Below are 72,089 nucleotides of genomic sequence, written 5' to 3'. Positions count from 1 at the left end.
TTCTCTCTCCTCCCTACTCTCTTTCAGAAAGTACTTTAAAAAGATTATTGTTATTAATAATTATAGGAATTCCAGCAAACAGCTAAGCCTCATTCTCAGAAAAACTACCTACCTACCTAACTACCTAAACTTAACCAACATCTAATAATTTCTTTCCTTTGCAATCTCATCACAAGTTCTCTCTGTTGTTTTATTATATTCTCTCTGTGCTCTCTGCCTTCTTTATTTCATTTAATAATAATATGCTCCAAAGACATTGTGGTTTTCTTTCCAAACATGACCAAATTTCCAACAATACTTTATGAAAATGGATTTTTCCCCCCAGTGGATCATACAGGAGTGTTTTTCTAATAAGGGAACATGCTGATTGCTTGCTTGTGTATGGTGGCCTGCTGGCCTCTTCCAGTATGTTGTGAGAACAAGAAATGCAAAAGCTTTGGAAGAAGTTGCTGTTGTTGTTGAAAGTGTAATAGTTGTGTGATGTGGAAGTGCATCTTTGAGATTTGACAGGACGGAATGGTGCCCTGCTGCTGCTGCTCTTGGAGAATAAACATCCTAAAAATCAGGGGATGACCCAAACTTTATGAAACTTGGTGGGCCAGCAGTGGTCGATGTGTCTTCCAAGTGTGGCCATTTTCATCCAGATAGCCCTAAAAATGACCTGAAGAGGAGCCGGGGAGCCCCCCCCCCATTGCTGCCAATGGACCAGATCTAGCCGCATTTTATGGCTGCAGACCAGAAACATCAATTTGGATGCCCACCCATTTTTGGGAGGTGCACAGAAATGAATGTGCAGGTCGCCCAAAATCCAGAATGCTTAGGATTCAGCCAAATGCACAAGCTTTTTGGCAGGCACTGCTTGCTTTTTTATTATTTGGGGGGGGGGGGGTGTGCTTTTGCCTTATGACTGTTTTATCTTTTTTCTGCATTTTAGAAAATCTTTGAGGGCTACTGAGTTGCTGACTGTACTGCAGTGCTAACTTATTTGTGTGTGTGTATTTACAGCTAACAACCACCACACAAATGGTTTCACACAGGAACAAGCCTTTTTCTAGTACTACTGAGCCAAAAACAACTCTAGCCAGCCATCGCAGCTAAAAAAATTATTTTTTTGGACAAAAATTGTAAAAATCTCTAAAATTAGGAGATGTACTAATCTTTCTGAAACTTGGGTGGAATGATACTCTGGTTATGTTACGTAATTATAGAGAAATTCAAGGACATAGCTCTTGTACTTTGTTTTTAAAAAAGGCTTTTTGTAAAAAAAAATCTTTAAAAATCCCCCCAAAAAATCAATGGATGAGTAAAACATTCTGCCACTTGGAGGGGTGGTAACAGTGGTAAATATGGGTTTCTGTGAGTTTTCTGGGCTGTCTGGCCATGTTCCATAAGCATTCTCTCCTGACGTTTCACCCACATCTATAGCAGTCATCCTCAGAGGTTGTGAGGTGGGTTGGAAACTGGGCAAGGGAGGTTTATATATCTGTAGAAGGTCCAAACTGGAAGAAAGAACTCTTCTCTGTTTGAGGCAAGTGTGAATGTTGCAATTGGCCAACTTGATTAGGATTGAAAAGCCTTGCTGCTTCAAATCCTGGCTACTTCCTGCCTGGGGGAATCCTTTGTTGGGAGGTGTTAGCTGGCCCTGATTGTTTCACGTCTGGAATTCCCCAGTTTTCAGAGTGTTGTTCTTTATTTACTGTCCTGATTTTAGAGTTTTTTAAATACTGGTAGCCAGATTTGGTTCATTTCTTCCTTTCTGTTGAAATTGCCCACATAGCTTGCCGCTTCAGTAGAGTTCAATGGCTTCTCTATGTAGTCTGGCATGGTGGTTGTTAGAGTTTTCTATCATTGTAGCAAGTTTCTAAAGCTCTAAAAATGATTGAGAAAGGAGGCCCGGAAGCTGCGCCCTTGTCACGACCCAGGCTACAGAGCACCAATAACCATACGCAGAGGCCAGATTCTATCTAATATCTTTATTAAGGAAATATATAAGATTAATAAAAATAAATGTAAAAGTTAGTTCAGAAGCAGACCTTTCAGGAAAGGTCAAAATTAGTCCAAAAAAGCAATGTCCAATATGAAATATTATGTTCCAAAGTTGTAATCCAATAACCGAAACACTCACTTTGCCAGGCAAAGTGAGGGGAGATGACAAGGTCCTTTAGTCCATAAACTTGAGCAAGGCTAGGAAATAACTTGATACTTGAAGCAAGGCTTAAAACGTGGAACAAGGTAACAAGGAACAAGAACAAGGTCCGTGGAATAACTTGGTAAAATCCGTGATACAAGGCAAGGTATAGTCCTGGAAAACAAGCAAGGTCCGTAGGTAAACAAAGGCTGGAAACTGGAGCGAAGGCTGGAAAGCAGGGCAAGGCTTGAGCAGGAACGAGGCTTGAAACGGAGCGCGCTGTCCAGACACAACTCGCTCCGGAGGCTGACGAATTGACTCTGCGAAGTTACTACGCGGGTAAAACACCTATATAGAGTCTAACTTTCTCGCCGAAGCAGTTCTCTGGGAACCAGAAACGAAAGCTAAACTCTGGGACCAGATGTTTGACTCCCTAAAGATTCTCACGGAAAGCAGTCTTAATTGGCTACATTCTTAGCTGCAATTCTAGCACTCCTGCGCGAAGCTGCTTCCAAACCCCTCTGTTGTTTACAAAACTCACGGCGCAAGAACACGGGAGATGTGGGCTCTGGGTTTGTTTGACATACTTCTGGGACACAACTTTCTTGCAGGTGCAAGGTTCCCAGATCTGCCTGGGAAAGATCTGGCTGAGAAGATTCCAGTTCTGACTGGGAAGGTAAAAAACCCAAGTTTTCTTCTTCATCAGGGATTACAATGTCCTGAGCAGGACTACAAGGCCCATGGGTCATCACACTATCCCCCTCCTCAAGGCCCCTCCCAAACTGGGGCCCTCTCCCCGAGGCGCGAGGTCGCGGCTTGGCGGGATAGGTCTGATGAAAGCGACGGGTTAGATCAGGAGCATGGACTGTGGAGGCGTCTTCCCAAGAGCGTTCCTCAGGGCCAAAACCCACCCAGTCAATGAGATATTGTAGGCGGCGGCGGTGAAAGCGAGAATCCAAAATGTCCTCAACCTCGAACTCCTCCTCCCCATTCATCAAAACAGGAGGGGGGGCCGGTTGGTCTGTATCAGGACGCACACCATCCGCCGGAAGGAGCAGGGAACGGTGAAACACTGGGTGGATGCGCATTGAACGCGGAAGTTGGAGTTTGAAAGTCACGGGGTTTAATTGCGCCACCACTGGATAGGGGCCAATGAAACGGGCATCTAACTTCCGGCAAGGGCGGTGGGAGGGCAGAAAGCGAGTGGACAGAAAAACCCGATCTCCTACCTTGATTTCGGGGCCCGGCTGGCGATGTTTGTCAGCGTGGCGTTTATAGTCCTCCTTGGCTTGGTCTAGTTGCTGGAGCAAAAGTTGTTGTACCGCTGTGAGTTCCTGCAGCCAATCCTCTGCTGCGGGAACTTCTGAAGTTTCAATGACAGGGGGAAAGAAACGTGGATGGAAGCCGTAGTTTGCAAAGAACGGCGTTTCTTTTGTAGAAGCTTGAACTCCATTGTTATAGGCAAACTCCGACAGTGGTAACAGAGAAGCCCAATTGTCCTGTTGGTAGTTTACATAACAGCGAAGATACTGCTCCAAAGTGGCATTGGTGCGCTCCGTTTGCCCATCTGTTTGGGGATGATGAGCTGAAGATAAGCGAGAGTCTATGCCCAATAGTTTTTGTAGTGCCTTCCAAAAACGAGAGGTGAATTGAGATCCACGGTCTGTGACTAAACTCTTGGGCAATCCATGTAGTCTGAAAACATGTTGAAGGAATAGATCTGCAGTCTCTTTGGCCGTGGGAAGACCTTCACAGGGAATGAAATGGGCTAACTTGGTGAAAAGGTCCACCACCACTAGGATCGTGGTGAATCCACAGGAAGGTGGTAGGTCAGTGATGAAATCCGCAGAAATTATTTCCCATGGCCGAGATGGGTTAGGAAGGGGATGCAGAAGCCCTGAGGGCTTCTCCCTTCTTATCTTGGAGCGCTGGCATACTGGGCAGGTGTTGACATATTTTTCCACATCTTTGCGGATCTTGGGCCACCAAAAATCCCTTAGGATCAGATGCATGGTTTTAAATAGTCCGAAATGCCCTGCTGGTTTGCAGTCATGACACAGACGAAGCGCTTTCTCCCTGCCCGGTCCGGGTGGGATATAAACATGATTTCTATAGCATAGCAGTCCATCTTTAAGCGAAAAGGGAAAATGCAGACCTTGGCGAAGTTGGTCCTGAGCCCAGGCATCTGCTTGCTGACTAGCCCTGATTTCTTGAGCACAGATGGGTCCTGGAGTAGAGGAAGTTGAACCAATGGGAGTGGATTTGGTGTTCCCCACTGTGAGCGTGGCAAAGTTCTCGGGTTGTAGTAATTGGGATTCAAAGGTCTCCTTGCGTCCTGCAGCGTATTCCGGTTTACGTGACAGGGCGTCTGCTTGCTTGGTTTGGGCTGGGGTCACATAATGAATCTGGAAGTTAAAACGTTCAAAGAACAAAGCCCAACGTTGCTGCCTCTGATTTAGTTTGCGGGCAGTTCTTAGATGTTCTAGATTTCGATGATCAGTGTGGACTTCAATGGGAAATTTGGCCCCTTCTAGCCAATGTCTCCAAGTTTCAAAGGCTGCCTTTATGGCCAGTAGTTCCTTTTCCCAAATGGTGTAATTTCTCTCTGGTGTGGTTAGTTGACGGGAGTAAAAGGCACAGGGATGAAGGTGGTCTCCCACCGGTTGTAAGAGTACAGCCCCAATTGCCACATCAGAGGCGTCCGCTTGCACAACAAAAGGGGTTCCAGGATCTGGGTGCTGTAGAATTGGCTGGGACGTGAATAAGTTCTTTAGTTGCTGGAACCCTTTCTCTGCTTGATCAGTCCAGCGGAAGGGCTGTTTTCCACGGATGCAGCTAGTGATTGGGTCAGACCAGCGGGCAAAATCTGGAATGAACTTGCGGTAATAGTTCGCGAACCCCAAGAAACGCTGCACCTCTTTCTTGTTAGTTGGCGCCCGCCATTCCAATACTGCTGAAACCTTGGCTGGATCCATGGAGAGCCCTAGAGGCGAGATACGGTAACCAAGGAAATCTACCTCTTGTAGATCAAAAGCGCATTTTTCCAACTTGGCATAAAGTCCATGATCCCGCAATCGTTGTAACACCATTTTGACGTGGTTCTCATGTTCTGATTGTGATCTAGAAAACACCAAAAAATCGTCCAGGTAGATTATCAAGAACCTATCTAGATAGTCCTGAAAAATGTCATTGACAAAATGCTGGAACGTTGCGGGAGCTCCGCATAATCCAAAATTCATAACTCGGGACTCGAATAATCCGAATTTGGTCTGGAAGGCGGTCTTCCACTCGTCCCCTTCTCTGATGCGAACTAAGTTGTAAGCCCCCCGAAGATCCAGCTTGGTGTAAACCTTGGCTCCTCGAAGCCGATCCAGTAGATCCGAGATTAAGGGTAGGGGATAGCTGTTCCGCTTGGTGATATTGTTCAATGCTCTGTAGTCCACCACCAAGCGTAGTTCCCCTGACTTCTTCTTCACAAACATCACTGGGGAGGCGGCTGGGGATTGAGAGGGTCTAATGAATCCCTTATGAAGGTTTGTCTCTATGAATTCCCTGAGAGCTTCTTGCTCTGGTTCAGTCAGGGAGTATAGGTGCCCTCGCGGGATCGGGGCCCCCTCCACCAGGTCAATGGCACAGTCATAAGGTCTATGTGGGGGTAATTTCTCGGCTTCCTTTTCATTGAATACATCCCAATACTCGGAGTACTTCTTGGGCAGGGTGATGATGGGCTCGGTGTCTGTGGCATGGCAGACCTTGGCTACAAGGCAATGGTTTTGGCAGTACTGTGAAGCAAACTGCAGTTCTCTGTTGGACCAGGAGATGCTTGGGTCGTGGAGAGTCAGCCATGGAATTCCCAAAATCACAGGGAAATGGGGAACCTCGGTAACAAAGAAGGAAATCTCTTCCATATGTTCCCTTATCCACATCCTGGTGGGTTCCGACCACTGACTTACGGGGCCCGTCTTGAGGGGGCGGCCGTCTATGGCTTGCACCACACGGGCATTCTTGAAATCATGATATTGTAATCCCAGAGAGTCGGCATACTCTCTATCAATGAAATTGTTGGTGGCTCCGGAGTCTATCATGGCGTGGATCATGACGGGTCCTCTTTTTGCTGACCATAAGGTGACCACGAGAAGGAACAGGACCCCGGTTGGCGGCTCTTGAACGGGTTTTTTGACCGGGTTGGCGAGCCTCTCTACGCCCGGTCGTTGGCTTCCCCCGCCGGCTGTGTGCCAGCCGGCTCAGACGCCTTCGTCTCCGTGGAGGACGCCGCCGCAAGACGGGCGGCGGGCTTCCCTTTGGCTGGGCACTCTCTGGCGAAGTGGCCCCCGTTCCCGCAGTACCAACAGAGGTTTAAGCGTTGACGACGGGCCTTCTCGGCGGCATCTAATCTGGGACGCACGTTGCCCAACTGCATCGGCACCTCCTCGCTTCCTCTGGGGTATGGGGTTGGTGGTGGGGGTCTCCACACTGGACGTGGCTGAACGCTGGCGGGAGCGGGGGGTTTTGCCCCAGCTCTACCGCTCTGGCCTCGAACCCACTGTTTCCTGTTGGCAATCATGACTTCAGCCCGTAAACATTGATCAATGAGTGCTTCGAGGGTCTGGGGAGGATCCACCTTGGAGATTTCCTCCAGCATTTCGATGTTGAGACCCTCCCGGAATTGTCCTCTGAGGGCTACATCATTCCAGCCGGTATTGTGGGCCAGCACTCGGAACTCGGCTATGTACTGAGACATAGGTCTGTCTCCTTGGAAGAGGCGACGGAGTTTGTGACCGGCTGCCTCCAAATTGTCCTCGATTCCCCAAGTCTCTTTAAGGTGGTCCAAGAAGCGTTGCGCGGATCTTAGGTGTGGAGAGGCTTGGTCGAACAGTGCCGTCGCCCAGTTGGCCGCTGGCCCGTCTAGAAGACTGTAAACCCATGCCACCTTGATGTCTTCTTGGGGAAATTCGGCAGCACGGGCCTCTAGATAAGCTTGGCATTGGCGACGGAAAACATGAACCTTAGAAGCTTCTCCAGTAAACTTGGTTGGCAACGCCATGGCCGGTAGACGGATTCCGCGTTCCTTCAAACCTTTTATTTCTCCATCCTGGGCATTGAGCTTATCACGGATTCGATCCACCTCATCCTTGTCGATGGTGTAGGTAATCGGCTGGCCGCTCGGCCCAGGTACGGTTCCGGTAGACATTCTGGCCGAGGTTAATTGGTGCTTAGGGTGGCGGAGTCAAACTGTCACGACCCAGGCTACAGAGCACCAATAACCATACGCAGAGGCCAGATTCTATCTAATATCTTTATTAAGGAAATATATAAGATTAATAAAAATAAATGTAAAAGTTAGTTCAGAAGCAGACCTTTCAGGAAAGGTCAAAATTAGTCCAAAAAAGCAATGTCCAATATGAAATATTATGTTCCAAAGTTGTAATCCAATAACCGAAACACTCACTTTGCCAGGCAAAGTGAGGGGAGATGACAAGGTCCTTTAGTCCATAAACTTGAGCAAGGCTAGGAAATAACTTGATACTTGAAGCAAGGCTTAAAACGTGGAACAAGGTAACAAGGAACAAGAACAAGGTCCGTGGAATAACTTGGTAAAATCCGTGATACAAGGCAAGGTATAGTCCTGGAAAACAAGCAAGGTCCGTAGGTAAACAAAGGCTGGAAACTGGAGCGAAGGCTGGAAAGCAGGGCAAGGCTTGAGCAGGAACGAGGCTTGAAACGGAGCGCGCTGTCCAGACACAACTCGCTCCGGAGGCTGACGAATTGACTCTGCGAAGTTACTACGCGGGTAAAACACCTATATAGAGTCTAACTTTCTCGCCGAAGCAGTTCTCTGGGAACCAGAAACGAAAGCTAAACTCTGGGACCAGATGTTTGACTCCCTAAAGATTCTCACGGAAAGCAGTCTTAATTGGCTACATTCTTAGCTGCAATTCTAGCACTCCTGCGCGAAGCTGCTTCCAAACCCCTCTGTTGTTTACAAAACTCACGGCGCAAGAACACGGGAGATGTGGGCTCTGGGTTTGTTTGACATACTTCTGGGACACAACTTTCTTGCAGGTGCAAGGTTCCCAGATCTGCCTGGGAAAGATCTGGCTGAGAAGATTCCAGTTCTGACTGGGAAGGTAAAAAACCCAAGTTTTCTTCTTCATCAGGGATTACAATGTCCTGAGCAGGACTACAAGGCCCATGGGTCATCACAGCCCTGCACAATCACTTAACAAAATAGTAACAAATAATTTATTGCTGTTGTTATAGTAATGAAACGTACACTTATGATATTTTAGAAACACTTTAGAAACAACTCGCCGGCACCCTCTAAATTTGTAATGAGTATTGAAACATTTTTTTTCATCGATCACACAAGCCTAATGTTTAAGAGCATATAGATTTTGGAGATAATTTCATTAAATGGATAAAATCAATTTATACTAGGCAGACAGCACAAGTGGTTGTAAATGGAAATTTAGCCAAGCCACATGAAATTCTAAAAAAGACTAAACAAAGATGCCCACTCCCAACATTTTTATTTATACTAGTTCTTGGAATACATTTAAGGGAGGAGAGGATTTCTGAAATAGAGATGAAAGAGGAAAATTATAAATTACGAGCATTTGCAGATAATTTGGTGATTATTTTAACAAACCCATTGAATAGAATAGAAGTTTTGATAAGGAAGTTGAATGATTTTGGAACTTTAGTGGGATTTAAAATCAATAACCAGAAAACAAAAAAAAATAACTACTAATATGGATATAAAAGATCAGGAAAAAATGCCGGCTATAACAGTTTTTAAAAATAGATTAAAAGGTAAAATATTTAGGAGGCTTTGACAAATAAAAATTGCCTACTGTTGAACGGCGCTCCATGCAGTCATGCCAGCCACATGACCTTGGAGGTGTCAACGGACAATGCCGGCTCTTCGGTTTAGAAATGGAGATGAGCACTGTAAAGAAGTATAGTTTACAGATGTCATGTTTAACTGCGTTTTAAAAGTCATGTTTAACTGTGTTTTAAAAGAGTCAGTATTTCAGTTACTCTGCTCTCATGAGTGGTTGCCATATAAACGTGGGCGGAGCCAACTGTCATTTGGCAGAAGAGAATTTGAAAAGAAACTCAGTTAGTCAGTCTGTGGTCAGAGAACCACAGGGAAGGTTGATTTTAGAGTCGGTGCCCTTATGAGGTACCGGGAAGACTGATTCTGGTTGAAGGGATCAGGGTAGCTCAAATGTTTGATTTTGAGTGAATTTTAAAAATAAGTTTGGTGACTTATTTTAAAGTAACCTGTTTCCAGATAAGGAACAGATAGGCTGTGATTGAAATTCACAGGGTGACTGCAGTTTAGAGCAGTAAAGAAAGAAGTGACATTTTAAGGAATTTGAAACACCTCAATATAGCTTTGCAACGGTTAGTCCAAGTGTCTCTAAAGAAGTTATTGTAACCATTAAGCTTGTGCCTGAATAAACTTGTTATTGTTCTCTCAAACATCTCAGTCTCTGTCATATATACACACATCTAAAATAAAGAAGAAGAAAGAAAAACCAAGATTTTAAAGTCTCCTCTCTAAGTAGCCAGTGACTAAATCTTCCAATAGTGGTGGCAAGAGTTGATAATCCCCTTAACATTTGGTGGCAGCGTTTAAAATAAAAACATCTTTATATTGGTGGCAGCGGATATATAATATAAATATAATTAATTAATAGGAACTCCTCCACATCTCCACAATCGGTGTCAGAGGTGGGATTTTTGGAAGGATTTCTCCCCCTTTCTGACATCTCCACAAGCACCAATCCCCAGAGTCGGTCACAACTGGACTTAACATCAGGGGAAAATCTTTACCTTTACCTACTGCTCCAAAATAACTATGAAATTTTATGGACAGATATTTTAAAAGATTATTACGGTGGGATAAATTACAATTTTCATTATTGGGCAGACACTCTGATAAAAATGAATGATGTGTCAAGAATATTGTTTCTTGGGCCTAATGTTGGAATAATGGAAGATAATGTGAAACAAGGGATTAAAATTTATGTTATGTTATAATTTGAAAGAGAATTGTTATAAAACAATGTCTTGATGGTATATGACTCCCGAAAAGCTTTCTAAGGTGTCTAAAGAGGTGTCTAAACACTAGATGGAAATTTTAAAAGCAAATGGTGGTGTATTACGGAAAAGAAAAAGAGAAATTGCACCTCCCTAAGATAAGGCAGATGAGTGCCGAGAGTGTGTCTGAAAAGGGAAATGTACAATCTGGTGACGAGGAAGAAACAGCACAGGATGGAAATGGAACTAGATATTTCTGAGGAGAATAAGATGTTGTATATTAAACCACTGATCTCTGGAGAGTTAAACCAAGTATATGCTGATATGAGAGATGAAGAGATAACAGATTACCAATTATTTAAAGAACAGGGTAGAAGGAATTTTAGAGAAAGAGAAAAATGGGAAAAACATACACTCAATTAGGAGCTAGATTGGATAAAGCGTTGGATCAGTGGATAGAAGGAAGCTGAATTATGACATTTAGACAATTGAAATAACTAATAGCCTTAGAGCAATTTTATAAATTAGTGCCCATGCAAATGAGGTGGTATATTAGGAATAAGAGAATTGACAATGTGGCCAGAGTTGCTACAATCCTTGATGAGCTGGAAGGAGATTTTGAAATGAGAAAAATGAATATACCATATAAGAAGCACTACAGAGAAAAGGCAGGAAACTTTATAACTAGAAATTCAGTCACCTTTTAAAATTACATGATACAATAAAAAAATGAAATTGGTATTACACATCAATTAAAAAGAAAGAGAAAAAGTCTCACAATGATGAGGAACGAAAAGGGAGAGCAGAAACAGTGAGAACAATATAAAGACACTGCAAACCACAATGAAGATTAGATGTCAGTTTTCCTCCCTTCTTTTTCCTAAACCCGACCCATAGAAAGTAGTGTTGTGTGTGGGTTTTTTCTCTCTCTCTTTATTGATAGTTATACCCCCCTTTGACGGTACTAATTGTATACTTTGACCATATCCTTTCCTCTCCCCCAGTTTTTATAGATAGTGTAAATAATTTCTTTTAATTAATAAAAATTAATTTTTAAAAAGTTTGGACTGTAAACACGCAAAGAGGTCTCTTCTGTGGCCTCGTTTCCTGTCTCAGGTGGAGAGGATGACTGCGGGGTTTTCTCTCTGTATAGGAAACTCCGTGACTTGTGTCGGAGAAGATCTTCTGCATTTCCAGCTTTGTCCCATCAGGTAAGAGAACTCTTCCATCTCTGTGATTCTTGTTGTCCACCCTCTCTGTGTGTCTTCAGCCTCTTAATCCTTATCTGAATCCTTCTCAGAAAGAGATCTTCTGGATATGAGATTTCTTTCTATTTTGGAACACTTTCATTTGCATTATCCACAGCAATAAAGGAGGGAAGGCTGATCCTTGTGGGATCATGTTATTTACCTATTAAGCAGTAGACCCTCTGGATTGTTTTTAGGATTCATTCAGCACTTTAAGTATTACACCTGCTGTATAATTATCCCTCCCTGATAACTTGATATTGCTTTGCACCTTGGCCTGGATCTTTTGACCCAAATCGGGATTTTAATATTATTGTGTATATTGACTTTTATGACTGTTTTTAATCATGTTGAAGTTTTACTGCTCGGTTTAATGTTTTATCTGATTTGTGCTGTTGTGTCTGGGCATGGCCCCATGTAAGCCGCCCCGAGTCCCTCCGGGGAGATGGGGCGGGATATAAGAATAAAATTATTATTATTATTATTATTATTATTATTATTATTATTATTATTATTAGTCCCAGCCTGTAAAGAAGTGTGTGTTTTGTTTTGATTTATGGATGACATGTTTGTTTAATTGTGTTTTAAAAGTCAGGTTTGGCTGTGTTTAAAATGGGTAAGTATTAGAGTTGATAATATGTAGGGGAAGGTAGCCATCTTAGCATTCATAGAATCATAGAATAGTAGAGTTGGAAGAGACCACATGGGCCATCCAGTCCAACCCCCTGCCAAGAAGCAGGAAATCGCATTCAAAGCACCCCCGACAGATGGCCATCCAGCCTCTGCTTAAAAGCCTCCAAGGAAGGAGCCTCCACCACAGTCCGGGGGAGAGAGTTCCACTGTCGAACCGCTCTCACAGTGAGGAAGTTCTTCCTGATGTTCAGGTGGAATCTCCTTTCCTGTAGTTTGAAGCCATTGTTCCGTGTCCTAGTCTGCAGGGCAGCAGAAAACAAGCTTGCTCCCTCCTCCCTATGACTTCCCTTCACATATTTGTACATGGCTATCGTGTCTCCTCTCAGCTTTCTCTTCTGCAGGCTAAACATGCCCAGCTCTTTAAGCCGCTCCTCATAGGGCTTGTTCTCCAGACCCTTAATCATTTTAGTCGCCCTCCTCTGGACGCTTTCCAGCTTGTCAACATCTCCCTTCAACTGTGGTGCCCAGAGTTGGACACAGAGTGATTCCAGGTAACGTGGTCTGACCAAGGCAGAATAGAATAAGGGGGAGCAGGACTTCCCTGGATCTAGACGCTATACCCCTATTGATGCAGCCAGAATCCCATTGGCTTTTTTAGCAGCCGCATCACATTGTTGGCTCATGTTTAACTTGTTGTCCACGAGGACTCCAAGATCTTTTTCTCATGTACTGCTGTCAAGCCAGGCATCGTCCCCCATTCTGTATCTTTGATTTCCATTTTTTCTGCCGAAGTGAAGTATCTTGCATTTGTCCCTGTTGAACTTCATTTTGTGAGTTTCGGCCCATCTCTCTAGTCTGTCAAGATCGTTTTGAATTCTGCTCCTGTCTTCTGGAGTGTTAGCTATCCCTCCCAGTTTTGTGTCGTCTGCAAACTTGATGATCGTGCCTTCTCACCCTTCGTCTAAGTCGTTAATAAAGATGTTGAACAGAACCGGGCCCAGGACGGAGCCCTGCGGCACTCCACTTGTCACTTCTTTCCATGATGAAGACGACGCATTCTGAGGCAGTTGCCTAGCAACAAGGGCGGAGCCAATCGCTGTTTGAAGGAAAAAGGAGGGAATGTTTTAAAAACAGGTCAGTCTGTAATGGTGAAATTACAGTGAGGACTGATTCTCAAGTGGAGGATCAGGGTGGCTCAAATGAGGGAATTTGAGTCAATTCTGAAATAAGGTGACTTATTTTAGGGAGTGTGATTCTTAGTCACAGGAGAAAGACTGGTTCCAGATTAGGGAAACAGGGAGACAGACCTCTAATAGGCCAGACTAAGCAAGTTGGGTGCCTTGTTTAGGGTTATTTGGAGAGTCTGAGGAGAAAGGGAAAGTAATCCCGGTTAGATCCAAAGTGATCAGGTTTAGACTGCTCAAGGGAAAGGAGCAAGTATTTTGAAAGTGTATTCCTCATAAGTTATATTTGCAACAGATTAAGAAAGTATTTTGGAGTTGGAACACCTCAACATCTATTGTAACTGTTATTTAAGTGCCTTTAAGAAGATACCACTAAGCTTTGTACATGAAATAAACTTGTTTTTGTTCTTTAAACCATCTAAGTCTCTGTCACACTCATATTCAAACTCAGTCACGATACCATCAAAAGTGAAATAAATAAAGAAAGCTTTAAAAAAGAATAAATTATCCTCTGCCTGACATCTCCACAATTGGTGGCTAGAGCTGAATAAAGCATATTTATATTGGTGGCAGCGAAGATAGTTAAATATATAATAACATAAGTGATCAAAAGGATTCCTCCTCTACCTCACCTCTTTACAATTGGTGGCAGCGGTGGGATTAAAAAGGGATTCCTCCCTGCCACAGTTCTGTACACAGCCCTTTTGCACAAGAGAGGCGGAAGGGGTGGCTGGTGGGCAGCCGAAGAAGGAAGTGTTGTAGTCTTTCAGATTTTGGTTTTCTAGATGAGGGAGACAAAATTCTGCTGTTTCCTGGGATTGCCACATCTATAACCTGAGATGTCTTATATTACCTTTGAAAACAAGTAGAGGAAATTATTAATTTATTCATCATTTTGATCACTAGTGCCTATTAGAATTGGACCCAAGAAAGATGGGGGCATGCTGGCAATCCCTTCCCTGCCCCAAAACCAATAGACTGGGATTGACTGGGAAATTTATTGGTCCTGATTCTTTCTCTGCTGGACAACTGGCCCCTGAAAAGGCCTCTGGGATGGAATGTTAGAAGCAGGGTTCCGGAGCAGAGCCATGGGGCCACCATCACTCCCTTCGGTGAATCGCTGGGTAACCAGGGATTTCTCCTTCCTGACAGGTTCATTAACATCATCTGTGAGAGACTGCAGGAGATGGCAGCACTCAGAGGAAGAAAAACTGAAGGAGGAAGACGAGAAGGAGGAATAACTGGAGGAGGAGGGAGAAGTGGCAGCCCAAAGGGCCCCTTGCCCTACGTTCTGCAAGGTCTAGTCTGAAGCACTCCAGGCACCTGGGATTCCCTGCTGGTTTCCCACCCAGGCTCTCAACTTCAACGGGGCAAAAATGAGACCGTAACTGAAACCCAGAGAGAGGAGACCTGCAAGGTTTTCAGACTGCCTGGGCACTTTCCCCCTTTCTAACCTTTCTATTCTTCATTCATTTCCTTAGTGACAGCCTCCCAGAAAGTGGTGGTGGGTCCCACTGAAGCTGAGATCACAGCAAAGGGGCTCCTGGAGTTCTTTACAATTATGGAGATGTTGCACAATCCGTGGGTCCTCAAAGATCCATCAAAGGCCTCCAAAGAAGGGCCAGGCATCAGTGAGAAAATAAGACCACAGACATCAAAAGAAGGAAGTCTTGAGCTGGTGCTAGGAAGCAAAACTGGGACCGTAACTCAAACCCAGAGAGACGGGGGCTTAGCTTTGGTGGACTGGAGAAGACTTGCAAGGTTTTCAGACTGCCTGGGCACTTTCCCCCTTTCTAACCTTTCTATTCTTCATTCATTTCCTTTTGATGGATCCTCAAAGATCCATCAAAAGCCTCCAAAGAAGGGTCAGACATCAGTGAGGAAAGAAGACCACAGACTTCAAAAGAAGGAAGCCTGGGGCTGGTGCTAGGGAGCAAAAATGGGACCGTAACTCAAACCCAGAGAGACGGGGGCTTAGCTTTGGTGGACTGGAGAGGACCTGACAGTTTTTCAGACTTCCTGGGCACTTTCCCCCTTTCTAACCTTTCTATTCTTCATTCATTTCCTTAGTGACAGCCTCCCAGAATGGGTCCCACAGAAGCTAAGATCACAGCAAAGGGGCTCCTTGAGTTCTTTACAATTATGGAGATGTTGCACGATCAGTGGGTCCTCAAAGATACATCAAAGGCCTCCAAAGAAAGTCCAGACATTAGTCGGAAAAGAAGGCCACAGACATCAGAATAAGGAAGCTTGGCCGTGGAAGGGAGCCAAGAAAAGACTCCTCCTTCCCAGTTGAGAATCCATCGATCTTGGAGATCTACCATCTCCCATTTCTTTGGAGCCCTTTGGACTTGCCCCGCTTGCCTCTCCTCCAATACGGACCTGCACCATCCAGCAGAGGACGAATGTGAGGCAAGGAAGGTAAAAAAGAAAAGAGGAGAAACAAAGCATTAAGGAGAAGAGAAAGAAAAGTGGTGTGAGAGAAAAGAAGACGGAGAGGAGAGGTAATAAAATAGCAGAAAGGAGACGCACGCTTATTTTGTGTTGCTAAAATGTGAAAGGACAGAGAAAGCTGATAAAATTTTAGCACAATCTCTGCCCTGAAGGTGCTGACTGTTTTGGCTGATGTTAATGTGTATATGTGTATGAATGCTGAAGTCAAATGTAAATTCCCCTTTGTTTGTTTACCCATTGTAGCTATAGAGTTTGTGTCTCTACTTTCTTTCTCGGTATTGACCTGTGGTATAGTCTGTCTCATTGTAAACGAAATAAAATAACCTTTTTATGCTTTTTAAAGTTTAAATAGTATTCATGACATGGATGACCTTTGGGAGCCCTGTATGGACTTTGGGGGGGGGGGTTACTTGAGGTCAGACTAGATCACCTTCCAATGACCCCTTTCGTGTTGTTTCCTTCTTTGGAGGCCTTACTCTGGTATTAAATTGCCTTCCCTGTAATAATCTCTTTTCAATGCTGATGCTGCTAGAAAAGCTTCTGATAGAAAAGAGAAGATTTTTCCCAAAACCTAAAAATTAACAATATACACTTTTTAAAAAACCATATATTTATTTCTATGTTTTCTCCGTTCTCACAGTTATACAGTACAAAGAGTGTTCACCAGCCAGCCTTTAATAAATGACATTATTATTATTATTAATAATAATAATAATAATAATGCTATTATTATTAATTATATTATTACTGGCTTTCTCAGCCAGGTGAAAGCATGAATTTTAAGCTCTGTCCTGTGTGATTAATGTGTATTTTACCTAAATGCTTTGATCTGTATGTTTTATGGAAATGAAGTTTAATGTGTGTTTGTAGAATTTTTATAGTATTTATGTATTTTTAGCTGAGCCATGGGGTAAGGCTGGTAGACATACAATTATTATTAATTATTATTAATTATTATAAAAGTTCCCATTTCACTTCAAATTGCGCATTAAAAAATACAAAATGGAAGGAAGGTGAAAGGAATAAAAAAGGTGAAAGAGAAAATTAGGAAAAAAAAGATTTAAAATCAAAAGGAAAAATTATTGCCTTATTATTATTATTATTATTATTATTATTATTATTATTATTATTATTATCTTTCTTTGCCTTGTCACGACCCAGTTTGGCCACCTTCTGTGTATCAGTTCTCTTATTAATTATGTGAGGAAACAGAGGATTTTCCGGACTTTGATGATGGGAATACTTTGTTGGGAGGTATTAGCTGGCCCTGATTCTTTCCTGTTTGGAATTTCCTTGTTTTCAGAGTGGTGTTGTTTGCAATATTTTATGTGATTCTACTGTCTGTGGCCCTGAGAAAACAGGATTTGCCAGACTTTGATGATGGGAATACTTTGTTGGGAGGTGTTAGCTGGCCCCGATTGTTTCCTGTGTGGAATTCCCCTGGTTTTAGAGATTATATTGTCCTGCATTATTCTATCCCAGTAATTATTTCATATTAAAGAAGAATCTCACTTATCCAACATTCGCTTATACAATGTTCTGGATTATCCAATGCAGTCTGCCTTTTCATAATCAATGTTTTTGTAGTCAGTGTTTTAAATTCATTGTGATATTTTAGTGGTAAATTTGTAAATACAGTACAGTAGAGTCTCACTTATCCAACATAAACAGGCCGGCAGAACGTTGGATAAGCGAATATGTTGGATGATGAGGAATTAAGGATAACCCTATTAAACATCAAATTAAGTTATGATTTAACAAATTAAGCACCAAAACATCATGTTAGACAACAAATTTGTCAGAAAAAGTAGTTCAGTACACAGTAATGCTATATAGTAATTACTGTATTTATGAATTTAGCACCAAAATATCACGATATATTGAAAGCATTGACTACAAAAATGCGTTGGATAATCCAGAACGTTGGATAAGCGAGTGTTGGATAAGTGAGACTCTACTGTAAATACTACATAGCATTACTGCGCATGGAACTACTTTTTCTGTCAAATTTGTTGTATAATATGATGTTTTGGTGCTTAATTTGTATAACGATTACCTAATTTGATGTTTAATTGGCTTTTCCTGAATCCCTTCTTGTAATCCAACATATTCACTTATCCTGCCAGCCTGTTTACGTTGGATAAGTGAGACTCAACTGTATATTTCTAATCTTATATTATCTGCTCAGAACTGGATTATATGAGGCTCCTTCTTCACAGCTGTATAAAATGCACACTGAAGTGGATTATATGGTAGTGTGGATAATCCAGTGCAAAGCAGATAATATAAGATTATAAATGGGTTATATAGCTGTGTGGAAGGGCCTTGAGTCTACACTGCCATATAATCCAGTGCAAATTAGATAATCTGTGGAAGAAGTCTAAGTGAGGCCTAAATCTGCCTGTCCCCTAACTGAAACCTGGCTGTCCCTTGGTTGCTAGGCAACAAAGTGGGCAGAGATTAGCCCTCTAAACTGGCAGCAATTGGATAAAAAAAATTATTACTCTCCCTCTAATTTGGACTTTATTTTTCTTTTCTTTTTGTTGTATCAACCTTGAGGCGTGGATGATGGGTTGTGTTGTCAAATTTTGAGGTTGGGGGGCCTGTACTTTTGTTGTTTTGTGAATTGCCGTGATGCCATTACTCTTTTATATATATAGATTTCTGGTAATGTACACAGTTTATGCAAATTATGCCAATATATGCAGATTTTATGTAAATTTTAGCCAATATATGCAAATTGTCCAGCTCCTCTAGGCGAAGAAACTGTAGCAAAAGATGGCCACTGTCAAGAGCAGGATGCCATTCATGTCGACCACTCGCTTCCAGAAAGGGTCCTCGCTTGTGTCGGTCAACTTCTGCCGCAGGGCCTCCTCCTCCGACTGGCTCAGTTTGGGGCCGCTTTGGTCCTCCAGGCCACAGAACCAGTTCAGCGCTTTACGGCCGCAGGAAGCCTCTTGATTGGTCACTGCCAGGAAAGACAAAACAAACCCACCCCCCAAATTCAATTAAGCATGGATTGGATTGCATCTCCTATGGTTCACCCGCCCAGAAGACCTTTACATTTTTATTATTATTATTATTATTATTATTATTATTATTATTATTATTATTATTATTATTATCTGCAGCTTCCATCGACTAATCTCAACAATCTTTAAAATTTTTATTATTAATAATATTATTACTATTTAAAACTATTTTTGTATCCACAATTCCCGTCCACCCATTTAGACAACCTTTAAAATTATTATTAATATTATTACTACTATTATTTAAAATTATTATATCTGTTACTCCCATCCACCAGTCTGGACAACCTTTAACATTATTATTATTATTATTATTATTATTATTATTATTATTATTATTACTACTACTATTATTTTAAATTATTATATCTTCAGCTTCCATGCACCCATCTGCACAACCTTTAAAATTAATAATAATAATAATAATACTATTATATAAATTTACTATTATACATTATCATTTAAATTATTTGTATTATAATATTTAAACGTATTATTATTATTCTCTCACACTAGAAGCAACTTGCAGTTTCTCAAGTTGCTCCTGACACGAAAAAAAAAAGATTATTATATCTGCAACTCCCATCCATTCATCTGCACAACTTTTAAAATAATTCCTCCTCCTCCTCCTCTTCCTTGTTGTTATTATATAAATGTACTATTATATATTAGCAATTAAAATTATTCTTATTATATTATTTAAACATTATTTATTATTTTTATAATTTAAATGTATTATATATTATTACCATTAAAATGTATTGTTATTATCTCCCATGATTCACCCACTCAGAAGACCTTTATATTATTATTATTATTATTATTATTATTATTATTATTATTATTATTATTATTCCTGTATTATGCTGCTTTCCTTTACTCCATTATTTGGCCTTTAAAGATTCGAATCCATGTGGAGCAGTCAGATATTGTTATTTTTCTTCTGCCTTTTTACTTCTTATTGTGTTGCCTTTCTTCTAAATCATATTCTGAATCTATTTGGAGTATCCAGATTTTGTTGTAATAATAATAATAATAACTCTCAATAATACTATAATAACAACAACAATGCCTCAGACTATATATCTATTAGTCACACTGCACCTCCCATCATCTACCCATACTTGAAGACCTTTAATTTATTATGATTATGATGATGATGATGATGATGATGATGATTCTATTGGTTGAATTGTGACTCCCATCATCCACTCATCATCACAGAACGATTTCTCCCCCTGTCTAATTTGCATAAATGTGCATAAATATAATCGGTCAGTTTACGCGTTTGGTCCTGGTAGATGGTCTCTTCCTCCTTGTCCCCTTCCTCCTCAGCGTCCAAGTCAATCCGTTCTTCTGTCCGGTTGCGGAGGGACCAGCAGAGGCGATACAGCTGGAAATGAGGAAATGGGGATTTAGGGTTAGGAAGTTAGGGTTAGAATTAAGGTTAGAGAGTTAGAGGTAAGGTTAGAATTGGATTTAAGGTTGGAGCTAGAGTTAGAAAGAGTTAGCGGATAAGAATTAGGGTTAGCCTTCGAGTTGGAGAGTTCGAATTAGGGTTAGAGGATAAGAATTACGGTTGGCATTACGGTTAGAGTTAGCCTTGGAGTTAGCAATAGGGTTTGTCTTAGAGCAGTAGTTCTCAACCTGTGAGTCCCCAGGTGTTTTGGCCTACAAGTCCCAGAAATCCCAGCCAATTTATCAGCTGTTAGGATTTCTGGGAGTTGATGGCCAAAACAGCTAGGGACCCACAGGTTGAGAACCATTATCTTAGAGTTAGGGTTAGAGAGTTTGAATTAGAGTTAGGGTTAGAGATGGAGGATAAGCATTAGGTTTAGCCTTAGGGTTTGAGTTAGAGACAGCGATAGGGTTAGAGAGTTCAAATTAGGGGTAGAGATAGGGATGGACTTAGCGTTAGAGAGTATTGGAGTAAGCAATAGGGTTTGTCTAACTAACTTAGTCTCTAACTAAGACTAACCCTATTGCTAACTCCGATGCTCTGCAAGTATAACTCTAACGCTAGTTTGAGTTAGAAAACATTGCAGTTAGCAATAATAATAATAATAATAATAATAATAATAATAATAATAATAATAACAACAACAACAACAACCCTGCTGGGATCTGTGCGCATCATCTGAAAATACATCACACAGTCCTAGACACTTGGGAAGTGTTCAACTTGTGATTTTGTGATATGAAATCCAGCATATCTATCTTGTTTGCTGTGTCATAATAAAATAATAATATTTATTTCTTGCCCGCCTATCCTCATGGCTCAAGGCAGGTCACAACATTGCTAAAACACACATTCACCTAAAACATTCTTTAAAATACACATATTAAAATGTATTTCCACAAAATACACAAAACAGAGATTAAACATAAGATGCAAGTATAAAATTCGCCATTAAAACTGGGTAGGCTTGCTGGAAGAGATAGGTCTTCACTTGTGTCTTAAATTGCTACAGCTTATCTAGCTGTGGGACCTCTACCGGCAGGTCATTCCACAGTCTAGAGGCAGCTGATGAAAAGGTCCTCTGGGTGGTGGTTGCCAGTCGGGTTTTGGCTAGTCGGAGCACACGCTCCACAGAGGACCTCAATGTTCGACACAAATTATTCTGTGTTCGACACAGAAGAAGGTAACCTGGACCCAAAGAAGGGCTTTAAAGGTCAAAACTAACACCTTATACTTTGCCCAGAAACTCATTGGCAGCCAGTGGAGTGATAGGTGTAATATGCTCCCTCCTAGATGTTCCTGTAACCAATCTGGTTGCCCTATTTGAACTAGTGGAGTTTCTGAACTTGATACCAAGGTAGCCCAATGGAAAGCCCATTACAGAAGTCCAACCTTAAGGTTACCAGCACGTGCACCGCCATCTTCAGGTCCTCCAAATCTAGGAAGGGGTGCAGCTAGCGTATCAGCCACAGCTTAGTCTTAGAATAAGCATTAGTCTTAGAGTTAGGGTTAGAGATAGAGTTACTTAGAGAGCATTGGAGTTAGCAATAGAGTTAGTCTTAGAGAGTTCGAATTAGGGTTAGAGATGGAGTTTGAGTTAGACTTAAAGGTAGAGAGCATTAGGAGTAGTCTTAGAGTTAAGGTTAGAAATAGAGGGTTAGCCTTAGAGGTAGGGTTAGAGTAAGAGATAAAATTAGGTTAGAATTAGAACAGTAGGGTTAAGGATAGGGTTAGAACTAGGGTTAGGATTAGAAAGCCTTAGGGTTAGGGTTAGAGTAAAAAAAAATTGAGTTACAATTAGAATGACATTTAGGATTATAGCTAGAGTTGGGTCAGAGAGTTAAAATTAAGGTTGTAGCATTAGTGCATTAGGGTTAGAGAGGCCTCTTAGACCAGGGTCTGGAGCAGACTCACATGGATGTCGTCAATGGGCTTAGTAAGGAAGGAGGTGGTTAGAATGATGGCGATGGAGATGGTGAAGAGGAGCATGGCGAAGTAGTGGTAGTGGACCTTACAGATGATGTCAGGACAGTTGCTGGGATGGACGCAGCTCCCTGTCCCGAAGATGAACTCTGTGATCATCCGGGAAAGGCCTATCAGGAGGCCCAGCACCAGACCACAGAAGGCCCCCTGCAGATAGAGTTGAAAGGTCAGCAGAGAACCAGTCAATAAAGGTTGAGAAGGAGTCCATCGGAGAAAGGAGAGATCAATAGAAACAGAATGTTTGAGAAGTAGTACACTGGAGAAATCAATAGTAATGATGTTTTTAAAAAGCCAATGGGAGGACAAGATCAATAGAACTCAGTCATGTTCAAGAAGGAGTTGATTGGAGAATGAGATCAATAGGAACCGATAGATTAGAGGACGAGATCAATAGAAACGAATAATGTTCTAGAATGAGTCAACCAGAGGACAAGATTAGTAGGAACTGATAGATTGGAGGACGAGATCAATAGAAACCAATAATGTTCAAGGAGTTAAGAAGAGAATGAAATCAATAGGAACCAATAGACTGGAGGGGAAAGATCAATAGAAACCAATAATATTTGAGAAGAAGTAGATTGGAGAGATCAATAGTAATAATATTTGGGAAGGAGTCCATGGGAGGACAGAAGGACAGGATCAATAGAACTTCATCATGTTCAAGGAGTTGATCGAACATAGAGATCAATAGTGTCCAAGAAGGAGTTGGTTGGAGGACAAGATCAATTGGAAGATGAGATCAATAGAAACCAATAGTGTTTGAGAAGAAGTGGACTGGAGAGATCAATAGTATTCAATAATGTTCAGGAAAGATTCAGTGGGAGAACAAGATCAATAGGAACCGATAGCTTAGAGTAAAAATCAATAGAAACTAATAATGTTTGAGAAGAAGTCAATTGGAGGAAGATTAAATCAACGGAAACTGATAGTATTTGAGAAGGAATCGATCAATGGATACCAATAGGTCAGAGTATATAAATGGAAACTAATAATATTTTGGAAGGAGTCAATCTGAGGAAAACAAAATAATAAAAAAGCAATAATGTTCAAGAAAGAGTTGAGATCAATGAAAACCTATAGACTGGAGGATGAGATCACTAGAAACCAATAATGGTCAAGAAGTCAATCAGAGGAAGGCAAAATCGATAGAAACCAATAGATCGTAGGATGAGAACATTATAAAAACCAATAATTCCTACCTCTGATCTACTCCTCTATTGATTTTTATTGATCCCTCTCTCCTATCTATCTTGATTTCTATTTATCTCTTCCTCCTGTCTATTGATTTCTATTGAGCTCGTCCTCCAACTTCTTGAATATAGCTTTCCATTGATCTTGTCATCCTTTCCTATCGATCCCTCCTTCCGATCGACTCCTTTCGTGTTGATCTCTCCCTCCAATCAACTTCTTTCCTATTGATCTCGCCTTTCGATCAACTCTTTCCTTATCCATCTCTCCTTTCAATCGACTCCTTTCCTATCCATCTCTTTCAATTGACTCCTTTCCTATTGATCTCCCCTTTGATCGACTCCATCTTTCCTATCTCTCCATCCCTCCCATCAACTTCTTTCCTATTGATCTCTTCCTTTGATAAACTCCTTTTGTATCAATTTCTCCTTCTGATCAACTACTTTTGTATCAGTCTCTCCTTCCAATCAACTCCTATTGATTTCTTCCCAATAGAGTCCTTTCCTATCAAACTCTCCCATCAACCGACTCCTTCTTTCCTATCAATCTCTCCCTCTGACCAACTCCTTTTTTATTGATCTCTCACTCCAATCTATTATTTCCTTCATATCAATCTCTCCTTCTGATCTGGGGTTGTTGTATGTTTTCCGGGCTGTATGGCCATGTTCTAGAAGTATTCTCTCCTGACATTTCGCCCACATCTATGGCAGGCATCCTCAGAGGTTGTGAGATCTTCTGATCTATTTTTTCTTTGCTATTGATCTCTGATTAACTCCTTCCTTATTGATCTCTTCCTCCGATTGACTCCTTCTTTCATATATATCACTCTGTCTGATCTATACCTTTTTCCTATTGATCTTTCCTTCCAATCAACTCCGTTTGTATTGGTTTTTCCATCCGATCGATCAAGTCTTTATCAACTTGGGTCTGTCCCTCACCGTCTCATTGACTCTCTTGCACGAGATGGCCAGGACGAAGACGGCCGTGATCGGAGGCCCCAAGTAGCTGGTGACGGACTGGATGTAGTCAAGGAGCTGCCCGCTTTGGGCCTGCTGGATGACCGGGACCCAAAGGATGCTCAGGATGATCAGGATCACAATGAAGACCCTGAAAATGGGGAAAATGGGGGGGGGGGGTGAGTTTATGGGATTTGTAGCAAGGTAATGTGACAGTGGTGGTGACGGGGGTCCCCTCTTGTTACACCTTCCAACGATCATGAGCTCCTTCTCCTTGGCCTTGGTCCGGATCTTGGTGTAGATGTCCATCGTGAAGAGAGTGCTGGCACTGTTGAAGATGGAAGTCAAGGAGGACATCAAGGAGGCCAACATCACCGACAGCATCAGACCTCGCAAACCTGTCATTCAAGGATTAAATGATATCAAATAATAAGAACAAAATGTAACAATAATTACATAATAATTAGCATGATGCTAATTAATAATAAAATTTAATATTGTAATAATGAGTATGATAACAATTAAGAATTATTATTATTATTGATAATACAGTAGAGTCTCACTTATCCAACATGAACGGGCTGTCAGAATGTTGGATAAGCAAATATGTTGGATAATAAGGAGGCATTAAGGAAAAGCCTATTAAACATCAAATTAGGTTATGATTCTACAAATTAAGCACCAAAACATCATGTTAGACAACAAATTTGGCAGAAAAAGTAGTTCAATACGCAGTAATGCTATGTAGTAATTACTGTATTTATGAATTTAGCACCAAAATATCACGATATATTGAAAACATTGACTACAAAAATGCGTTGGATAATCCAGAACATTGGATAAGCGAGTGTTGGATAAGTGAGACTCTACTGTAATAGGAAGACATACTATAAATGCAACAAATATCAAAAGAATTTATGAGATATAATAGTAAAATAATTATAAAAATATGACAATCATGATATAAATAATAAAATAAATTATAAAAATTCAATAATATAAATAATAGAAGAATTGTAAAATATAATAGTGATATAAATGAAATTAATTATAAAAGTACCATGATAATGTAAATATTAATAAAAAATATAAAATATTATAATAATATAAATAATATGAAGAAAACAATTATCAAATATAATAGAAGTAATAATAAGTAAAATAATCCTCCTCCTCACCATTGGGCATGAGCCTGACCACCATCAAGGGGTAAGCGATGTTGGAGCAGCCCACCTTCGTCTCGCAGACATCCCAGCACTTGTCAGGGTCGATGCAGGCCACTTCATCTGTGGGAGATAGATATAAATATAGATAGTCCTGAGTGCGAATCTAGATATCATTATTATCATCTTTCGCCCTTAAGAGAACCAATTTTAAGAACCCATTCATTCATTCACAAGAACCCATCAATTCATAAAATCCATCCATTTATTGTCCTGCCCCTTTAAGAGCCCATTCATTCATAAAACGTGTCCATTCTCCTTCCCCTTTAAGAACCCATTCATTGATAAAACCTGTCCATTCTCCTTCCCCTTTAAGAACCCATTCATTCACAAAATCCATTCATAAGATCCATCTGTCCATTCTCTTTCCCCTTTAAGAACCCATTCATTGATAAAACCTGTCCATTCTCCTTCCCTTTTAAGAACCCATTCATTCACAAAATCCATTCATAAGATCCATCTGTCCATTCTCCTTCCCCTTTAAGAACCCATCCATACGAATGTCCTGAGTGTTTATTAGGCATGTGCGATCGATTAAAAATGTTTCAAAATGTATTACAAAATTACATTTCTAAAGTATTTCTATGGTATTGTTAGTAAAAAAAAAATTGTTACTATAACGAGAGTACTGAAATTTTGTTACTTTTTAATTATAATAATTGCACAAGTGGGGAGACTTCAGGGGCTCCTTTCATAAAGACCCACCGATTCATAAGACCACTCCATGCACTTCTTCCTGAATCCTTTCTTCTTCCTTCCCGAGTTACCTGTGTAGAGGATGCGGCTGATCATCCCTGGCATCACCATCAGAAACATGGGCAGCAGCTTCAGGTATCCACACAGGATGCAGCCCCCTTTGACGTGAGACATGCTCTTGGCAGACAGGCACCGCTGCACAATCACCTGCAGCACACAGGAGGAGAGAGGCATCATTGTTATAATATAAAATAATAATAATATAAAATAATAATAATAATAATAATAATAATAATACAAAGCACAGCAGACAAAAAAATCAGTACAAGAAAACCGCACTACAAACTAGAGCTGACACCTGGCACAACAAAACACTGCATGGAAAGTTCCTTGACAAAATTGAAGGAAAAGCTGATAAGGAGAAGACCTGGCTCTGGCTCACGAATGGGACCCTGAAGAAGGAGACAGAAGGCCTGATCCTTGCAGCCCAGGAGCAAGACATCAGGACAATGGCAATTCAGGCCAAGATCGAAAAATCAGCTGATGACCCAAAATGCAGACTGTGCAAGGAAACCGACGAAACCATTGATCATATCCTCAGCTGCTGTAAGAAAATCGCACAGACAGACTACAAACAGAGGCACAACTCTGTGGCCCAAATGATTCATTGGAACTTATGCCTCAAGTACCACCTCCCAGCAGCAAAGAACTGGTGGGATCACAAACCAGCAAAAGTATTGGAAATTGAGCACGCAAAGATACTGTGGGAGTTCCGAATCCAGACTGACAAAGGTCTGGAACACAACACACCAGACCTCACAGTTGTGGAAAAGAAAAAGGTTTGTATCATTGATGTTGCCATCCTAGGTGACAGTCGCATTGACGAAAAACAACAGGAAAAACTCAGTCGCTATCAGGACCTCAAGATTGAACTTCAAAGACTCTGGCAGAAACGAGTGCAGGTGGTCCCGGTGGTGATCGGCACACTGGGTGCTGTGCCAAAAGATCTCAGCTGGCATTTGGAAAAAATAGACATTGACAAAATTACAATCTTCCAACTGCAAAAGGCCACCTTACTGGGATCTGCGCGCATCATCCGAAAATACATCACACAGTCCTAGACACTTGGGAAGTGTTCGACTTGTGATTCTGTGATACGAAATCCAGCATATCTATCTTGTTTGCTGTGTCATAATAAAATAATAATAATAATAATAACAACAACAACAACAACAACAATGGAGTACTTCCTCATTCCTTTCTGCACACTGCTGGAAGTTTTTATGGTGTAAATTAGTTAAATTAGCCTCTGGGCATAAAGCAGTACCTACATTTTCTACTCGACAGATGCAATTGTCATTCAAGTTGCTTAGGTCAACAACAAGCTAGGCTATTTAATAGTCAGGAGCTCAATCCGACCCAGGCTGGCTTCAAACTCATGACCTCTCAATCAGTAGTGATTTATTGCAGCTGGCTACTAACCAGCTGCAACACAATATTCCACAGGTATATACACTCCACTTGCTTGATTACCATCACATTCTCTGAAGGTGTTACATAGTCTTCTGGTCTTTTATGTGACCATAGTGCTCGCCAGGTCAACTTCTGAGAAACCCGATCCAATGCTTTTTCAAGGTCAAGGAATGCAAAGTGCAGTGGTTTCTTTTATTCCGGATGTTTTTCCATGAGTAAAACATCTTGGGTTGATTTCCACAACTCGAGACATTCTTTGTAGTGGGAACCTTGTGAACAGTTTATATAACTGAGAGAGGAGTGTAATGGGAAGATAGTTGCTAAAGTTTTCTGCATCTCCGTTCTCCATTAGAAGTATGGTTTCAGACGTTGTCCAATCTTTAAATAACATGGCATTGCATAAAACAATATAACAGCCTAGTATAATATTATAGTATACTAGCTGTGCCCGGCCACGCGTTGCTGTGGCGTATGGGAATTCTTTGTTAGGTAGGTGGAATAACAGTGAATAGCTTTGTAGCCTGAAAGCCTGTCCATTTTCTTATGTGAATCCTTGTTTGATGAGGTGGAATAGAAAGGAATAGGCATGCTGCTTGGAAGGTTAGGTAGTTGCCTTTTAGGGGAATGTTTTTTTGGGGTGGTAGAATTGTAATGAATAGCCTCGGTGGTTCAAAGCCTGGGTGCTTGCTACCTAGGGGAAATCTTTGAGCGAGCCGATCCTGGGCAGCCATGCTGTCCCGAAAAATACTTTGAGTTCTGCACGCATGCGTATATTGCCTGTTGTGGGTTTTGGCCTTTTTTTGGTGTTGTGATTGTGTTTTTTGTGTGATTGTGTTATATCTTACTGGAGGCAGGGATGATGAATTGTGTTGCCAATTTTAGAGTTTGGGGGGTGTTGGGTTTTGTTGTTTTGTGAGTCGCCGTGATGCCAAAAGCCTTTTATATATATAGACTAGCTTTGCCCGACCACACGTTGTTGTGGCTTATGGGAATCATAATATAATATAATATAATATAATATAATATAATATAATATAATATAATATAATATAATATATTGTATATACATATAATATTGAGAATAATATTATAATGTAATACAGTATAATAATAATACACTATTTAAATTGTATATTATGTATTACATATAATATTACTAATAATATTGCATTATAGTCGTATAGTAAAACATAGTAATATATAATGCTTATATTGTGCTATGCTAGTAATATAATATATTGTATGTACATATAACTTGTAAGCCACCCTAAGTCCCCTTCGGGGTGAGAAGGGCGGGATATAAATGTCGTAAATAAATAAATAACAATAATCTATATATATAAAAGGATAAAGTTGTTTGCGCAGTGACTATAACAACAAAACTAAACATCCCAGAAATACGAAATTTGGCAACACAATGCAAAAGGCTTGCCTCCAGGTTACAACAACACAACCACACCACAAAACCACAATCCAGACCCACAAAACTCACAACAACGCATCATGCGATAACAACACAACTAAACGCCCCAGAAATACAAAACTTGGCAACACAATGCAAAAGCCTTGCCTCCCAGTTGTAACAACACAACCACACCACAAAACCACACAGGACCCACAAAACTCACAACAACGCATCATGACTATAACAACACAACTAAACGCCCCAGAAATACGAAACTTGACAACACAACGCAAAAAGCCTTCCCTCCAGGTTGTAACAACACAACCACACCACAAAACCACAATCCGGACCCATAAAACTCACAACAACGCATCGTGACTATAACAACACAACTAAATGCCCCAGAAATATGAAACTTGGCACACAACTAAACACCCCAGAAATACGAAACTTGACAACACAACGCAAAAAGCCTTCCCTCCAGGTTGTAACAACACAACCACACCACAAAACCACAATCCGGACCCATAAAACTCACAACAACGCATCATGACTATAACAACACAACTAAATGCCCCAGAAATATGAAACTTGGCACACAACTAAACACCCCAGAAATATAAAACTTGACAACACAACGCAAAAGCCTTGCCTCCCGGTTGTAACAACACAACCACACCACAAAACCACAATCCGGACCCACAAAACTCACGACAATGCATCGTGACTATAACAACACAACTAAACGCCCCAGAAATACGAAACTTGGCACACAACTAAACGCCCCAGAAATACAAAACTTGGCAAAACAATGCAAAAGCCTTGCCTCCCATTTGTAACAACACAACCACACCACAAAACCACAATCCGGACCCACAAAACTCACAACAATGCATCATGACTATAACAACACAACTAAACGTCCCAGAAATACGAAACTTGGCACACAACTAAACGCCCCAGAAATACAATACTTGGCAAAACAATGCAAAAGCCTTGCCTCCCATTTGTAACAACACAACCACACCACAAAACCACAATCCGGACCCACAAAACTCACAACAATGCATCATGACTATAACAACACAACTAAATGCCCCAGAAATACAAAACTTGGCAAAACAATGCAAAAGCCTTTCCTCCCAGTTGTAACAACACAACCACACCACAAAACCACACTGGACCCACAAAACTCACAACAACGCATCATGACTATAACAACACAACTAAACGCCCCAGAAATACGAAACTTGGCCACACAACACAAAAGCATTCCCTCCCAATTGTAACAACACAACCACACCACAAAACCACAATCCGGACCCACAAAACTCACAACAGTGCATCGTGACTATAACAACACAACTAAACGCCCCAGAAATACAAAACTTGGCAACACAACACAAAAGCCTTGCCTATCAGTTGTAACAACACAACCACACCACAAAACCACAATCCGGACCGACAAAACTCACAACAACGCATTGTGACTATAACAAATACAAAATTTGACAACACAACTCATCCACCTCCCCAATCCCTACATTCACACTTGGCCTCCAAAAAAACAATTACAATAATAACAATGACAACAACAACAACAATAAGAATCAACACCATCACAGGCAAGAAACAGCCAGGCACTGAGGCTGAGAGGCCAGTCAGTGCTACACTGGGCCTCCAAAAAACAATACAGTAGCATCTAACTTATCCAACCTTCATGACCACTACAACAACAATAATAATAAACACCTACACAGGCAAAACAAAAAGAAGACTATTGTACCACAATAAAAATATAAACCGCACTCTGCAGAATCAGACATTACAACTAACAACAAACAAAAGACAACAGGGATCTCAAGCAATTATCAATCAACACAAAAATTGAAGAAGGTAACAGACTTCAAATACTACTACTAATGTGAGTATAAAGAAGGTGGAGGTCACAGCATAAATACAACCTAATGCAGACTGACCAACACCACCAGACTAAGCCACAGCAACGCGTGGCCGGGCACAGCTAGTATAGTAATAATGCTATATAATATAATACAGACTAACAATATAGTATAATATAGTAACATAGCACGATAATATATCATATATATTTATGTATCTACTGACCTGGTCTGTGCACCAGTACCAAAGGGACAAGATGGTGAGGCCAAAGACCATTCCTGGCCAAGGCAGATCTCCATTGATGGGATCCCGGAAGATGCTGAAGGCGTCCGGACGCGGCATGTAGCACGTTTCGGAGATGTTGGCGGTGGCCTCGGTGAGCTTCGGGATGGCCTTCATGTACTTCTCCCTGAACTGCTCATAGCCCCCCACTTCGTTGAAGGCTGCATTGAGAGGTACATGAAACAAACTCAATGAGAAAGTGGCATCCAAGTCTAGGGAGCAGTGGCTCCACTGTTGGATCTATTACATTATTACTATTATCATTATTATTGATTATTATTATAGATGTGTTATCGAAGGCTTCCGTGGCTGGAATCACTGGGTTGTTGTGAGTTTTTCACGCTGTATGACCATGTTCCTGCAGCATTCTCTCCTGGCATTTCACCTGCATCTGTGGCCAATGGCACCTTCAGAGCTTTGCTCTGAATTCTGTTGGAAATGAGGCAAGTGGGGTGTATATATACCTATGGAATAATATCCAGTGTGGGAAAAAGAACTCTTGTCTGTTTAAAGCAAGTGTGGATGTTGCAATTATCAAGCTTGATTAGCATTGAGTAGCCATGATGCTGCAAAGCCTGGCTGTTGTAGCCTGGGGGCATCCTTTGTTTGGGAAGTGTTAACTGGCCCTTCTTTGTTTGCTGTCTGGAATTCACGTTTCTGGGTGATATTCTTTATTTACTATCTTGATTCTTGATTTCCAGAAACAGTAAAACTCCAGACAGCTAGCAATCAAGGGCCAGTTGACACCTTCCAAACAGAGAGTGCCTCCAGGCAACAGGCACCAGGCTACCGCTATGCAAACATGCTCATTGATTGACTTTGCAGCTTCCTGGCTACTCAATGCTATTCAAGCTTGCTAATTGCAATATTCACACTTGTTTTGTCAGACAAGAGTTCTTTTTCCCATCCTGGACAATATTCCACAGATATATCATATATTCAACTTGCCTCACTGCCAAGAGACACCTGAAGATGCCATTGACCACAGATGCAGGTGAAACGTCAGGAGAGAATGCTTCTGGAACATGGCCATACATCCGAAAAACTCACAGCAACCCATTATTATATATTATTGTTATATTTTATATTATTATTATATTTAAAGGCTGTGGTAGAGTGGAAAGAAAAGTGTCAGTGTTTGGATCTGTTATTATATTATTATTATTATTATTATTATTATTATTATTATTATTATTATTATTGACACAACGATGTTGTATGACACAGCAAACAAGATAGTCATGCTGGATTTCGTTTCACAAAATCACAAGTCGAACACTTCCCAAGTGTCTAGGACTGTGTGATGTATTTTCGAATGATGCGTGCAGATCCCAGCAGGGTGGCCTTTTGCAGTTGGCAGATCGTAATTTTGTCAATGTCTATTGTTTCCAAATGCCGGCTGAGATCTTTTGGCACGGCACCCAATGTGCCCATCACCACCGGGACCACCTGCACTGGTTTCTGCCAGAGTCTTTGAAGTTCAATCTTGAGGTCCTGATAGCGGCTGAGTTTTTCCTGTTGTTTTTCACCAATGCGACTGTCACCTGGGATGGCGACATCAATTATCCAAACCTTGTTCTTTTCCACAACTGTGATATCTGGTGTGTTGTGTTCCAGAACTTTGTCAGTCTGGATTCGGAAGTCCCACAGTATCTTTGCGTGTTCATTTTCCACGACCTTTGCTGGTTTGTGATCCCACCAGTTCTTTGCTGCTGGGAGGTGGTACTTGATGCATAAGTTCCAATGGATCATTTGGGCCACACAGTTGTGCCTCTGTTTGTAGTCTGTCTGTGCAATTTTCTTACAGCAGCTGAGGATATGATCAATGGTTTCGTCAGCTTCCTTGCACAGTCTGCATTTTGGGTCATCAGCTGATTTTTCGATCTTGGCCTTCATTGCCTTTGTCCTGATGTCTTGCTCCTGGGCTGCAAGGATCAGGCCTTCTGTCTCCTTCTTCAGGGTCCCATTCGTGAGCCAGAGCCAGGTCTTCTCCTTATCAGCTTTTCCTTCAATTTTGTCAAGGAACTTTCCATGCTATGTTTTGTTGTGCCAGTTGTCAGCTCTAGTTTGTAGTGTGGCTTTCTTGTACTGGTTTTTTGTCTGCTGTGCTTTGAGGAGTTTCTGATTTTTGACTTCAATCAAAGCAGGTTCTTCACTTTGCTTGACATATTCTGCCAGGGCATGTTCTTCTTCTTTGACTGCTTGTTTGACTTGTAAGAGTCCTCTGCCCCCTGATCTTCTAGGCAGATATAGCCGGTCAACATCACTGCGAGGGTGCAGTGAGTGATGAATGGTCATGAGTTTTCTTGTTTTTCTGTCCAAATTGTCCAGTTCCATCTGTGTCCAGTTTATAATGCCAGCAGTATATCTTATGACAGGCATGGCCCAGGTGTTTATGGCCTTGATGGTGTTGCCTCCATTGAGCTTCCTTTTGAGAATTTTTCTGACCCTTTGTGTGTATTCTTTACTGACCACAGTCTTCACATGTTCATGCTTGATGTTGTCCAGCTGTAATATGCCCAGATATTTATAGGCCTCTGGCTGGTGACACTTTATTGTTTGGCCATTGGGCATATTTATGCCCTCACTTTCAATGATTTTTCCTTTCTTCAATGCCACTGTCGAACATTTGTCCAAACCAAACTCCATGTTGATATCAGTGCTAAAAATTCGGACAGTGTTAGTCAGAGACTGGATTTCAGTTTTCATTTTTCCATACAGCTTCAGGTCATCCATGTACATCAAATGTGAAATTTTGTGAGAATTCTTAGATGTTTGATAGCCGAGATTTGTTTTTTGTAAGATTGTTGACAGAGGGATCATGGTGATAATGAAAAGCAGAGGGGACAATGAGTCTCCCTGGAAAATTCCTCTCCTGATGTTGACAAGTCCATAGCTTTCATTTCCAACAAACAGTTCAGTTTTCCAGTGCTCCATCATGTTTTCAATGAAGGTGCCAACGTTTTTACAAATCCCGATGGCGTCCAGGCACTTGATGATCCAGCTGTGTGGGAGTGAGTCAAAGGCCTTTTTGTAGTCAATCCACGTCATGTGAAGATTAGCTTTTCGGCTCTTACAGTTCTCCAGAATCATTTTGTCAATCAATAGCTGGTCTTTTGTGCCCCTGCTTTTCCGTTTGTTGCCTTTCTGTTCATCTGGCAAGATGTTTTTTTCTTCAAGATAGTCTTGAATTCTGTCAGCTATGATGCCAGTCAGTAGTTTAAACATAGTGGGCAGACACGTTATTGGCCTGTAGTTTCCTGATGCTGCTCCTTTTGCTGGATCCTTTTGTATCAGGTAAGTTCTTCCAGTTGTTAGCCATTCACTGATACTTCCTTTCTGCAGCATCTCATTGAATTGTTGGGCCATTTTTCCATGTAAACTAATCAGATGTTTGAGCCAAAATCCATGAAGTTGATCACTACCAGGCGATGTCCAGTTCTTGACTTTTTGCACTCGTTTGCTGATCATTTCAGTTGTTATTTCCATCTGTTCCATTTTGTTCTGTGAGAATTTTCCTTCAAACTCCTTTATCCACCCAGCGTTTTTGTTGTAGTTCTTATTATTTTCCCAAAGCTCTTTCCAGAACTTCGTTGTTGCAGTTTTCTCTGGCTTTATGGTTACTGTGTCTGTTGTTTGGTTCAGACTCTGGTAGAACCATCTTTGGTCTGATTGAAACAGTTGATTTTGTCTGTTCTGGATGATTCTGGCTTCATATCTTTCAATTTTTCTGGCTGTTGCTGTAATTTGTTCTTTCACAATTTCCAAAGCTTCTTCAATTTTTCTAGTGTTCAGCCAGTACTTTCGGATCAGGTATTGCTTGATTTTGTCATTCTTCAGTTTCTTCTCTTTCATATTTTTCAGGTTACTTGCATCTGATCTAAGCTTTTTGATTTTCAACTCCAGCCTGACCTTCCACTTTGGTTTTCCAGTCGATTTTCTTTGGGGCTGCCTTGGTTGTAGGAGCCCAAGTTCTTCTGTTACTATCACTGCTGCACTGTAGGCAAACTGGTTATTATTATTATTATTATTATAGATTATTTATATTTTATGTTATACAGTAGAGTCTCACTTATCCAACATAAACGGGCCGGCAGAATGTTGGATAAGGGAATATGTTGGATGATAAGGAGGGATTAAGGAAAAGCCTATTAAATGTCAAATTATGTTATGATTTTACAAATTAAGCATCAAAACATCATGTTATACAACAAATTTGACAGAAAAAGTAGTTCAATATGCAGTAATGCTATGTAGTAATTACTGTATTTATGAATTTAGCACCAAAATATCACGATGTATTGAAAACATTGACTACAAAAATGCGTTGGATAATCCAGAACATTGGATAAGCGAGTGTTGGATAAGTGAGACTCTACTGTATTTTACATTAGTATTAGAGTTTATATTTCTATTTTTATATTGCTATCGTATTTTATATTTCTATATTATTATTATTATTTATATGTACATTATTATTTCTTTACATCTACAGTACAAATGCACATTTGGTCCATGTGTCTGGGATTTGTCTCTGAATATTGAGGTCTTCCCAAGGGTCTAGGATATTAGAGTTATTTATTTATTATTATTGTCATTATTATTATTATTAATGTCTTACCGAATATAGCAAGGATGACGGACCCCACCAACATGATGGCGGTCTGCAAGGTGTCCGTGTAGATGACCGCAGCTAAGCCTCCTAATAACAGATTTAAATAGGGAGAAATATGTGTGAAAGGGGTTCCAAAAGGGTCATCTAGTCTGACCCCTTCCTATGCAGGAATGCACTACTAAAACCTCCCAGCAGAGGCCCAGACATCTGTTCCAAGAAAGATACCCTTACCCGTAATGGTGTAGAGGGCTGTAATGGCCAGCAGCATGATGATGGCCACGTAGATGTCCAGCCCCATGGCCAACTTGATGAAAATAGCCCCTGAGAAGATGTCTGACTGGGAAAATATTAGGGAAATTATTATTATTATTATTATTATTATTATTATTATTATTATTGACACAACGACACAGTATGACACAGCAAACAAGATAGATATTGTTATGGTTGAGCCTTCGGGCTCCGGTAATGAAAGAAGGGGTCGTAAGACTCCTCGAGAGTCAGACACTCTCGAGGAGCGTGAAAGGAAACGGCTCCGGGATTTGTTTGCAGAGCCGACAGATGAGGACTCATTTGAGGGTTTTTCTCAGGGTTTGGAGGAAGAGGTGGCCAGCGCGGAGGAGGATGATATGGAATGGACTCGTGTGAGGGAGAATTTGGGTGTTGGGGAAACAGGCAATGAAAGCATGGGAGGTGATTGACGGGTTGCAGGATCAGACCCATGGACTGGTTGGAGGGATGGAGCGGGATCCACAGCTGGGGATGCTGTGGGGCGTAGTCGAAGGTGCTTAAGCTCTGATGAGGATGATGATGTTGGGGCGTCTGGAATTGGGATGGCAGCTGACAGCGATGATGAGCTTGAACTGTGATAAAATGGGGTTTGGGACCAATGTCTAATTGCGTTGGGTAAGGTAATCTGGACGGACGCTTGGGCTCTTGCTGGGGAATTTCCTGAAGACGGGTGTGTTTCATTACTGGATACGTAAGTTTACCAAGGACGGGGCATTGACGGCGGGAGGAACTGTGTGGGGTTTTTCTCTGTGCAACTTGTGTTTAATCTTGATAGCTTGGACCTCCATCGTCTTTTTGACGGGCAATATCTACTTTCACTGGATTGACGCTGGACTGACTGACTACGATTCCGGATTAACCCTTCTGCTGACTATCGGTGTGACCTTTGGATTCCTTGACGACTACGCTTGGCTTTTGATCTTCTGGACTGGATTGGGACCCTGCTGACTGCCGTTACCCTAAACCTGAATCTTGACTACAACCACGCTCTCGTTCGCTGCAGGAAGGAGTAAACAAGCCTGGTTTACTCCCCTGCTGTTCCTGAGTAGCAGAGAGGAATCTGCCGCCAGTCTTTTGTTTACATTCCAACTCCTGTTGATTCTCTTTTGTTTGCATTGTTTGCCAAGCTGAAGTAAGCTCTTTGATTTAATCCGGATTATACTCCTGTTTAACCCGGTTTTTCCCTTTGAACTGTTTAAGCTCAAACTGAGCTGCTTTTTGGTTATTTAGCACACTGAAGTCAAGTGTTTGCCCTGTTCTTTGTTCCTTACGGGCGTTTTTAGTTCTGTAACCTCAATAAACTGAGTTTTGTTTTACTTGCTGGCGTTCTGTCTATGACAGATATGCTGGATTTTGTATTGTTATTATTATTATTATTATTATTATTATTATTTTAAATACTATTATATTATATTATATTATTATATTGTTATATTATTACATATATTATACTTTATTATATTGTATTGTTATATCATACAATATTATATGTATTATATTGTTTTATAATATATATTTAAAATCTAAAATCTATCATAACATCATATTATTATTGTATATATTAGTATAATATTATTTTCATATAATATAAAATATATTGTAATCATAGAATCATAGAATTGGAAGAGACCACACAGGCTATCCAGTCCAACCCCCTGCCATGTAGAAAAAGTACAAATATATATATATCATATATATACATATCATTTTGTATTTTATATATATATATATATATATATAGACATACACACACAAAAATATAATCTAAAATATATCATAGTATACATACTATTTGTCATTGATATATTGTATTATATTATATTATATTATATTATATTATATTATATAAAATCTCAAAAATATTTTAGTACATATTATTATTCATTGATATATTATATTATATTATATGATACATATATTTTATTAATACATAAGAAAATATTATATATATAATATTCATTAGTATATAATATAATAATATGATATTATTATATATCATTATCACATTATCATATATTATAATGATACATATATTTTATTAATATATAAGAAGATATGTATATAATACATATTCATTAGTATATAATATAATATGATATTATTTTATATCATCACATTATCACAGTTTATACAATATATAATGCATTATATTGTTATAATATTACTATGATATATTTAGTTATATTGTAATATAATATTATTATTATATTATTATCATATTATATTATAATATGTATGTTTTTATATAGATAATTAGATTGTCTTACATTATTATTTTATTCATTAGATTATAATGTTACTGTTCAATTGTATTACATTACTTCACATTATTATATATGAATTATATGTATTATTATATTATTATAACATTATATTGTAATATACAATTATGTCATATATATGATAAGATCCATGCCCTATTAGTTCCCTTTCCACCTCATTAAGCCTCCACTTTATTCACGACTTCCTTTGACCTTTTGATGGCTTATATAATGAGAAATTAAGTGCCGTCTGATTAATTAGTAACTCGCTTAACAAGGGGTCAAAGGTTGCCAAGATTTGCCTTCATTATCTCTCCATAACAACAGCCCTATATACCAGAATATCAGGGCAGAAAATCCCACGATATCTACTTTAACCTATAGAGTTTCGCTTATCCAACATAAACGGGCCGGCAGTATACTAGATAAGCGAAAATGTTGGATAATAAGGAGGGATTAAGAAAGTGCCTATTAAATGTCAAATTACATTATGATTTTACAAATTAAGCAACAAAACATCATGTTTTACAACAAATCGGCACAAAAAGCAGTTCAATACAGTACATGGTAACGTTATGTAGTAATTACTGTATTTACGAATTTAGCACCAAAACATTGCAATGTATTGAAAACATTGACTATAAAAGCATTGGCTACTGACAAACTGACTACAAATAAAGAGAGAATTGCATAAAATGAACTTTCGGTAATAATAATAATAATAATCCTTGCAGACTGTGCAAGGAAGCTGACGAAACCATTGATCATATCCTCAGCTGCTGTAAGAAAATTGCACAGACCGACTACAAACAGAGGCACAACTATGTGGCCCAAATAATTCATTGGAACTTATGCCTCAAGTACCACCTCCCAGCAGCAAAGAACTAGTGGGATCACAAACCTGCAAAAGTATTGGAAAATGAGCACGCAAAGATACTGTGGGACTTCCGAATCCAGACTGACAAAGTTCTGGAACACAACACACCAGACATCACAGTTGTGGAAAAGAAAACGGTTTGGATCATTGATGTCGCCATCCCAGGTGACAGTCGCATTGGTGAAAAACAACAGGAAAAACTCAGCCGCTATCAGGACCTCAAGATTGAACTTCAAAGACTCTGGCAGAAACCAGTGCAGGTGGTCCCAGTGGTGATGGGCACATTGGGTGCCGTGCCAAAAGATCTCAGCTGGCATTTGGAAACAATAGACATTGACAAAATTACGATCTGCCAACTGCAAAAGGCCACCCTACTGGGATCTGCACGCATCATCCGAAAATACATCACACAGTCCTAGACACTTGGGAAGTGTTCGACTTGTGATTTTGTGATACGAAATCCAGCATATCTATCCTGTTTGCTGTGTCAGACAACGTCGTTGTGTCAATAATAATAATCCAAGCTTCACTTATCCAATGTTCTGTATTATCCAATGCAGTCTGCCTTTTAGTAGTCAATGTTTTTGTAGTCAATGTTACAATGTTTTGGTGTTAAATTCGTAAATACAGTCATTACTACTTAACGTTATTGTGTATTGAACTGCTTTTTCTGTCAATTTGTTGTAAAACATGATGTTTTGGTGCTTAATTTGTAAAATCATAATGTAATTTTATGTTTAATAGGCTTTTTTCTTAATCCCTCCTTATTATCCAACATTTTCGCTTATCCAATGTTCTGCCAGCCCATTTATATTGGATAAGTGAGACTCTACTGTAGTTTGGATATTGAAACTACATCATTGTGCCATCTTATAAAAAGGGGGTGTTTTGAATGGATTGGGAGGAGCCAGCCTTCCATTCTGGGATGAGTCAAAGCACAGTATTTTGAAATAATAAGAATTTTACTAATCAGGTGTGATGAGGAAAGTATGAATCCCATCTCAATACTGCATGCTTCCAGTCCTAAAAAAATATGGGACGCATACTGATATAAATGGATTATATCCCAATGTGATAAAGTCCTTTGTTACATCCCGTCTGGATGACTGTTAAGCATTCTACATGGGGCCGCCTCTGAAGAGTGCTCAGAATTCTTTAGCAGGTCCAAAGAGTGGTAGCCAGGTTGTTCACTGAGCGGATGACTTGCCTGTTGAAACAGCTCCACTGCCTGCAAGTCTGTTTCTGGGCACAATCCAAAGGGATGGTGATGACCTACAAAACCCTACATGGCTCCAGTCCAGGTTACCTGAAGGACTATACCAATTTCTATGAACCTGGTAGACAACTGGGGAGGTCCTCCTCTTGGTCCCACCACCCGCTCAAGCACACTTGGTGGGAACACGGGAGATGGCCTTTCCTCCTGAGGCTCCTCTCCTTGATGCTCCACCCCATCCTTAAAAGTAGCAATGGATGAGGGTGTTGTGGCTCAGCCTCTGTGTGATTCTGATGACGATTCTGGGATGCAGTTTCAAGATGATGGGATTCAGGTTCAGGATGGGTTTCAAAATGATTCGGATGGGAATTGTGGGATTCAAGTGCAGGGTGTTCCTGCTGTGGAAAATGAAGAGCAGGGAGGGTTTCCCATGGGAAGAAATGTTGTTGTTAATGAGGATGGTTCTCAGGTGCAAGAAGCAGGAAGGGAGAGCAGCTCCCAGCCTCAACCTGATAACACTAACGAGCCCTGTGGCCTTGATGATGGGGTCGCTTCTCTAGATCGAGCTAGTCGTCTGGAATTTCGGGGGTTGCTCAGAAGTCTTAGAATAGCAAATAAGAGGGAGGTCAAAGGGCAAAGAAATGCCTTCATGTTATGCTATTAAAGCAGTCGTCTGAGAGGGAAATCTTCGTCAAAGCAATTTTTCTTCACTTAAATCAAGAACCAAGACTGCTCTCCTGTGTTATCTTATGGCTTGGATGTAACCTCGTTTCTGGGACTTTGGTATCTATTGAAAGGACTCTGCTTTGTGTCTATTAGGCATGTCCGATCAATGAAAAAAATGTTTCAATTCTCGTTTCTAAAGTAGGGGGTGCTGGCGCTTCGATATAGAAAGTATTTCCGATTTTTTCACCCAAAAATTTCGGATATTTCCGAAAATTCGTAATGATTCTAAATGTTTCTAAAATGGCGGACGCTCATGCGCAATCGCTACACACTGGGCTTGTATGGCAATCTTCCATGTGGACGCAGAGGACGTTAGCCCCCACCTTTGCGTTTGTCATGGAAGCTTCTGATTGGCCGGGGAGAGGTAGCCATGTTAGGCTGCTCTAAGCTCCCATTCAAGGTAGGTTGCAGAAACAAATTATTTTTTAAAAATATTTTTAAAAATATATTTTAAAAAAATGGGGGGGGGGGGAATTAATGAAACATTAAGAGACAATTAGAGAATGGGCCAACAATGGTTCGAATTACATTGCTGGTTGCGCTGTGAGACAATGTCTCGGAATGCATATCAAAAAGCGAGAACAATCCGAAATAATTCCGATATACGATTCAAAACGATTTTTTGGACATGTGTAGTGTCTATTGTTCTCATGGATTTGTTTCCTACAGCCTTGTTTTGCAACTATTTTTTGGAACTATACTTTTGCCTTTTATGAACTGCTTTTTCCCTATTTCCTAATAAACTACAAAAGACTACATTCTGTGTGCAGCCTGGTGACTTTAGCAAGGTGAAGCTAACCTGAGGTACAACAGAGGGGGTGGAGCCATATCAGATAGTCTCCACCCCTTGGGCTCCTCATCCTCATCCACGGCTCTGCTCCCTCCCTCCAACTTCCAACTCCCTTCCTACTTCCAACTTGGCTGCCACTCACTGAGATCTTGGTCAAAATGTAGAGCAGGAGCGAAAGGACGGAGAGGTAGATCTGGATCCGCTTCCCTCCGAAGCGCTTCTTGAGGTACTCCGGCATCGTCACCACCTGATAAGGGTTAGAAGAAGAGTCAGGAATCGGGATCAGTTACAGTTAGGCACCTTAAAGATTAGGGTCAGGGGTCAAAGATCGGTGAGATTGTGATTCAAGGACTGATTATAATTAGTGTCAGGATTGAGGTTATGGTTAGACTAAGACTTTGTTAGGATAAGGGTTAGGGTTATTGTTAGGATATTTACATATTATGTTGAAGTTGGGTAGCTTTAGGGCTACAAATAAGGTGGGAGTAAGGGATGGGTAGAGTTAGAGTTAGGATCGGGAGGAGGGTTGGGTTCAAACAAGAATCGGGTTACAGTCAGTTAGGGTTAGGATTGGGTTCGAATTAGGGTTAAGGTTGGAGTGAGGGTGGATAGGATAATGTTTTAGACTCAATGATGGGTTAGAACAAGGGTTAGGGCTGGAGTAAGGGTGGATAGGGTTACATTTTAGAATCAAGGACAGGTTGAATAAAAACGTCAACATTGACACTGAAATACAACACCGCCTGAGCTCTGCGAGTGCAGCATTCTTCTGAATGGAGTAAAGAGTATTTGAAGATGGGGACATCCATAGAGATACCAAGATGCTTGTTTATAAAGCTATTGTCCTCCCAAACCTATTAAATGCCTGTGAAACATCTAGTTAGAGCCCTATTAGTCTTAGGGTCATAATTAAGGTCTGTACTCACCCCGGCTTTGATGTAAATGGGGACGAACAGCCAGCCTAGGAACACCACCATCACGAGCGCCTGGAGACAATTAAAATAGATAGATAGATAGCCCAATTTCCTATCATCAATGAATCGATTGGATCAATACTCACGTTCCACTCGATCCCCCCAATGGCGATACCAGCGGCCGCCCCGGTCCCGGCCAGCCCCACGAAATGGCTGCTGCCAATGTTGCTGGCGAAGAGGGAGGCCCCGATCTGGGGGATATCGGAAAGCAAGCAATTAATCAAGCAATCTATTTGTCAGTCTATCAATTCATTGATCAATTAAACATCAGGAAACCATTTGCCCCAATTTGGGAAAAGTGGAAGGAGAGGCAACGTTATGAAGTGCCTTTCTTGGAAAATTATCTCAATGTAGTTGATTGATCGATCAATCAATCAGTGGATCAATAAAGCCACTCACTGGCCACCAGACCATGTTGCGCCCGGCCAAGAAGAAGCCCCCGACGGTCCCACGGTTCGTGGAATACATGGCCTAAAATCAGAGGAAACACATAAATGTCAAGTAATGGAAGGTATTGATTAGGATAGAGAAACATAAATAGAGAAAGAAAGATATAGATAGATAGATAGATAGATAGATAGATAGGTAGATAGATGATAGATAGATGGATGATAGAGATAGAAAATTGTTGATAGAATTGTAGATAGAGAAAGAGAGAAAAGATATTAGATATATATTGATAGATAGAATTGAAGATAGAATAATAGAATTACAGATCAATCGATAGGTAGATAATGATGGATAGATTATAGGTAGATATTTATAGATGATAGAACTGTAGAGAGAAAAAGAGAGAAAGATATTAGATAAATAAATAGCCTAAAATATGGATCAATAGATAGTGAACATGACAAATGAGACAGCTCAATCAAGAAAATAAGTCAGTTGCTCCATGGTTGGCTAACTAGATTGATTGATTGAGTGATTGATTAAAGTGGACAGTGGAGGCTGTCACAAGTCCAGAGAATCCGCCTCACAGAACAACAGGGCAACTGGATATAAATCAATCAATCAATCAATCACAGAGATACATCTTTCTAAAAGCCCAAGGAATCCAACCATTCAGAGATTTGGGAATTGAGGAGTTGGGGATCTGGAGAATTGGGAATTCAAGGAATTGAGGGATTTGGGCCATCGGGGATTCACGAGTTCGAAGAGTCACAGATTGGAGGATTTAGGGAGTGAAGTATTTGGGATTTTGGGGATTTCGTGCATTTGGGGAATTGGCATTTGAATCAGGCATTTAGAGATTTGGGGTTTTGTGGAGTCAGGGATTTGGGGATTTGGAGAATTCAGGGATTGAGGGATTCGGGGAATTGGGTGAATCAAGGATTGAGGGATTTGAGGAATTCATGGGTTTGGTGAGCCAAGGATTTGTGGATTTGGGGAATTCACAGAATCAAAGGTGGAGAAATCTGGGGAATTTGTAAAGTTGGTGAATCAAGGGTTCGGGGAATTGTTTGAATCAAGGATTTGGAGAATCAAGGATTTGCAGATTTGGGGAGTTCACAGAATCAAGGGTTGAGGGATCGGGAATTTGTGGAGTTGGTGAATCAAGGATTTGGGGAATTGGGTGAATCAAGAATTTGGAAAATCGAGGATTTGCAGATTTGGGGAAATCACAGAAACAAGGGTTGAGGGATCAGGGGAATTTGTGGAGTTGGTGAATCAAGGATTTGCAATTTTGGAGAATTCACAGAACCAAGGACTGAGAGATCTGAGGGATTCGTGGATTGGGAGAATCAAGTATTTGTAGAGTTGTAGATTCAGGGGAATTCATGAATTGGGGATTGAGGGAATTTGGTGGATCAAGGATTCAGGAAAGTGGAGAATGTGGGGGCCCCAGTGACTCACCCAGAGGCCCACGGCGAGGACCACCAGGAAGTAGACCACAATCACAGCTATGTCAGCCGGGTTGTCCACCGCCACCCTCTTGCGGGTGGCCTCTTTCTCCATCGTGGTCAGCAACCCCTGTGGGAGCGTGGTGGCCTCCATCCTTCCCTTTCTTCTCTTCCTTTCCTTTTCTCCGTTTTATAAGGAACCGGCTCTCACCGCCGCCGGGAGTTAATGATCAATCCCTCTCAGGAGGAGCCCTAATGGCTCACCTGAGAAACCAGCTGCAGGTGCGGCAGGTAATTCTCCCGTCCTTTCTTCTTTCTGAATTGAGACATCTTCACTTGGTGTCACCCGGGGATAATTATTTGGGATCAACAAAGGTCACAGAGGAAGGGGGTGAGTCCACCCTTAAGAGGAAAGAAGGAAAGAAAAGGCAGAAAAAGGAGGAGAATAAATAATAGAAATACATAAAGACAATAATAATTTAAAACAATAATAATAAATAAAATAATAGTAATAATAATAGCCCAATATTCAGAGACAATGATGCCCTGGCAAGGTTTGGTGGAGATGGACCAAGGATGGTGGGATTTGCAGTTCCTTCACCTGACTCCAGAAGCCACTTTGATCCCCACCAATGACTGAACTTGGGATATAGAAACTCCATGACCCACTTAACATGCTGATGAGGTTTGGGGGAGGTTGGACCACAGATGATGGGAATTGTAGTACCTTCACCCACATGCAGAGACTACTCCTAACTTCATCAGCCATGGATCTGGACCAAACTTGGGACACAGACCCTCTCCCCCAGTCATGACCCACTTTATGTCCTGATGGGGTTTTCGGGGAGGATGGACCACAGGCAATGGGAGTTGCAGTACCTCCACCCACATCCAAGTTTGCAGACAACACCAAATTGGGAGGGAGGGCCAATACTCCAGAAGACAGGAGCAGAACTCAAAACGATCTTGACAGATCAGAGAAATGATTGGCCAAAACTAACAAAGTGAAGTTCAACAGGGACAAATGCAGGATACTCCACTTAGGCAGAAAAAAGGAAATGCAAAGATACAGAATGGGAGACAATGCCTGGCTCCACAGCAGGATGTGTGAAAAAGATCTTGGAGTCCTCATGGACATGGTGAACATGAGCCAACAATGTAATGCTGCAGCTAAAAAAGCCAATGGGATTCTGGCCTGCATCAATAGGGGTATAGTGCCCAGTGTGCCGTCGCGCCTGGGGCTGTACATTTAGTGAAAGAGGCATGGACGTGACATCTTTCCCCAGGGGATTGCTTCTTGCCCTCCTTTAGGGAAACTGGAACTCCCAAGGACCAAAACACTGTAGTTAACTCAAAAACTGGGTTTATTCTTCACAAAGGGAGTAAAAGAAAATATACATTACAGTCTTTGGTTGTTTAAGTCCATGAAGCTTGTCCAGATCCCTCTTTCTCTGGCTGTGAATGCCGGAGCAAACTCAGCCTCAGTCCAATGACCTATATCTGAAGACAAGAGTCTTCCTCTGTTGCCAAAGGACTGATGTGAAGGCGCTTGAGACTCCTCAACGTTGTTCAGGTTGGCCCTGAACATGAAGTGCGAGTCCCAAGGGTAAGAACCTCAGAATTGGTGCTGAGAGGTAACTTTTGAAGGGCTTTCAGAGCCAAGCCTCTCTTTCACGTCCATCCGATAGAGTGGAATGAAAAGGAGGAAACACAGTCCTACTCCAGGAAGAGGTGGAGCCAAACAGTTTTGCTGAGTGAGCAATGTAACAGGTACAAACAACATTGATTGACAGATATAAATAACCAATCCAACTACATTTACAGGGTAAGGGCAAAATCAGGCATGATACAGCAATTCAAATCTTGAAACTTATAGTTTGACATATAAATGGCGCCACTCGCGCCGTCACACTCCCGGCCTAGATTTCCGGACTTTCGGAAATCTAAACAAAATGGAGTTAAATACTTTTAACTCTAATAACTTTAGACTGTATGTCTTCTGAAAATAACACAACCATGCTGCTAATAGGCCTGTCAAATAAAAAAAAACCTTTTCGTTAGAGATGACCTTAACCTGGGCCTTGCGCACTCTATTGTCAGAGCTAGGATATAATTTTGACACAATACCCTTAGCCCATTGGTTTCTAGGAGCATCTTTGATTAAGTAACACCAAATCCCCAACCTTTACGTTGGCACCTAACAATCCAAAACCCATAGTTTCTTAGGGCAGACTGAGTAATTGACCTTCCTTGGTGTTTGACTTTTGTGTGGAAATGCTGAGTCAACAGCAGAGCTATGTGGCTATGGTGTGGCAAAATAACAGGATTTTTAACACAGGATCTAATCTTTGCTCTTTTTAATCTACCTCCAACCCTAAGGAGACCCTCATTGTCCAGGAAGGGGTTCAAGTCCTTTAAACAACTATTTTTGGGCAAGGATGCTTTTCTTTCTAGACAAGCTATTTCTTCTAAAAAACACTGTCTTTGAGTGGATCTCAGGATGACTGTTGAGGCTTTTGAAAGATCTTGGGGCTGAATTGCACCACTGTTTTTTGTAGTGATGTAATGTATGAGCCTGGCAATGGCTGCCTGAAGTCTAGTCCGTTTTGAAAATCTTTCAAACTTGGCTGGATTTAAACCTTGCCTTGATAAGTCTTGGCCATCGATGGTAGATTTGCAGGACTGAATTTCTGGCAACTCAGTGTCTTTGAGCACGGAAATGCTTTCTGGAAAGGAAGGATTTTGAAGACATTTGGGTCCAGTGATCCAGGATGACTTGGACAACTTTGCGGCTGATGTTCCTCGGGATGTCACATCTGCCGGATTTTCTGAAGTGGATATGTAATGCCACTGCTCTTCTCCCTCCGCACACACGCTGGCTGGTTCAGCGTAGTTGCTTCTGAAGAGGTCTTCCACAAACTGGGTGATCTGGGTCTTTACCTTCGGATCTTTTAGCATCCTTCTTCTTAAGGACAGGAGACGATGAAGGGCAACATCTCTGTTGTTGGGTAGAGATGGTCTTTCCGGCTTGAAAGGTAAAGGTGCTATCCAATTACCTTCAGAGACTTGAGTGACTTGGCTGTTCATCATCTCAAGGAACTTCTGTTCATTTTTAGAGAAGGCTGTTTGCTCATCTCTCTCTGTGACTTCGATGATGGAAGAGTAATCGGGCATTACTCCCTGGCAGCAAACTGAGATGTGGCTGGCACATCCTTGCATTAGTGAAGGCCTTTTAGTGACAGGCTGGAACATCTTGTTCAGGCAGACTGGGCCTAACACCGTCCATCCTAAAGGCAACTGCTGGGCCATGGGTGATCCCTTAGGACCTTCAATCTGGTTGCTAACACGGAACAGTGTGGGACAATCTGCACCAATAAGCATGACGATGTCTGTTTCCAAGTCCAAAGTGGAATTAGATCTTGAATACCTTTGAGATGAGGATGGGCTTGTACCACCTCCTTCGTGGCTATCTGTTCTTTGTTCCTGGGAATCAGGCTGCATTCTATAAGGTCAGGAAGATCGTACCTGACCTTTTGTCCAACAGGCGAGATTTTGAACTTTGTTGCAACTCTGCCATTCATCTTATTCTTTCCAGAACAAGTGGATATGGTGTAATCTATTGTCTCGGTATGAAGGTTGAACATGTTGAAGAACTCTGGGGTTGCAAGAGATGCGTCACTTTGGGCATCCAAGGCGACATAGACCCTTTTCTTATTCCATGGCTGCTTGTCTGGATACACCTCTGCCAGGCAGATTGGGTGGCAAATCCTTGGCTTGTGGCTATTTTGACAAAGCTTGGTGCAGGCAACCGCAGGAGCCTTGAGGGCTACCTGAGGTTCTGTAGGCTTTTGGTCTTCTTTGGTTTCTTCTTTGGCAGGAGAATTTGACTTTGCTTTGAATTGAGGGGAATCGAAGTTGTGCATTGCAGAGCAATGCTTGATGCTGTTGCAGTGTTGGCATTTAACCTTTTCTTTGCAGTCTTTGGAGAAGTGAATAGTGGCGCCGCAGCATCTAAAGCACACCTTGGCCTTTTGAATTATTTGGAGTCGTTCTTTGTAAGGCTTCTTTGCAAACTCTCTGCATTCAGCTAGGCTGTGTGGCCTTTGATGAATGGGACAGGATATGGTGTTGTTGCTGACTGGTTGAGCAGAAGCTGCAGGAGTTGCATCTGTCATCTTGACACTCAGGTTCCTTCTAAGATCTTTGCCCTGGGCTTTGTCTTCTTTGGAGGTCTTTTCAGGCTTTAGGTCTTGGTACAAAGCGAGAAGACCTGTTTGAGGGTCATTCCTCTCACGGGCTGCTCTAGTGACGAAATCCACCAAAAAGGTGAAGGGCGGGTATACATTTGCATTCTCCTCTTTGTACTTGAACACCTGTTTCCCCCAAGCTTCTCGAAGAGGAAAAGGAAGTTTGCAGAGGATGGCACTCTGCGACGTGTGCTGGTCCAGACATGCTAAACCTGGCAGCTCTGGATTTCCTTTGGCTGAAGCTAGCTCTAGTAAAAGATCACTAAAGTCCCAAAGCTGTTTGCAATCTTTCATCTTCAGTGATGGGAACCTGTTGAGTCGATCCATGAGGGATGCTTCTATCTCAGTGCTCGCACCGAAGCGCTGGTCCAAGCGAGACCACGCTGTGGACAAAGCTCTTTGGGGGTCTGCTACATGAGCAGCATAAAGTCTTTTTACTTGCTCGGCTGAGCTGGGTCCAAGCCACGCCATAAGAAGGGACAGTTCTTCATCCGCTTCTAGCTTGAAATCTCGAATGGCCCTCATGAAGGTGATTTTCCACAGAAGGTAGTCATCCGGTCGGTCAGTGAATTTCTGGACGCCTTTGTCTCTGATGTCTCTTCTTGGATTTCGCAAGAGGGAACCCAATTGAGACTCCAGTGTGTAAGGGTACATCTGAGGAGTGTGATGTGGCCCGACGAAGTCAATGTTCTTCGGTTGAACACATCTTGTTGCGATGGTAGGCGATGCTGGGTTCAGCAGATTGCTGGCAGGCAGCACCTCTGAAGCCTCCATCTTCAGCGATGGGAGAATTGACTTGGTATGCAGGGATGAATGTGGTGGTTCACTCCCGGCCATGCCTTGCCAATGTGGATGGACATCTGGATGTTGTTGAAAGACGTCATCCTTTTGTTCCCAAGTAGACAAGTGGTATCTCTGAGGCCTAAGTACAGGAATGGACTCTGACAGAGATGGCACTCTCCCGGCCGTGCTTTGCTGTACTTCTGAGGAATGGGCTGGCCTTGAAGTTGCGAACACTGGAACAGGTGAGCGATCTTCAAGGTGGCAAAAGGAGATATGACTCTGCACTACAGGTGATTCCAGTTGCAGATGTGCTGAAACCTTTGCTGTAGGCTCTTGTGTTGGCAGGAAACTAAGGTTTTCTTGTGTTAGTTCCTGTGATAGGGCTTTGGCTAGAATGTTAGCTCTGACTATCTTTTGTGCTGTGTCTCTTTTTACTTGAAGCAGATCTAGATCCCGTTGCAGCTCATCTTGCTTGGCTTCAGCCATTGCAAGCTCTATTTCTCTCTGGGCTCTGGCCTGTGCTAGGCCAGCTTCTTGTTGGGCCCTAGCCTGCGCTAGGTCAGCTTCTTGTTGGGCCCTAGCCTGCGCTAGATCAGCTTCTTGCTGGGCCCTAGCCTGCGCTAGAAGCAGTTTCTGCTTGGCTTTAGCCTGTTGAAGGAGGAGTTCCTCTTCATTGAAGGCAAAGTCTTGCCTAGCCATTTCTGCAGACGCCTCTGCTTCTAAAACCTCTTTTCTAATTTTCAAACGGACAGCCTCTCTGTTGTAGTGGGCTGCTTTGGAAGAAGTACTGATGAATGAGTGTGTGGATTGGGAGGAACTGCTATGCCTAGATGAATGCTTGGATTTAAGGCTAGCATCATTAGATGGAATCTTGAGCAGACTGGATCTAAGGCTTACACATGGGGAGCCTTGAACCCTTTCTTCTGCACCTTCTACAAGGGGGGATTTGACCCTTGTTTGCAAAATCTCATTGCTATGACTTGCCATTATGAAATTCAAAAGGAAACTTATCCCAAGTTTCAAACAGTACAAAAATGCAATACTATATAACTATACAATTAAAGGCACACGAAAGGGCAATGCAATATTTTAAACAAGACAATTAAAACAGCTGCTTAACTGGGAAGTTAAGCCTGGGCTTTCATAAACTTGCAGCAGGCTTTGAAGAAATGGCAGGAACTGCAGAAGGTTGGAATTTATTGCTTTGCAAACTGGTTTCTGGAAGAGGCTTGGTTGCTGTAAAGGCTGGCTTCTGGAGAAATGTATCTACTTTGCAGAAACCTGGATTTTGCTGCAGTTGCAAGAGCTGGATGTAGCGATTTGCTGGCTTGAGAAACAGAAAAGGCGGGAAACTTAGCAAATGTATCAATTTTGCAAAGGCTAGGCTTCTAGCAAATGTATCCACTTTGCAGAAGGCTTCAACTTGTTGCAGCTGCAAGAGCTGGATGTATCAATTTGCTGGTGGCTTGAGATGCAAAAAGAGCGGGAAAGCTTGCAAATGTCTCAATTTTGTGAAGGCTAGGCTTCCCTCTGGAGGCAAAGGCAGGCTTCTTTTGACTTCTTTATCTTTAGGAGACTATGGGCTTGGCAAATTTAAGGCCCTTTCACTCCTTCTTTTCCCTTCTTAGCACTTCTGGAAGGCTTCTTTCAGCAGTTCTGGAAAAGAAGGCTTCTCTCTCAGTACTTCTGGAAAAGAAGGCTTCTCTCAGCACTGCTGGAAAAGAAGGGTCCTCTCAGCACTGTGCCGTCGCGCCTGGGGCTGTACATTTAGTGAAAGAGGCATGGACGTGACATCTTTCCCCAGGGGATTGCTTCTTGCCCTCCTTTAGGGAAACTGGAACTCCCAAGGACCAAAACACTGTAGTTAACTCAAAAACTGGGTTTATTCTTCACAAAGGGAGTAAAAGAAAATATACATTACAGTCTTTGGTTGTTTAAGTCCATGAAGCTTGTCCAGATCCCTCTTTCTCTGGCTGTGAATGCCGGAGCAAACTCAGCCTCAGTCCAATGACCTATATCTGAAGACAAGAGTCTTCCTCTGTTGCCAAAGGACTGATGTGAAGGCGCTTGAGACTCCTCAACGTTGTTCAGGTTGGCCCTGAACATGAAGTGCGAGTCCCAAGGGTAAGAACCTCAGAATTGGTGCTGAGAGGTAACTTTTGAAGGGCTTTCAGAGCCAAGCCTCTCTTTCACGTCCATCCGATAGAGTGGAATGAAAAGGAGGAAACACAGTCCTACTCCAGGAAGAGGTGGAGCCAAACAGTTTTGCTGAGTGAGCAATGTAACAGGTACAAACAACATTGATTGACAGATATAAATAACCAATCCAACTACATTTACAGGGTAAGGGCAAAATCAGGCATGATACAGCAATTCAAATCTTGAAACTTATAGTTTGACATATAAATGGCGCCACTCGCGCCGTCACACCCAGATCCAAGGAAATCATGCTCCCCCTCTTATTCTATTATGTTAAACCACACCTGAAATCACACTGTTTCCATTTCTGGGCACCACAATTGAAGGGAGATGTTGACAAGCTGGAAAGCGTCCAGAGGAGGGCAACTAAAATGATCAAAGGTCTGGAGAACAAGCCCTATGAGGAGCGGCTTAAAGAACTGGGCATGTTTAGCCTGCAGAAGAGAAGGCTGAGAGGAGACATGATAGCCATATACAAATACGTGAGGGGAGTCATAGGGAGGAGGGAGGGAGCTTGTTTTCTGCTGCCCTGCAGACTGGGACGCAATAGAACAATGGCTTCAAACTACAGGAAAGGAGATTCCACCTGAACATCAGGAAGAACTTCCTCACTGTGAGAGCTGTTCAGCAGTGGAACTCTCTGCCCCAGAGTGTGTTGGAAGCTCCTTCTTTGGGGGCTTTTAAGCAGGAGTTGGATGGCCATCTGTCGAGCGTGCTTTGAATGTGATTTTCCTGCTTCTTGGCAGAATGGGGTTGGACTGGATGGCCCGTGAGGTCTCTTCCAACTCTAGGATTCTATGAGGTGATATCTGATGCATGGCCCGTACTTTCGATTCTTAAGTTTTTGGCCTGTACCAAAAACTTAAGAATCGAAATTTATCCAATTCTTTTTTGTTTGCATTTTTAAATCTTAGAAACCTCCAAAAGTGAGTTTCATTTTCAGCACAAGGAAGAAAAGCAAAGCCAAAAAGGCTGCCTTTACTCTTTAAATTAAGGGAGATGGGGGATGATGGTGGGGGAAGAGAAGGGTTTTATGTTAATTGCTGGAATAACATGTTTCATGCATATGTCTATGTTTGATGTTTCTATAGATTTAATGGTTTTAATCTACAGTTGTATGTTTTTGATTTAGATATGTGATATATTTACATATACAGTAGAGTCTCACTTATCAACATAAATGGGATGGCAGAACGTTGGATAAGCGAATATGTTGGATAATAAGGAGGGATTAAGAAAAAGCCTATTAAACATAAAATTAGGCTATGATTTTACAAATTAAGCAACAAAACATCATGTTATACAACAAATTTGGCAGAAAAAGTAGCTCAATATGCAGTAATGCTAAGTAGTAATTACTGTATTTACAAATTTAGCACCAAAATATCACGATGTATTGAAAACATTGACTACAAAAATGCGTTGGATAATCCAGAACATTGGATAAGCGAGTGTTGGATAAGTGAGACTCTACTGTATATGTAAGGCACTGAATTTTGCCATTTATTATGTTGTAAACCACTTCGAGTCCCCCCAGGGGTAAGAAAAGCGGTATAGAAATGCAGATAATAATAATAATAATAATAATAATAATAATAATAATAATAATAATAATAATAACAACAACAACAATCATGCAAAGATTCTGTGCGACTTCCGAATCCAGACTGACAAAGTTCTGGAACACAACACACCAGACATCACAGTTGTGGAAAAGAACAAGGTTTGGATCATTGATGTTGCCATCCCAGGTGACAGTCACATTGACGAAAAACAACAGGAAAAACTCAGCCGCTATCAGGACCTCAAGATTGAACTTCAAAGACTCTGGCAGAAACCAGTGCAGGTGGTCCCGGTGGTGATCGGCACACTGGGTGCCGTGCCAAAAGATCTCAGCCGGCATTTGGAAACAATAGACATTGACAAAATTACGATCTGCCAACTGCAAAAGGCCACCCTGCTGGGATCTACACGCATCATCCGAAAATACATCACACAGTCCTAGACACTTGGGAAGTGTTCGACTTGTGGTTTTGCGAAACGAAATCCAGCATATCTATCTTGTTTGCTGTGTCATACAACGTCGTTGTGTCAATAATAATAATAATAATAATAATAATAATAATAATAAATGGTGTCTTGCTATTAGGAGAGGTAAGCAGCAGGGAGAAAGCAGAGTTCATTGGGAAAGAGACTGAAAAAGCACAGCATTCTGGGAAATGTAGTTTGGGAAAGCGGGGATCCCTATGGCAGCAAATTCACAAGACCCTGCCCTGAACTACATTCCCCAGAATTCTGCTCAGCATCAGGAAACCCCAATGAGGAAAGGGGAGAGATGTGTCCCTCAATAACAGCAACCAGCCAGAGCTCCAATGAATGGTTGAATCTGCAAAGAGAGGACTAACTGAGACTTCTAGCAAGTAAATCTCTGTCCTGAGTTGGGAAGAAATCCCTCAGTAGAAGTTCTATTGGTTCAATGAGATCACTGTTGTGTCTTTTTTTAAAAAAAACACATTTTTGTCAAAACTTTTAAAAATTTCTTAAAATCGGTAGATGTAATAGATTCTCACTTATCTCACTTATCCAACATAAGCGAATGTGTTAGATAATAAGGAGGGATTAAGGAAAAGGAAAAGCCTATTACATTATGATTTTACAAATTAAGCACCAAAACATCATGTTTAACAACAAATTTGACAGAAAAAATAGTTCAATACGCAGCAATGCTACGTAGTAATTACTGTATTTATGAATTTAGCACCAAAACATCACAATGTATTGAAAACATTGACTCCTAAAAGGCAGACTGCATTGGATAATTCAGAACGTTGAATAAGCGAATAAGTTGGATAAGTGAGACTCTACTGTATTAATATTTCTGAAAGAGGGAATGATCCCGTTACCTTGTGTGATTGTATAGAGAATTCAAAGAGATAGGTCTTGTAGTTTTTTAAAATGATTTTTATAAAAACAACATTTTTATAAACGTTTCTTTATAAACAAAAACTAACCCAGCAGTTTCATTGGAGTAGTTTTTGCCAATCAGGTCTCGTGTCTGTTAAGGCCATTTTATAATAATAATAATAAATTTATTCTTATATCCCGCCCCATCTCCCCGAGGGGACTCGGGGCGGCTCACAGCAATAGTAAAAACAGTGACAATTACACATTGTAAAATCAAACATGAAAAACAATCATACAATCAAAACATACATCACATGTTAAAAACAAGGAGGTAAAACAGTTCTGGGCCGAAATAGAGGGCTACATGAAGAAGGTAGCTTCGTAGCAGAAGTGGATCCTAATCCTGTTTTCTGGGGTCTTAGCTCTCCCTCCCAATTTGTTGACATCTGCAAATGTGAGCTTTAGCCTTTTGGCTGTTCTCTCCTGGCCTTTATAGACTACTTTTCCCAAGGATATTGCCACCCTCCCCTGCACAACCTAGTTTAGAGTCCTCCTGATCAGGATTGCCAGTCTCTGAGCACAAACATGGTAGAAATGGCAAAGCATTTCTAGTCATGGAAAAAATACTGTTTGATGAACGTATGGAATATTGATAGTATCTGAATGTCATGATGCGATACCTAACGGGGTGTGGTAATGGCTGCGCCTCAATAATGTGAGGATAATTGCAAAGAGATTTCATCAGCCAGTGTCCCTTACCGAAGACCTATAAGTAGGTGGCTATATAAGGTGGATGACAGAATCCCTCTTTCTCTCTCCTCTGTGACTCAGCCTATGTGGTATTTATTTATTTATTTATTTATTTACAATATTTATATTCCGCCCTTCTTTCTCACCCTGAAGGGGACTCAGGGCGGATTACAATGAACACATATATGGCAAACATTCAATGCCAATAGACAAACAACATATATAGACAGACACAGAGGCATTTAACATTTTTTTCCAGCTTCACGATTCCGGCCACAGGGGGAGCTGTTGCTTCACTGTCCAGTAGTGGCTGTACTTCCTCATTCCTTTCCTCGTGTTTTGCTGGCAGTTTTATGATGTTGTAAATTAGTTAAATTAGTCTCCCGCATAAAGCGTACCTAAATTTCCCTACTTGACAGATGCAACTGTCTTTCGGGGCTGCATAGGTCAACAGCAAGCCAGGCTATTTAATGGTGCTTAACCCGACCCGGGCTTCGAACTCATGACCTCTCGGTCAGTAGTGATTTATTGCAGCTGGTTACTAGCCAGCTGCGCCACAGCCCGGCCCTGGTATGTGACTATCTAATGACTCTGATTGTTTGCAAGTTCAAGACAAGCTGACAGCGGATCTGTGTACCCTGTTTGCACAATCTGTATATATTGCAACAGTGAAGATTAAAGCCTCTGGATACTTTGGATGAAACCTGAGTCTGAGAGTTTACTAAACAGTGTGTAGACAGGCTGAAGTGTGTTTTTGCCATGAAAGGACTCTACTGTATTTTGCTTGCTTCTGGGACACTTGCTATACAGCTTGCAGAGGTTCAGGGAGGTTGTGATTTGAAAACTGTAAATCACTTCACGTATCAGCATCCCGTGACAAAACATTCCTTCCTATTTCTGTGTGGTGCAGCCCATCCCGTGCCAGCAGGCCATCTTCCTGGAGAGAGCAAACCATGGTCCAGAAAGCCAAATTGTTCTTCCTGACACCATTTGTGGAGCCAGTTATTCACCTCGACCATTTTTCTCACTCTTCCTGGGCCGTGTCGTACAACAGGGAGGAAAGATGAAAAGACCACCCGTATATTAAAGATCTTTTAGCTTTCTTCTGAGACCTTCAGATTCCATTTTGACCTTTTTGAGAATTAACTATGTGATGCATCTACGGGGAAATTGGCTAAAAATGTTGCATAGATGAAGAAACTAGGACTAATTTACAAAAATTTGGATACTAGTTGTTGGAAATGTAAAGATAAAGAAGGCACATATTTTCATATGTGGTGGTCTTGCGACAAAACAGTGGAATTTTGGGAAACGATATATAAAGAAAGTCAAAAAATACTGGGAGTCAAATATACAATGCCAACTGAAATATATCTACTGGGAATATACGAAGAGGAACTTATTTTAGATGCAAAGAAAGAAAAACTACTTACAGTAGAATCTCACTTATCCAGCATAAATGGGCTGGCAGAATGCTGGATAAGCGAATGTGTTGGATAATAAGGAGAGATTAAGGAAAAGCCTATTAAAGATCAAATTAGGTTATGATTTTACAAATTAAGCACCAAGACATCATGTTATACAACAAATTTGACAGAAAAAGTAGTTCAATACGCAGTAATGTTATGTTGTAATTACTGTATTTACAAATTTAGCACCAAAATATCACGATATATTGAAAACATTGACTACAAAAATGCGTTGGATAATCCAGAACGTTGGATAAGCGAGTGTTGGATAAGTGAGACTCTACTGTATTTACTTAGTGACAGCAGCAAAAATGGTTTTCGCAAAGGAATGGAAAACAGAAAGCTTACCAACTAAAGAGTCATGGCTAAACAAAGTCATGGAAATTAAGGACATCGACAAGTTAACATTTTTGCCAAAAATAATGTTAAAGGTCTAAAAATGACTGACTGGCCACAATTTGAGAAGTATATTAAAGAGTCCTACCAAGTTAGGATTTTGAACTAAAATTACCAGACTTACTAAAAGGGAAAGATGGATTATAATTAAGAGACTTAATATTTACCCAAGGAAAAGAAGAACAGAAGTCAAAATATTTTATTTTTTTCTATTTTTTCCCCTTTTCTCCTTTTTCTATTCTTTCTATTCTTTCTTTTCTATAAAATCATATGTTCCCACTCTATCATTGTATTCTATACCTAAAACTCCAATAAAAATCTATTTTTTTAAAAAAGAATCCTTTATGGTCTTTTGAAGACTATGCCTTGGAGTATCGTTGGTTCCTACATGAACCAACATGAATGGGAGAGAATCAGTGGACTTGATGAGTTTATTGAAAGGATTACATGACAATCGCATGAGATCGAATCTGCTGGAATCTTATTAGATCAATAAAGCAAATATATTCATGGAAGAGATTTGCATCCTTTGCTGGCTGGTGATTTGTGCAGAGACGCTTCCGTTTGACCCATCTTCTGCTTTTTACAAGCAAATCACAAGGGCGTTCTAAGCAAGGAGAGAGAAAAATAAGTTGTTTTAAACATTTCATTTCTTCACATCTCATCTCGTATAAAGTAAATACCATTTCTGGTATTTTCTCTGGTTATCCCTGGGTACAACTACACTGTAGTGTAGTCAAACCGAATCAATTCCACAGTGTAGATGCAGCCTTGGTTTTGGAGTGACTTCACTCTTGAGGCTGACAGTATTCTTCTTTCTTCCTATTTTTCCCAAATGTTCGTTTTCTTTTTTCTTTTGTCTTCTCCCGTCACCCCTCCATCTTTTCCACAGACCCATTGCAAACTGTTATATTGTTCATTCTTTTTATATCTATATACGTATTAAAATTTATATCTATATATATAAAGGAGTAATGGTGTCAGTTCCTCCCACTAAACAACAAAAGTACAAGCCCCAGATCCTAGAAATTTGGCAACACAACCCACCATCCTTGCCCCTAGGTTCCGACAACAAAAAGAAAAGAAAAACAAAGTCCTAATTAGAGGGAGAGAAATAATTGTTTTTTTACTGCCAGTTAGAAAGCTAAGCCCCGCCCACTTGGTCTCCTAGCAACCCACTCAGCCCAGTGTTAATAAAAGAATAAAAAATAAAATAAATACATATAATACAATAAAAAAACCACTAAAATAATTAAAAACACTAAAAAATTGATACAATAAAATACTATAATAACAAAATAACTAAAAATAATACAACAAAATGCTATAATAACAAAATAACTAAAAATAATACAACAAAATAATAAAATATAATAAATAAAAAAGATACGTTACAACAAAATTAATTAAAAAATACAAATAACGTCAAATAAAATTTTCACAACAATTTTTAACCAATACCACCACCACTTTGCCACAGCAACGCGTGTCCGGGCACAGCTAGTATATATATGTATGTGTATGTATGTATGTATGTGTGTGTGTATGTATTTTCCCCAGTAATATGTTGTTACCCAAGTTGTAAAGACAGTGATTTCCCCATATATCTATATCACTATATACACCAATTAGAACTAGCTTTCCCCACTAGAAACAATGATCAAAGAATAAAATAAAGGATGGCAATGGACTCCCTGCTTCCTACTTCAAAGACAAATCTCTTTATCTTAGACAATTCCTTCATTCCTAATTTTACCCAAAAAAACCTGGGAAAACATTGACTCCAGTATAAGCCGAGAGCGGTACATTTCAGAAATAAAAATAGATAGCAATAAAATTACATTAATTGAGGCATCAATAGGTTAAATGTTTGTGAATATTTACATAAAGCTCTAATTTAAGATTGTCCAACTCTGATTAAATCATTATTCTCATCTTCTTCAATGTAAATGTGCTTACGTATCCTTTTAATAATAATAGAGTAAAATAATACACGTAATAATAATAATAATAATAATAATAAATTCATGTAATAATAAATAGAGTAAAATAATAAATGCAATAATAATAATAAGATCAGAGTGAAATAAAAATGTATTAATAATAATAATAATAATAATAATGTAAAATAAATGTAACAGTGGCAACAATAATAGAGAAAAATAATAAATGTAATAATACCAATAATAATAGAGAAAAATCATCAATGTACCATATACAGTAAAGTTTCACTTATCCAAGCTAAACGGGGCCGGCAGAAGCTTGGATAAGCTAATAACTTGGATAATAAGGAGGGATTATGGAAAAGCCTATTAAACATCAAATTAGGTTATGATTTTACAAATTAAGCACCAAAACATCATGTTATACAACAAATTTGACAAAAAAGTAGTTCATTACACATTAATGTTATGTTGTAATGACTGTATTTACGAATTTAGCACCAAAATATCACGATATATTGCAAACACGGACTACAAAAATGGCTTGGATAATCCAGAGGCTTAGATAAGCGAGGCTTGGATAAGTGAGACTCTACTGTATTCTCGAGTATAAGCTGAACCAAATATAAGCCAACCAGGACCCTCACCCGAGTATAAGCCGACGGGGGCTTTTTCAGTTTTAAAAAAAGGGCTGAAAAACTAGGCTTATACTCGAGTATATACAGTAATCATGCTTAGACAGAACTCATATTTATCTCTTGCTGTACAGTCTTTATTCTTTTTTATGTAATGTATCTATTTCCCAAGTCTGAAATGTATAAACTGTACATTTATTCTGCCTTATTTTTAAATGTACTAAAATAGGAAACCAAACTGTCGGACTCAAGCCAGTCAAGAAGGTTCTCATCCCAGGCAGTGGCTCCACTGCAACATTGGACAATGGACTTCCAAGAGACTCTCCTTAGTTTGCTTGGAAAAATCTGTTTTTCCACTTCTCTTGCTTTATAAAATCCTGCCTAACCCATATTTCCAGGCAGGGATCTCCCATGGGATCGCCCATGGATGGTTTCCATTCTGGACCGATCTTGATGTAGATCCTACCCAGTCTCTTTCTCTGGCCAACCAGAAACAGAAGAGGGAGGATTCAAACTAAAACAATGGACCTGCTTGTATAAACCTGTTGGGCAGAGCACTGGATTTGGACACCTATAATTTCGGGACAAGAGCTCACAAGCGTCACATCTTGCAAGATGGAAATAAATGCCTTTGCCATATGCCTTTGCTTCACTGATGAGTTTTTAATCTGGAACTTTGGGTTCTTGAAATTATGGTTGGTATAGCTCACCAGGCCGAACTCCATAATTTACTGTATATACTCGAAGATAAGCTGAGTTTTTTTTATCTCTTTTTAGGGGCTGAAAAAGCCTCCACCAGCTTATAATCGGGTCAAGGTCTAGCCAGCAGCGGAGCCTGGAAACTACCCTGTTTCCCCTAAAATAAGACATTCCCAGAAAATAAGACCTAGTAGAGATTTTGCTGAATTGGTAAATATAAGGCCTCCCCCGAAAGTAAGACCTAGCAAAGGTTTTGTTTGGAAGCATGCCCATCGAACAGAACACCAGAGCATGCAGGATCGGTAAATGTACGTACCATAGAGTGTTGTACATGGAAATATTGGTAGTAACAAGAAATTCTTGATAGGATTCACAGTTTGTCCGGTTATGCTGGTTTATGATGACAACTACTGTACAGTATATAATAAATGTTCTTTTTTTTGTTCAACAATAAATGTGAATTCTTCTTCATGGAAAAATAAGACATCCCCTGAAAATAAGACCTAGATTATCTTTGGGAGCAAAAAATAATATAAGACAGTGTCTTATTTTCGGGGAAAACCTCTTTTCCAAAACCTCTCTTCTCCGCTTCTCCTCCCAGGCTGGAGTTATCTTATTTTTTAAGCGCGAGAGAGAGACAAGGGAATGTTTTCAAAAGCGAAAGGAGAGTGAGTGAGAGCCTCTTGCAAGCGAGGAAGAAGAAAAATATTGCATGGGTGGAAGGGGAAGAAAGAGAGAGACTCTTGCAAATGTGCAGGATTTATTATTATTATTACTATTATTGCAAGAATGTTTGAGTCCAAAGGGAGGGAAGGAGGGAAAGAAGAGCAACAGAAAGTGTGTATTTCTTTTTATTCCTAAGGAAACAAAAATGGGGTGGGTTTTTTGGGAGAGGGGGGGAAGTTTTAAAAAGCCTTTTCTGGCTACTTTTAGAGTTTGAAATGGGATAAATAAAAGAGGTGGGAAAGGGGAGGAGAAAAAAGGACAAAGTTGTTTTTAGCGGGGCTTTGCTTGCATTTCTTCCTTGGGCAAATGCATGCCCCAAAGCTTGTAAATAATATATAGATTGTTGTATGTCTTTTGGGCTGTGTGGCCATGTTCCATAAAGTATTCTCTCCTGATGTTTTGCCCACATCTATGGCAGGCTCACAACCTCTGAGGATGCCTGCCATAGATGTGGGAGAAACGTCAGGAGAGAATACTTCTGGAACATGGCCACACAGCCCAAAAGACATACAACAACCTTGTGATCCCGGCCATGAAAGCCTTCGACAACACAATATATAGATGTTCCCCCTACAAATACATTAATATATGAATTTTCCCCTCATATGTTTACAGGTCTTTGCAAATCCTATGTAAATATAGATCTATAGAACTAGAGATTTCCACATACCTGTATATCTGTTCCTATATGTATACATTAATTTTATATATGAATTTTATATGAATTTTACCCTCACATGTTTGCAAGTGCAGAGGGAAAATGTGCGGGTGCACACACAAACACAGATGTCTAGATAGATATAAACATTGATAAATAGGGCTTGCAAATATTGCAGAAGGAAAATGCACATAGAGAGAGGATTTGCAAAGGTTTCAGCGGGAAATACACATGTGGAATTAGTATATATAATGATAGACCTATATCTAGCTCTGCATTGTTTATGTAGGCATTATATGTTTACCTGTTACTATGTTGGAAGCTGGCCTGAGTCCCCATGGGGAGAGATAGGGCAGGGTACAAATGAAGCTGTTGTTGATGATGATGATGATGATTATAAAGTTATTGTTGCTTTTCCACTTATAGAGATAGTTTACTCTTTTTCTTTGAAATACAGTAAATATTAAAAAAACATTTACCCCACTTATGCCTCAGTTAATGTAATTTTATTGGTATCTATTTTTATTTTGAAATTTACCAGTAGCTGCTGCATTTCCCACCCTCAGCTTATACTCGTGTCAATAAGTTTTCCCGGTTTTTTGTGGTAAAATTAGGTGCTTCGGCTTATATTTGGGTCGACTTATACTCGAGTATATACGGTAATTGCAGTATAAATTCCATATCAATACTACCATTAATACTACTATTACTACTATGTAATTCAAGCCTTACCATAACTGTTTTGATGGTTGTATTCACCAGGGGAATGTCTAGGATTGGAGGCAAAGGTAGTCCAAGAGAAAGAGGTGCTAAAAGAAATAATTGGTATTACTTTAGCCCTTGTGAAAGCTGATGATGGTGATGATGATGATGATGATGATAATAATAATAATAATAATAATAATAATAATAATAATAATAATATGCAGACTGTGCAAGGAAGCTGACGAAACCATTGATCATATCCTCAGCTGCTGTAAGAAAATCGCACAGACAGACTACAAACAGAGGCACAACTATGTGGCCCAAATGATTCATTGGAACTTATGCCTCAAGTACCACCTCCCAGCAGCAAAGAACTGGTGGGATCACAAACCTGCAAAAGTCTTGGAAAATGAGCACGCAAAGATACTGTGGGACTTCCGAATCCAGACTGACAAAGTTCTGGAACACAACACACCAGACATCACAATTGTGGAAAAGAAAAAGGTTTGGATCATTGATGTCGCCATCCCAGGTGACAGTCGCATTGACGAAAAACAACAGGAAAAACTCAGCCGCTATCAGGACCTCAAGATTGAACTTCAAAGACTCTGGCAGAAACCAGTGCAGGTGGTCCCGGTGGTGATTGGCACACTGGGTGCCGTGCCAAAAGATCTCAGCCGGCATTTGGAAACAATAGACATTGGCAAAATTACGATCTGCCAACTGCAAAAGGCCACCCGACTGGGATCTGCGCGCATCATCCGAAAATACATCACACAGTCCTAGACACTTGGGAAGTGTTCGACTTGTGATTTTGTGATACGAAATCCAGCATGTCTATCTTGTTTGCTGTGTCATAATAAAATAATAATAATAATAATAATAATAATAATAATAATAATAATCTTTATTTATATCCCGCCACCATCTCCCCGAAGGGATTCGGTGCAGCTTATAAAGCACTCCAGGGTGCACATATGACATACAATTGGTAAAAACAGTACAAAAGTATAAAACAAGTCACATAAAATTATAACAACTCCCATCAATACATATAGCGTTAAATCAAAATAATACAATTTTAAAACAACAGTAGATAAAACTAACAATTCACAAAGTGCCAAGTGTCAGCTTCATATGGGCTCATTCTCTCTCGTCGTGATCTCTCTGTTTGTGATTTGTTCCTGTGATATGTACATATAGCGATATATATGTGTATGTGTATATGTGTGTATGTGTGTGTGTGTGTGTGTGTGTATGATATACCCTTCATGAGTAAGTATACAGTGACAGTGGATCGGCTGTATCCTGAATTGTACAGATGTAAATAATGGAATGACTGAAGATTAGAGCCTCATATTGTTTGGATAATAACTATAAATCCTATGAGTTTATTTAAACAGTGTGCAGAAAGAAGGCCAGAAGTTAAATCGTACTCTGCTATGCAAATATCTCCCAATATCTCTGACTGTTGCTCAGCCATTTTTTCAGAGAGTCTTACCATTGAAAACAGGCAAAAGGATTTCATTCACTAAGTCATTGATTGGGCCGAGAAGACTACTAACCTGTGAAGAAAGGGAGAAGCAACATGTGAAGGCACGAAGCGAAGGTGGACAATGGATAGGAAAACATTAAAGCCCTGTATAGCCAGGTAACATCATCGTCTTAAGAAGAAGTTAGGGTACATCTAAACTGCAAAATTAATGTTGTTTGAATTACCGTGTCTCAAAGATACAGAATTCCGGGAGCTGTAGATTTGCAAGACTCTCAGCCCGCTCTGCCTAAGCGAGCTGATGCTTTACCAAATTACAGTTCCCATAACCCCATAGCAGTGAGCCATGGCAGTTAAAGTGGGGTCAAGACACATTGATGTGGTTTGTGCCATTAAGCATTGTCCTTTCTCTGCTCAGGAATTACAGCCAACATTTAAAAACCAGCCCACGCCACCCAAGCTACATCTTCAATCTCAGCAAATGTTTTTTTCTGGCTGATCAGCTTGAAAATATATATGGAAGATTGGGCAGAATCTTTGAAGTTTTAAAAATCTGTTGTAAGCTGCCTGAGTCTGGGACAAAGGCTGGGATGATGATGATGATGATGATGATGATGATGATGATGATGATGATGATGATTGCTGTGCTGGTACAGCTGTACCAGAAACTTTAGCTTTATTTTTTTTTCTGCAAAAGTTTGCAATCATAGGACAGGCCACCTGTCAATCACCATTAAGTTTGGTTCCGCCCCTTGTTCAGGGCTCTGGGAGGGAAGGAGCCATTTTTAGGTTAGTCTCACTTAGGAAGCTCAGCTATAGGACGTAGACCAGCTCGTCCCATAGAAAAGCTTCATATACCAGAACACCAGGGATAAAGACCGTCCGGGGATACAGAACAACAGCACAGAAACATCTGCAAGCCTTGGCTGGTAGGTCCACTCGACACCCAGACGCACTTGGAGTTGGCAGTGGGTCCCAGACCAACTAGGCCCAGATAATAGATAGCCTGGGAGAGGTTATAAGAGGGTTTTCACAGTTATTCAAAGCCAATCGCCTGCCCCGTGGGGACAAGACTCCTTGAAGATGTATTATTTGTTTGTCAATAAAGACTTTGTTATTTCTTTAAAGACTTCAAGGCCATCTTTTCAGGGAAATTCCTCAACAACCTTTCTTTAGGCACCCTGGCTTCCCGCTGGGCGTAAAGCGTACGTCCTATATAATAGACCAGGGGTCCCCAAACTTTTTAAACAGGGGGCCAATTCACGGTCCCTCAGACCGTTGGAGGGCCGAACTATAGTGGTTTTTTTTTTGAACTATGAACAAATTCCTATGCACACTGCACATATCTTATTATGAAGTAAAAAAACAAACAAAAAGGGAACAAATACAGCCTCAATGTTAATAATAATAATAATAATCATAAAAATAATAAAGAGGGTTGGAAGAGACCCCTTGGGCCATCTAGTCCAAACCCCTTTTGCTTTTGTGCAACAAAACATAATCAAAGCACCCCTGACAGATAGTCACTCAATAATAATAATAATAATAATGGGATCTGCGCACATCATCCGAAAATACATCACACAGTCCTAGACACTTGGGAAGTGTTCGACTTGTGATTTTGTGATACGAAATCCAGCATATCTATCTTGTTTGCTGTGTCACAAAATAATAATAATAATAATAATAATAATAATAATAATAATAATAATAATAATAATAATACATCACACAGTCCTAGACACTTGGGAAGTGTTCGACTTGTGATTTTGTGATACGAAATCCAGCATATCTATCTTGTTTGCTGTGTCATACAATGATAGTAATAATCCATCATATATATCTCGTTTGTTGTGCCATACTCTGTCTTTGTGTCAATAATAATAATAATAATAATAATAATAATAATACCATAATTAAAATGGTTGGAAAAGACCCCTTGGGCCATCTAATCCAACCCCCTTCTGCCTTTGTGCACCAAAACAATCAAAGCATCCCTGACCAACATAATTCAACCACCTACTAACACAGTTAACCTATTTCTATAAGAACTGCCTCTGTATTCATTTTGGAAACTGCCACTGGATACATTCTGTGCAATACAAAACGAAGTGTGCCGTTTTCCCCAATGTACATTTAATGTGGTACCTCAAGCAAGGTCTTAAGTTCCTCTGTGGCAGCGGTGGCTGGAAAGGAGCGCACGGGGCGGGCAAGGAGGCAGGAAAGGTGAGTGCCTTTCTCTTCTTTTTTGCCCAGTGCTTATGTTCCTTGGCAACAGCGGCAGCGGGAAAGGAGCGCGCGGGGCGAGCGAGGAGGCAGGGAAGGCGAGTGGCTTTCTCTCCTTGCCCTGTGCACTCCTTCCTCGACAGCGGCGGCGGGAAAGGAGCGCGCGGGGCGAGCGAGGCGAGAAAGCCACTCACCTTCCCTGCCTCCTCGCTCGCCCTGCGCGCTCCTTCTTCGGCGGTAGCGGCAGCAGAAAAGGTGCACGCAGGGCGAGGGAGAAGGGAAAGGCCTTTTCCTCTTTCTCCTTGCCACACACATCTTTCTTGGCAGAGGAGGAGGGAGCTACTGCCCCGCGGGCCGGATAAATAGCTCCGGCGGGCCGCATGTGGCCCGCGGGCCGTAGTTTGGGGACCCCTGTAATAGACAATCAGTAACAGGCCCAGCGTGTGACAGAATAAATGCCTTCTGCTTGAAAACATTATTTACTAAAAAATAATTTTAAAAATGTTGAAAGCAATGATGCTCCAGAATAGATCAACTTACATCAGTGATTCCAGTGCCTGAAGATACCAGCGTGAGAACGTTCCTGAGGAGCAAAAATAAGTGATTTCATAAGAATCTAAATCTTTTTTTCCCACTCCTTCCTCTGAAATGCAATGCATGGCACTTGGGATTTTTTATCAATCCATCTGGGGTTTCAGAAGGTTTTCTCCTTGGACTGCTACTCCCTAAATCCCCCAGCCAGATGTGACACCACTGAGCTCTACATGACAAGAAGGAAATGACAAGACCACCTACAAGGGTTCCTCACCTTCAAGCCTCCTCTCGACTTATGGGATCTCATGAATTTTGCAGAGTATTCTTAGGCAAGGAAGACTCAGAGGTGGATTTGGACGTCCCTTCCCCAGAAACAGAGCCTACAGCCACCTAGGTATCAGACTCGAAATGCACCAATTGTGTATTTATATGTATAGTTTTATCAATGTTTTATGTATTTAATTTTAATTGATTGAATTCTCTGTAATATTTTTATATTGTGTTTTATTGTAAGCTGCCCCGAGTCCCCTATGGGTGAGAAGGGTGGGATATAAGTATTGTAATCTATATATATAAAAGAGTGATGGCATCAGGGCAGCGGACAAAACAACAAAACTACAGCCCCCCCCAACCTCGAAATTTGACAACACAACCCATCATCCACGGCTCTAGGTTGATACAACAAAAAGAAAAGAAAAATAAAGTCCTAATTAGAGGGAAAGGAATAATTGTTTTTATCCAATTGCTGCCAGTTAGAGGGCTAAGCTCCACCCACTTGGTCTCCTAGCAACCTACTCAGTCCAGGGGACAGGCACAGTTAGGCCTCAGGCCTCTTCCACACTGCCTATAAGATACAGATTATCTGATTTTAACTGGATTATATAGCAGTGTAGACTCAAGGCCATTCCACACAGCTATATTACCCATTTAGAATCTTATATTATCCGCTTTGAACTGGATTATCTTGAGTCCACACTGCCAGATAATTCACTTCAGTGTGCATTGTATACAGCTGTGTAGAAGGGGCAGTTCTAGGCAGATAATATAAGATTACAAATATACAGTAGAGTCTCACTAATCCAACATAAACAGTGTCCTCTATCCTCACCACTTTCACAGTACACAAACAACCAAATGCATACTAAACATAAAGACAACAATACAACAGACATTCAATACCACCACTACCTCAACAATTTCTCACCAATACTACCAGACGACGCCACAGCAACACGTGGCTGGGCACAGCTGGTAAATAAATAAATTGGTGTCCCTTCCAAGCACTAGACAGGGATGAGCTTCACTTTGCCTCCAAGATCACCCAGGATCTGATGGGCTAAAGAACATAATCACCTAGATTGTATAAACTATTTATTTGGGACTGTAATTGCATCACAGCATTCACATTCCACGGTGGGGTGTTGCAACAAGACCCCAGATACCAGAGAAATCTGAGGGCTCTATTTTGTCTTGGTTTCTAAGTCCTCAAGGAGGCATTCTTGGAAACTCCAGTCTTCCATTTGGTAAAATTTAGCAGGTTACTTCAAGTAAATCTACAAAGTACAGCTATAGACATGCAAAATCATGCTGATGGCTGTTGAATAGCATTATATTTCATAGCTATGAATGTACAACATTGTGAAATTCAAGATTCTGTATTTTAGAAACCACAAGCATTGACATTAAGACCTGAATGGTCTTTCAGTAACATTTTGAAATAGTTACGCCTTCTCCAAAGAATGGGTCTTCCACAAAATAAGATTTTGGGATGAGTTCCTCCAGTGCATTTTGATATTGTCCACCAAGGATGCATCAGCACTGTAGAATTAATGCTGTTTGAACCCACTTTAACCACAATGACTCAATGCTATGAGATCCTGGGATTTGTAGTGTGATGGTGAACCAGCACTTTTTGGCAGAAAAGGCTAAAGACCTTGTAAAACTACAGCTTCCATAGCATTTAGTTATGGCTTCTCTCTGCCACGTGGAGCTTTAGAAGGTATTTAGGGAACGAGAACAGATGCATAAAAAGGAGAAGAATATGCTTTGGCTATTTCTTCTTTCTGTTCTTCTATCTGAGTTTTTCCATCCATGACTTCCATCAAGGCACATCCTGAGACTTTTTCAAAGGATAACCTAAATTATAATGCAGTTCAAAGGCTATATCATCAGCGTAGCACTTTTTCCAAAAAGTCTCCAAGACCCAATTCATAGCAACATATCATGGCCAACCCTGAAATCCCTTCAAACAACACTGGGACACTAGTCAATTGGGGTTATGAGCACACAAAAAGCCACTTACTTGGAGAGTGAGAGGTCTAGGATCAGTTTGTCATTGACGAGAGTGATGATGACTTTCAAGGAAACATTCTGCAAATATACATTTGAGAAAGGATAAAGTGGTAACTGGAAAGAAAAAGGTGGTTAGATCCACACTTCTTATTGTCATGGCAGAATCCATTCAGGGTTCAAGATTTCTGACCCCACGAAAAAGAAGAGCCTTTCTTTATGAAGGTACTACTATCCTGTTTCCCCTAAAATAAGACATCCCCAAAAAATAAGACCTAGTAGAGGTTTTGCTGAATTTCTAAATATAAGGCCTCCCCTGAAAGTAAGACCTAGCAAAGTTTTTGTTTGGAAGCATGCCCGGCACCCACCAAAAAAAACACCATAGCATGCAGGATTGGTAAATGTACATACCAGTTGTATATGGAAATAATGGTAATAACAAGAAATTCTTGACAGAAGTCACAGTTTGTCTGGTTTGGTTATGTTGGTTTGTGATGACAACTACTGTACAGTATAGAATAAATGTTTATTTTTTGTTCAACAATAAATGTGAATTATTTTTCATGGAAAAATAAGACATCCCCTGAAAATAAGACCTAGCGCATCTTTGGGAGTAAAAAATAATATAAGACCCTGTCTTATTTTCGGTGAAACACGGTACTCACACATCTCACAACAACTACAGAAACTTGAGATCCATCTGCCTTCTTGCCCAAGATCTCGACGTCAGCAACGAGATTCGCAGTGGCACCAGTAGTGCTGAAAGCAATGATAGGGCTTGCTCTGATGGTAATTTTAAGGGAGAGATCGCTCTGCAGAAAGAGAAAGAGATAAAGATGACAAATGGTAAAGTTTCACTGGCACAGAAACACAAATGTTCAAAGGCAGGTTTGCTCCCTTCCCAGGAAAGACTTCCCTGAAGGGTTATCACACGTACCGTGGGGAGATCTGGAAGAACCTAGAGAGAGAAAGTGAAGGAAGATTTAGCATGGCATCTCAAGGAAGATGTCAGGATTCTATCCTTAGGGCTTATCATGCTCTTTTGGCATCATATGCAATATATGACAATTTATAGTTACTGTGTACATCCAACACGCCTCCTATATTCCAGTGTACTACAATAATGTATCTGCTATCCAGTTATATGTTTGTAATATTCATTATTGTGATCATATATTAAATATTATGTGCTTTAGTGCTCATATAGGAGCCCCGGTGGCAAAGTGTGTTAAAGCGCTGAGCTGCTGAACTTGCAGCCCAAAAGATCCCAGGTTCAAATCCCGGGAGCGGCATGAGCGACCGCTGTTAGTTCCAGCTTCTGCCAACCTAGCAGTTCGAAAACATGCCAATGTGAGAAGATCAATAGGTACTGCTCCGGTGGGAAGGTAACGGCGCTCCATGCAGTCATGCCGGCCACATGACCTTGGAGGTGTCTATGGACAACGCCGGCTCTTCGGCTTAGAAATTGAGATGGGCACCAACCCCCAGAGTCAGACATGACTGGATGTAACGTCAGGGGAAACCTTTACCTTTTACCTTAGTGCTCATATATGATCATATATGTAATAGATTTCATGGTTAATATTTGAAAACTGATTGGTAGCAGACTGGTAAACCCAAAACCGCATTTGTTATAATACAGGTCTATTTTGTTTAGATTGAGTTATGATTTTCTTGGTAGGATCAGGAATCAACTCACGGTTGTCCTCATGTGAATGCCAAAAAAGAGTGGAAATGCAATTACAGTAGAGTCTTACTTATCCAACACTCGCTTATCCAACGTTCTGGATTATCCAACGCATTTTGTAGTCAATGTTTTCAATACATTGTGATATTTTGGTGCTAAATTCATAAATACAGTAATTACTACGTAGCATTACTGCATACTGAACTACTTTTTCTGCCAAATTTGTTGTCTAGCATGATGTTTTGGTGCTTAATTTGTAAAATCATAACCTAATTTGATGTTTAATAGGCTTTTCCTTAATGCCTCCTTATTATCCAACATATTCGCTTATCCAACATTCTGCCGGCCCGTTTATATTGGATAAGTGAGACTCTACTGTACCTGGTTAATGATGGAAAAGAGCAACATATAGTGTATTTTGACAAATGAGGAATAGCACACGAAATATTTGAACTGCCCTACCTAAATATATGATGCTTGTAATTGTTGGCAGTTCTGACCATAACTGGGATATAACTTCTTGTTTCTGTTCTCCTTAAGTAAAGCTTGACTACCTCAACGTGAACTTATTTTCCAAAACAAAAATATCAATTTTTGTAATGTGTGTGTGTCTTTAAGCCACCTGACCCCACTTATGGTGATTCCATGATTCCATTCTAACTCACATCCCCTGAAAATAAGACCTAGCGCATCTTTGGGAGAATCTAGGCTTTTTCTAGGTCCTCCATGTCAGAGTAATTCGCAGCGTAGCAGCAGTTGTATGTTGTCAATGGAGCACACAACGAAGAGACGTCAGAGACGATGTTAAAAAATATATACAAAGCTTTACTATACAAGACAAACAGACTTGCAGACGAACACAGGC

General features: G+C 40.7%; 1 protein-coding gene across 1 annotated transcript; it reads right to left on the bottom strand.

The window, feature by feature from the left end:
• Window positions 1–16,327: 16,327 nt before the first annotated feature.
• Window positions 16,328–45,632, bottom strand: LOC103281847 (sodium/glucose cotransporter 1). Its single transcript, XM_062979191.1, has 11 exons — window positions 42,210–45,632; window positions 36,141–36,246; window positions 35,916–35,996; window positions 31,238–31,455; window positions 26,304–26,439; window positions 25,492–25,599; window positions 24,561–24,711; window positions 24,296–24,464; window positions 22,101–22,316; window positions 20,012–20,120; window positions 16,328–18,663 (listed from the first exon to the last, which is right to left on the bottom strand). Exons 1-11 carry the CDS (start codon window positions 42,303–42,305, stop codon window positions 18,449–18,451), a joined length of 1,605 nt encoding a protein of 534 aa, XP_062835261.1. The 5' UTR covers window positions 42,306–45,632; the 3' UTR covers window positions 16,328–18,448.
• Between the last annotated feature and the right edge of the window lie 26,457 nt (window positions 45,633–72,089).

Source organism: Anolis carolinensis, chromosome 4, assembly GCF_035594765.1.
Source record: "Anolis carolinensis isolate JA03-04 chromosome 4, rAnoCar3.1.pri, whole genome shotgun sequence".
Lineage (NCBI taxonomy): Eukaryota > Metazoa > Chordata > Lepidosauria > Squamata > Dactyloidae > Anolis > Anolis carolinensis.
The sequence above is the reverse complement of the archived record's forward strand: the minus strand, read 5'-3'. Positions and strand labels throughout refer to the sequence as shown.

Coding starts and splice junctions, on each gene's coding strand:
- LOC103281847 (XM_062979191.1), bottom strand. CDS start 42,305: ATGCCGGAGTACCTCAAGAAGCGCTTCGGAGGGAAGCGGATCCAGATC. Junction 35,997..36,140: donor AGCCCTCTACACCATTACGG/GTAAGGGTATCT, acceptor ATCTGTTATTAG/GAGGCTTAGCTGCGGTCATC. Junction 24,465..24,560: donor GAGCTCATGATCGTTGGAAG/GTGTAACAAGAG, acceptor CCCCATTTTCAG/GGTCTTCATTGTGATCCTGA.